This window comes from Rhinatrema bivittatum, chromosome 8 (genome assembly GCF_901001135.1).
Source record: "Rhinatrema bivittatum chromosome 8, aRhiBiv1.1, whole genome shotgun sequence".
In the NCBI taxonomy this organism is placed as follows: domain Eukaryota; kingdom Metazoa; phylum Chordata; class Amphibia; order Gymnophiona; family Rhinatrematidae; genus Rhinatrema; species Rhinatrema bivittatum.
In genome coordinates, this window is record NC_042622.1 from 136,805,741 (window position 1) to 136,877,829 (window position 72,089).

The 72,089-nt window shown below is 44.5% G+C and overlaps 1 protein-coding gene across 2 annotated transcripts; it reads right to left on the reverse strand.

Moving 5' to 3' along the window:
- Positions 1-22,818: 22,818 nt before the first annotated feature.
- Positions 22,819-57,731, reverse strand: LOC115097194 (inter-alpha-trypsin inhibitor-like). 2 transcript variants are annotated; one of them, XM_029612788.1, is made up of 6 exons: positions 57,574-57,731; positions 55,998-56,025; positions 46,653-46,814; positions 40,790-40,957; positions 24,534-24,705; positions 22,819-23,268 (listed from the first exon to the last, which is right to left on the reverse strand). In XM_029612788.1, exons 1-5 carry the CDS (start codon positions 57,637-57,639, stop codon positions 24,536-24,538), a joined length of 594 nt encoding a protein of 197 aa, XP_029468648.1. In that variant the 5' UTR covers positions 57,640-57,731; the 3' UTR covers positions 22,819-23,268; positions 24,534-24,535. The 2 variants fall into 2 exon arrangements, with proteins under 2 accessions (XP_029468648.1, XP_029468649.1); XM_029612789.1 differs by lacking the exon at positions 24,534-24,705 and having other exon boundaries at positions 57,574-57,730.
- Positions 57,732-72,089: the final 14,358 nt, after the last annotated feature.

Consider the following 72,089-nt stretch of genomic DNA (forward strand, 5'->3'; position numbering starts at 1 on the left):
CATGGTATTAACTAATATAACGAAAACGAACAAACGATGAATATGAAGGGAATGTCTCATATTGGAAGAAATGTCATGGGCAGAACTCTTATCTAATGGATGCTCTAAATTTGTGCAGCTTGGCCATTTGTTTGCTAAGTTAAGTATGCTGCAATTTTGGCTTGAAGAAGCTGCTCCGCCTAGGCAGCTCTGGTATAATTATATGCTCAAATGGAAGAAAATTGAAGAACTTGATGCTAAATATTTGCATAAGCAGCTTCCCAAGGATTATGTACTTGTGTGGGAGACTTTCATAACATGTATACCTTCCTTTGATGATGCTACACAGGAACCTGGCTACACCCTCTTGCCTACTAATACAATTCAATCTAGTCATCCCGATTATTGTTTATTGTATTGTGTGTTTTCCTTTTGTTTGTAATCTATAAAATGTATGCCTTTGTGTGAATGGAATGTCTTGCGTTTGTATGGCTGTTTTGGCAGCCTTGCTCATGCTTAAAAAAAAGAAAATATAACAGACAACGTTGTTTTATTCATCATTGTTCTTTATTTGGATATTGTTGTATGTTGCATTAATTAAATAAGATTTTAAAAAAACAATTTGAATCAAAACATTTCTATTTAATTTCCTTATATCAAGAAGGAGCAGTACAATGTGGCAGGATAACTATACAAATATTTTGAATCAAAACATTTATATTTCATTTCCTTATATTAATAAGCAGCTATTGTGCCATGGTATGTACCTGAGAGATGACAATGTCACATTAAATACTGCTCACGTATTGTTACTTCAGACTAGATTCATCAATAATTCTATAATTAATTCTATCATAGTTCATATTAAATCAACTAAATAACTGAGGACAAGAAACTGGCACAGCCTATTCAGGACTGGCTCTAGGATATTGTTGCAGGCGCGGACCCTTGGACCGAGATGGAATTGACGCAAGCTGTAGGGTGGAGCCCTGCAGGTCCCCACCGTCGGCTGGCAAAACTGGAGAGGTAGAGGCCCAGCGGAGCTTCACCTATACCAGCCCTTTGTTACCAGTCGAGCTTAGCATGGTCCCGGCTCCTCTGCAGTTCCATCGCTTAGCAGCCACAGCCAGCAACAACGTCGCTCTATGCGTTTTGGGCTTAGGCTCCACCCCCTTTAAGCGAGTCACCTCCCGGAAGCCCTGCAATCGCGCGGGAACCTTTTACTATTTAAAGCATCGAGCCCAGCACAGCATTGCCTCAGCTACAGGCTTGCTTGTGCTGGTGCTCTGTTCGGATAGTGTTGCTTTCTGCCTGACTTGGTCTGCCTGTGTTATTTCTCCCCTGCTGCCTGCCTACGAACCGGACCGGACCTTGGACTTGCCTCTGCCTTGCTGCCTGCCTATGACCCGGACTTGACCTTGGACTTAGCTCTGCCTTCGACCCGGGCCGGACCTTGGATTTGCCTCTGCCCTGCTGCCTGCCTATGACCCAGACTGGACCTTGGACTTGCCTCTGCCTTGCTACCTGCCTTCGACCCAGACCGGACCTTGGATTTACCTCTGCCCTGCTGCCTGCCTATGACCCGGACTGGATTTGGACTTGCCTTGGTTACATTGAACTTCTGTGGCAGGATACCACCTTCACAGACTACCTTGACTTGTCCATTGTGGCCTAGGTAGGACTATTAACTATCAAGGATTCATATATTCATAACAGTTAGCTGAGGCCATGGATTTAACAGCATAACAGGCCATTCCTGGGCTAGCTTCTTGCATCCAGCAGCAACAGGGGTATTGGAGAGAATGGTGGCTAGAATGGATGCCCTCTCAGTCTCGGCCCCGGCCACTCCTACATCCACTCCTGTTCTATGTTTAACACCACCACGATTCAACGGAGATCCTCAACTATGTCGAGGTTTTATCAACCAATGTTGCATGCATTTCTCACTTCAGCCTACGTTATTTCCTACTGACAAAACTAAGGTCACATTTATTCTATCTGTCTTGGAGGGACCTGCCTTGGCGTGGGCTTCTCCTTTTTGGGAGCGAGAGAATCCACTGTTAGACAATTTGAATGAATCCTTGAGAGATGTCCATCTAATTTTTGATGAACCTGGTCATTCCTCCTTGGCAGCAACAGAATTACTCCAAATTAGACAAGGTACTCGTTCAGTTGGGGAATAGCAGTTCAGTTCCATACGTTAGCAGCAGAACTACGATGGGGAGAGGACAGGCTCATGGCCATATTTCGACAAGAACTTTCTGAAGCCATTAAAGATGAATTGGCAGGTCATGAGATACCAGAGAATTTAGAAGAATTAATTCATCTGGCCATTCGATTAGACTTACACTTCCAAGAACGGTCTCGGGAGAGGGCCATGTTGTGACGACCCATTCGGTTGGCTCCAGCCTTCCAGTGACCTCTCATGACTCCCAGGGTGTTGGAGGCTCAAGCGTCGTCAAAGGAACACATGCAAATTGATCAATGTCGATTAACTCCTGAGGAACAGCAACGGCGTAGACTGAATAATCTCTGCCTGTATTGTGCGGGTCCAGGACCCTTCGCTAACAAATGTCCAAATAAATTGGGAAACTCTCGGGCCTAGGGTTGGTTGGAGAGGCCTCCATGGGTTGATTTGGCTCCTCTCCATAGATTCTGATTCCAGTTTCTATAACCTTCAAACAAGAGACACTTCACTATCAGGCCTTTTTGGATTCCGGAGCAGTAGGCAACTTCATTGAAGAGGAGCTGGTTAATCAATTTCATATTCCTATAGAGACTCTCAAAACTCCACTGGTAGTCTCATCCGTTTCTGGACAGCCCATAGGAGACAAAATTGTCTCTATCACACAACCCATCAAAATGAGTACAGGGCTACTTCATCACAAAACCATACAATTATTCGTCCTTCCCTCTTCCGTCAACCAGGTTATTTTAGGCTTACCCTGGCTAAGAATACATCAACCCCATCTAGACTGGGGAACTTTGCAACTGGCCAAATGGATTACTCATTATCAACAAAATTGTTTGTCTACAGTTCATCCACTCAGCATATTCCTATGAATATTCCATCTTCATTACCTTGCCAATATGCTGAATTTATTGATTTTTTAGCAAACAGCAAGCCGAGACTTTACAACCACATCGTTCCTATGATTGTGAGATCGAGCTACTTCCAGGTAAAGAGCCCCCCAGGGGGAGGGTTTACGCCCTATCAGAACCAGAATCAAAAGCCATGAGCCAATTCATCCAGGAGAATCTAGTGAGAGGATTCATTAAACCTTCTTCTTCTCCGGCTGGAGCAGGATTTTTTTTTGTCAAGAAGAAAGATGGCTCATTACGGCCTTGTATTGATTATAGAGGACTAAATGCTATTACTAAGAAAAATTGGTATCCAATTCCTCTAATATCAGAACTTTTTGATAGTCTAAAAGGAGCTAAAAGCTTTACAGAATTCGACCTTCGGGGAGCCTATAACTTAATCAGAATACGGGAGCAGGATGAATGGAAAACTGCCTTTAATACGCATGATGGACACCATGAATATCGGGTTATGCCTTTTGGACTATGTAATGCTCTGGCAGTTTTCCAGAATATGATTAATGACATTTTTCGAGATTTCTTATATTCCCACGTCATCGTTTATCTGGATGACATCTTAATTTTTTCTAGAACTGAACAACAACATCAAAGTCATGTCAAGCAAGTCCTACAACGTCTCCGAGAGAACAAGTTATTCGTTAAATTAGTCAAATGTCTGTTCCATCAGGATGAGTTACCATTTCTGAGATACATTGTTTCTAAAGAAGGCTTACTTATGGATCCGGAGAAACTTAAGGCCATATTGGACAGGCCCCAACCCATGGGGCTTAAAGCCTTACAAAGATTTTTGAGGTTTTCTAATTATTATCGACAATTCATTCCTGGCTACTCCACCTTGGTAGCACCCCTTACTGCTTTAACTAAGAAAGGAGCTCCAATTTACAATTGGACCTCGAAAGCCCTCCAGGCTTTTCAATACTTGAAACAAGAATTCATTAAAAATCCTTGATTCAGCAAAATCCTTGATTCAGCAAAACCTTTTATTGTGGAGGTGGACGCATCAGCTTTAGGAATTGGAGCCATCCTTTTACAACCTTCAGACTTGGGTAAATTACTTATCTGCGCTTATTTTTCCAAGAAATTTTCTCCAGCAGAAAAGAATTATGCCATAGGAGAACGGGAATTATTGGCTATCAAGGCTGCACTGGAGGAATGGTGACATCTTCTAGAGGGGACCAAATATACTGTCAATAACTACATGGACCACAAGAATCTTGCCTGTTTATCACAGACTCAATGGTTAAATCCTAGACAAACTCGTTGGGCTTTATTTTTTTAGTTGATTCGATTTCAAGATACATTTCTGGCCTGCAGAGAAGAATTTACGAGCAGACTCACTATGTAGGAGCTTTATTGTTGAAGATACCCCGGAACCATCCCGTCATATAATCAACCCAGCTCAGATAATAGTGGCAACCACTTTTACGATTCCTGTGGGCAAAAAGGTAGTTCCAAAGCGGCTTAGACAAAAAGTTCTCCAATGGGCCCATGACTCCCATTTGTCCAGACATCCCCGCGCATGTTATAAAATCGGGCGTAGATTTGTTCACCCCGGGTTGCGCGAACAAATCTACACCCGCGCATAAGATTTAAAATCTGGCCAAAGTGTTTCACATTTCCTTACTCAAACCTGCAATTTTGTCCTGGCCCTCCAAGAGGACCAGGAGAATAATTCCCTCACTTATACAGAACGACATGCAGTATGAGGTTAAAGAAATTTTGGACTCAAGGAAAATTAGAGGACGATTACAATATTTAATATCTTGGAAAAATGTTGGTCCTGAGGAGAATTCTTGGGAGCCACTTGAGAATATCCAGGCATCTCGTTTACTCCGACAATTTCATCAACATTTTCCTCATAAACCTTGTCCAGGAGACAGGAGGAGGGAGCCTTGTGGGGGAGGTACTGTTACCGTTCGAGCTCAGCATGGTCCTGGGTCCTCTGCAGTTCCGTTGCGCAGCAGCCACAGCCGGCAACAATGTCTTTCTACATGCTTCGGGCTTAGGCTCCGCCCCCTTTAAGCATGTCACCTCCCGGAAGCCCTGCAATCGCGCGGGAACCTTTTACTATTTAAAGCGTCAAGACCTGATAGGGGGAGATCACGTGAGGTAGCGAAGAAGGTTGATGTAGGCATTTTTCACTCTCTGCCCTGCTTTAACATCCAACCTCATCCTCCGTGCTACAACATCAACAGAGCCAACAATTAACTCTCAGGATCATTTCTCACATCTAAGGGACCCAATATTACTGAAAATGATGACTCGAGTGATCCGCAAAGACAAAGACATGAAGAAGGAAAAAGTAGGGGCCTTGATCCGCCGTCCCCCCTTGCAGCTGAGTCGACTGCATCACATCCTCTTGCCACCTATATTGAGCATGTAAAGATGGCGGTGGCGGCGGCAATCGGCATGGAGTGAAAAGCTATTGCTGATAAATTATCTGAACTTACCAATACCCTTATGAAAATCTGTAGAGAATTGGATGTCGGGGGTCCAAGATGGCCTCATCACTGCCCAGTGTGATATCGCGGTTCTTCAGGCCTCGATGGCGCAACAAGTGCAGCGGGTCGAGGACCTGGAGAATCGCACCCACCGATCAAATATCTGCCTCAGAGGGCTTCCGGAGACCATTTGCGATCCGGACCTCTCTGCCTTTCTTGAGAAATGGCTGCAGGAATAACTGGCTCTCTCGACTACAAATGGACCCTTATGGGTGGAGCAAGCCCATAGACTAGGCCCCAGGCAGGTAACAGCCTTGCGCTCTCAGCCGGTCATTGCAAAATTGCTCAATTATGCCCATAAGGTGGATATGCTGCGAGCACTCCAGGGGGGCCGCTCTCATACTTATGATGGCCAGAAGATCCTCTTGTTTCAAGATTTTTCAGCGGGAGTCTCAGCGCAGCGCTGAGCTATGGCTCCGCATTGCTCCCAGCTGATAAATTTGGGCCTTTGTGGCACACTGATATACCCGGCTCGCTTGCGTGTGATGACCAACATGGGAGTAAAATGGTTAGACACTGCTGAAGCAGCTCAAGCCTTTGTACAGGAACGTACACGTCAGGCATCGGGAAATCAGAGCTGAATGTGCTTGCTTCGGTACTGCAAATGAAGATTAAGGCTTAACCTAGTGGGTAATATACATGAGGGGGAAGCCTGGAATTCTCCGCTCTCCAGTGTTTTTTTCATTGAAACTGCGTCTCTTAGCGTTCCATCTGATCCATACCATTCCTTGGCGAGCGCGTGGAGCCTCTCCCCTTGTTATGACTTTCGTCAGTTGTGCCTAAAGAACAGACTGCTGTCCACTGGCACGGTGAAAACTCCATGGACATGTCTCCTCGTTTTGCTCTTTCTCCACAGTTGAGTTGAAGGCAGCCCCTATTTACAGTCAGAAGGGGAAAACGCTGCCACTAATTCTCTCGCCCTTTGGTGCTCGACACTGACTAATGATTCTGATCATTGCTCCTGCTCTATAGGAAGGTGGATTGTCCGCCGTTTGTGTTTCAACATTTTTTATTCTTTAAATTAGCGGGCAGCACTTTTTACAGGCGACCTGGATGCACCATCTTGATAGTGGTTCGCTTTGGGTTTTTTTTACATCCCATATCTCATGACTAATCCTGTCTCTATGTAACCAGGCCAGTCTCCAGCCCCGTGGAGGTGAAGTTGTTTTGGAGGGTATTGTGTGCCCTCTGCTTTGGCCCGAGACTTGGCTGGGAATCCCTGGCTCTCCTGATCTGTTGTGGAGGGCTAATATTGTTTTTTTATTGCTGTGCAACAGGTCTGGCTGTTGTTCTTCGTAGTCCACATGCTGGGGACTCGTTAAATATCACTGAATGCCAGGGCTTGCTGAGTTCAGCTAGTACTGATCATTTTTTTCTTTTTTTTTTTAAACTCGTGAGAGTTCAAAGACCAGCAGAGCCACTAATTTGACCTTGTCTATTTAAAGTATGCGGGTCACTAGTTCTCATATGGGATAACTACACAGATGGCGCTGTATTGTTTTTCCCTCTCCCCCCGCAGTTTTGGGGGGAGGGCCAAGTTTCATATGTTACCTGTTAAAATTTAATTTTATAGTAGCTGGCTTCTCTCATTCTCTTGCCTGTTACATGTTGGCATATGGAGGTATGAGGCTGGATGGGGGGAAGGGGTGGGGGTGGGGAGAGGTATGTTTTCTGATCTTCTCCCATTGAGAAAAGGATCAGTGATCTCTCCAGATGGTGTTATGGATGGGGTGGGGGAAGGTATGGGAAACGGGAATCGGAGGGGAGGGGGGGGGAGGGAGGATGATGGGAGGGAAGGAAAAATTGTCCCTGAATGGTATGTCAATTCTTTTTTACACACAAGTGTCTTTTCAGCCTATTGGCCCTTTGCCAAGTATTCTTTGCTTCGAAGGTGGACCCCTGCTGGGAGGGCTCATGCTCGACTTTTGGCGAAACATCTGATTCCATCATCTCAGTCGTTAATTAAATTCTAAAAAGCAGACGCGCGTAGTCTCCTGGAATGTGTGTGGACTTCATTCCCCAATTAAACGTTCCAAGATCCTTACACATTTAAAAAATAAATCTGCTAATACTGGATTCCTACAAGAAACCCACCTATCTGATTTGGAACATGATAAATTACATAAATATTGGGTGGGCAACCACTATTATGCTTCAGCTACCTCTTGGACAGTGGGTGTGGAGATTCTGTTCCACAAGAACTTACCTATCCTAGTCCGAAAGGAAATTAAAGACCCAGATGGCCGTTACCTTATTCTGGTTACTGAGTTATATCACAAGACTGTGGTTTTCTGTAATATTTATGCTCCCAAAACTTACTGCCCAGCATTTTTTCAGGCTCTTTACCAACACTTGCTTCCTTACACTGCTGAAACGCTTATTTTTTTTTTGGGGGGGGGGGGGGGGATTTTAACACAATTCAAGACCCTCAGCTTGATGCATCTCAAAATCGGCGCAGGGAGTCGGGGATGGGAAAGGGCCCTGCTTTCTTGACCAGAGCCTTACACTTGGTGGACACTTGGCGCACCTTGCATCCGGAGGAAAAGGAGTTTACTCACCTGTCCTGCACGCATGCCACCTGTTCCCGCATTGATTATTTCCTCACCAGCGGCCACACTTTTACAAATGTGTATGAGGCTGGTATTGAAAATATCGTGATCTCTGATCATGCCCCTGTATGGATTGACTTGTGTTTCCATCCTCTTCGACGGCGGCTCGGCTTTGGTGGTTTCCCTTCTATATTGCGGAGGATCGGAATTTCCAAAAGTATCTAGGTGAGCAATGGTCCGAGTATGAGAAACTAAATCAGGAGCATAGGGCACAACCCAAGCTATTTTGGTATACGGCCAAAGCAGTCCTAAGGGGTGATATCATTTCATACCTGGCACACTGCCATTGTGTGTTAAATAAAAGGGTCTTACACCTTAATTCTCAATTGTGCAAAGTCAAGGCTCAACTCCTTCAGACCAATATGGACCCTGTGCGAGATAATTATCTTTCTATTCAATGTGCCTTAAACATGCTGCTGCATCAACGAGCCAAAAAGAGCTTGCTTAATTATCAGTTCCAGTCATATCAATACAGTAATAAAGCTGGCAAGCTGATGTCCCAATTGATTAGGGATGTGAATCGTTTTTTGACGATTTAAAATATCGTCCGATATATTTTAAACCGTCAAAAATAGCGCCGCGATACAATAACAATTCCCCTGATTTATCGTCAAAAAATCGTAAATCGGGGGAAGGGGGAGGGGAAGGGGGAGGGCGGGAAAACCGGCACACTAAAACAACCCTAAAACCCACCCCGACCCTTTAAAATAAATCCCCCACCCTCCCGAACCCCCCCCCCCCCCAAATGCCTTAAATTACCTGGGGTCCAGAGGGAGGGTCCCGGTGTGATCTTTTACTCTCGGGCCTCCGGTGCGTTGTAGAAATGGCGCCGGCGCTACCTTTGCCGTGTCATATGACAGGTCAAAGGTAGCGCCGGCGCCATTTTGTTTTTTGTCCCCCGACGTCAGGAGCGTAGGAGATCGCTCCCGGACCCCCGCTGGACCCCCAGGGACTTTTGGCCAGCTTGGGGGGGGGCCTCCTGACCCCCACAAGACTTGCAAAAAGTCCAGCGGGGGTCCGGGAACAACTTCCTGCACGCGAATCGTTTTTCCGTACAAAATGGCGCCGGCCATACACTGTATGGCCGGCGCCATTTTCCGTACGGAAAAACGATTCGCTCGGACGTCGGGGGACAGGAACCAAAATGGCACCGGCGCTACCTTTGCCCTGTCATATGACAGGTCAAAGGTAGCGCCGGCGCCATTTCTACAACGCACCGGAGGCCCGAGAGTAAAAGATCACACCGGGACCCTTCCTCTGGACCCCAGGTAATTTAAGGCATTTTGGGGGGGTTCGGGAGGGTGGGGGATTTATTTTAAAGGGTCGGGTGGGTTTTAGGGTTGTTTTAGTGTGCCCGAGAGTGGAAGATCACACCGGGACACCCCCCCTCCCCACTGGACCCCCAGGTAATTTAAGGCATTTTGGGGGGGTTCAAGAGGGTGGGGGATTTATTTTAAAGGGTCGGGGTGGGTTTTAGGGATGTTTTAGTGTGCCGGTTTTCGATTTACACAATTTACACGATATTTAAAAAACCCAAACTGCGACGATCCGATTCCCTCCCCCTCCCAGCCGAAATCGATCGTTAAGACGATCGATCACACGATTCACATCTCTACAATTGATACGATCTTCTCGCGCCCCACGTTTTATAGCTGGTGTATAGAATGCGTCGTGATAAGTTGAGACGAATACACAGTCTATTCTGCGCCTTTTCCGTGAATATTATCCTAAACTTTATCGCACTGAGGGTTGGTCGGAGGACACCTGTTCACATTTCTGTGCCTCACAACCACTTCCACATCTCACAGAGAGCAAAAGTAAGTCCTGAACTCCCCTATCTCGTCCACAGAAGTTAAAGCAGCGATCCATCAATCCAAACACTTGAAATCCCCAGGCCCCGATGGATATTCTGTGGAATTTTATAAATATCTCATGGACAAGGTGGCTGATCCCTTAGCACGGAGCAGTTATCCAACCCAGATGAATCACGTTCATATCGCTCTCATTCCGAAACCAGGGAAGGAACCCTTGTCTCCTGATTCATATTGGCTGATCTCTTTGCTAATTTTGACCAAAAGCTGTTGGCAAAGATTCTGGCAGATCGTTTGGCCATCTTCCTTCCGTCCCTTGTGGGTCATCATCAAGTTGGATTTGTATGGAAGCGCTATGCCCTCTCTAATATACAGCGTGTGCTTGCAGCGATGGAAATGTGTCAACAAACCGCTACCCCGTATCTAGCTATCAGTTTTGATGCTGAAAAAGCTGTCGATAGGGTGGAGTGGAATTATTTGTTTTACGTGTTAAGGCTGTTGGGATTTGAGGGTCTCTTTTATGACGCAGTCCAATTGTTATATAAAGATCCTCAAGCAACATTAACAGCAAATGGCGAACAGTCTGAATCTTTCCCTATTTGACGTGGCACACGCCAGGGATGTCCATTGTCCCCATTGCTCTTTATATTACAATTGGAACCGTTACTGGTAGCCCTACAGACAAACACCCCCCCCCCCCCCCACCCCGGATCCGGGGCATTCATTTTGGTGAGGAAATTTTTAAAGGTGCTGCTTTTTCAGATGACCTCTTGGTTTTTCTGATGGATCTTTATTCTTCTCTGTCCCACCTTTTAGAACTGTTCGAGGCATTTGGAGTCTTTTCTGGCCTTCAGCTAAACAGAAATAAATCTTCGGCATTGGCCTTCCCTGACACGCTCCGGGACATTGGTGGGCTCCTTTCCGTTACAGTGGGCGGGTGCCGCTTTTCGCTATTTGGGGGTCTACCTTTCAGCTGATCCCGCCCAGCTTTATCAGCTGAATATTCCTCGTCTCCTTACTTAGACGCAGGAGATGCTTCAGTGGTGGCAGCCCTTACCTCTGGCTTTAAATGGCCGGATCCATCTGTATAAAATGATCATTCTTCCAAAATGGCTCTATTTACTCCAAACGCACCCCTGCAGGTTTTACATCAAGACCTAGTCTTGGTTGAACGTTCTATATGGCATTTTGTTTTGGAGAGGAGGGAGAGCGCGTCTGTCCCTCACTTGGTTACAGGAACGGTGGGGAGAGGGTGGGTTGGGTGTGCTGAATCTGGCTTTGTACAACTTAGCCAGTCACATGCGAGTGCTCAGGGACTGGATTGTAGGTACTTCCTCCTACACAAATCTCACCGCAGACAGAGCTCTAGCATATCCTGTTGGTTTGACCTACGCACTTCAAGTGGAACCTGGTAAGCTTCACGCCTTCTTGACTCCCTCTATATTGATCCACCCGATTAGACGAGCCTGGGAACTTCTTACTAAATGATTGCGGGTACTCCGAGTTTGTGCATACCTATTACCGGTAGTTGGTAATGCGGATTTCTCTCCGGGATTCCATAATGCAGCTTTCAGACACTGGCAGACTATAAGTATTACTCATATGGGTCACGTACTTACACGGGAGGGTAGACCACTTCCTTATACTGAACTCCAGGAGTATTATGGATTGGGAAGTTCCTCAGCGTTTCCCTATTTACAAATTGCCCACTATCTGCAAGCTTTACACTTAGTGTTCGTGCAACAGACTACATTCCAGAAACTAGATAAAATTCTACAATTGAAAGACCTCAGGCTCCCTCTTTACCTTACTTTTACAAGCAGCTGCACATAGAGGGGAGGATGGGGATATTTATTTATTTTATTTATTTAACAGTTTTTTATACCAACCTTCATAGTAAATTACCATATCGGATCGGTTTACAGATTAACAAAAGGGAAAAACAACAAGAGTAACAAATCCACGTAAACGAAAGATAACAATAAGTAGGAATAAGTCAAAAATTACAATCAACAAGGGGAGAGAACTTGGAAGCTTGCAACAAGCTGGAAGGAAGATAGGCCAGTAAAAGAAATTTTACCATAGAAAGTACAAGTTAAAAACTTAGACGGTGTTTTAACCTTAATGACTCAGAGTCCAATTATTCCTTCATTGAAAAATGGAGTGCCAGACCGAGTAGCAATGAAGGCCAACTATTGATTGTCTGGTTCAGAGAAGGCTTGTTGAAAGAGCCAGGTCTTAAGTCCTTTTCTGAAAGTTAAAAGGCATGGCTCCAGTCTGAGGTTTGATGGGATACTGTTCCAGATCGATGGGCCTGCTATTGAAAAGGCTCTGTCTTTGGTCATAGCGAGGCGTGAGGCTTTAGTGGGGGGAACATTCAGAGTGCCTTTGTACATGTCTCTAGTTGGTCTGATAGAAGAATAGAGTTTAAGAGGTATTTCCAGGTCAAGTTGAAGTTGATGATGGATAGTTTTATGGATTAAGGTGATTGATTTGTAAAGAATTCTGTAATTTACTGGTAACCAATGTAGATTCCTGAGAATGGGTGATATGTGATCATGGCGGCTGGTACTGGTTAACAATCTTGCTGCCGCATTTTGAATCATCTGCAGCGGTTTAGTAGAGGATTTGGGAAGTCCTAGTAGCAGGGCGCTGCAGTAGTCTATTTTGGAGAACAGTAACGCTTGGAGGACTGTCCTGAAGTCGTGGAAGAATAAGAGAGGTTTAAGTCGTTTTAGGACCTGTAATCTGTAAAAGCAATCTTTCGTTGTTGTGTTGACCATTTTCCTGAGGTTTAGTCGGTTGTCTAGAATCACCCCAAGATCTCTCACCTGTTTACATGTGATGTGAGCGTTGAATGATGTTGGTTGATGGATATTATCATTTGAGGAGATGAGGAGAAGCTCTGTCTTAGAAGCGTTAAGGACCAAGTTTAAGCTATTGAGTAGATTGGTGATGGAAAGTAGGCAGTTATTCCAATGGGTGAGCGCTTTTGCTATTGAATCTGTTATGGGGATTAGAATCTGTACGTCGTCTGCGTACAGATAATGAATTAGATTGAGATCTGTTAACATTTGGCAGAGGGGGAGGAGGTATATGTTGAAGAGGGTTGGGGATAAAGAAGATCCTTGTGGTACGCCAAGATTAGATTTTGTTAGGGGAGACTCTTTATTATTGATTTTGACTTTGTAAGTCCTATTACTGAGGAAGGACTTGAACCAGTTGTACGCAGATCCCGAGATGCCGATATCTGCTAGACGATCCAACAGGATGGTGTGATTGACGGTGTCGAAAGCCGCCGAAATGTCTAACAAGACTAGTAAAAAGGAATGTCCTTTATCTAACCCCATAATAATATGGTCTGTTAGTGAGATGAGGAGGGTTTCCGTGTTGCGTGATTTCCGGAAACCATATTGCGAAGGGTGTAGGATCTTGTGGTCTTCCAGGTAGTCAGAAAGCTGTGTGTTTACCAATTTCTCCGTTAATTTAGCGACGAAAGGGAGGTTAGAGATGGGTCTGAAATTTGCTGGAACATTTGGGTCTAAATTGTGTTTCTTGAGGAGGGGCTTGAGTGAAGCGGTTTTTTAGGATGTCTGGGTAGCTTCCTTGGGATAGGAGGCTATTTATTATACTGGTCAGAGGTCCTGAGATCAAGTTAGGGATTAGAAGCAGGAGTCTCGATGGGATGTTGTCAGCTGGATGGCTAGCAGGTTTCAGTTTATTTAGAAGGGATTCAATCTCTTTGGTGGAGATTGATTCGAAACAGTCAAATTTGGGTCTATTTAGAGAATTGGAATTCTCACCTGACTTTAGGGGGGTTGTATTTGTAGGAAGGAGGGCGAGGGTATTTAAGATCTTCTGTTGGAAGTAAGAAGCGAGTTCTATAGCTTTTGAGAGAGCTTGTTCATCTGGAATAGGTGGTGAGGTTGATTTAGTGATTTGTGATACGTAGGCGAATAAGGCCTGGGCATCATATTGAAAATGGTGAATTTTGTTTGCGTAGTATTCCTTCTTTTTCTTTTTCTTCGGCTGGCTAAATTCACGGAGTATTCATATGTGATACACTTGTTGATTGCTGGAATGGCGACGGGGACTTTCTGATGACATCACAAACACTGCAGACTTGTTTTAGGAAGTTGGCCAGGCTCTCGTACAATAGCTACTACCAGGAACTACAATATAAATTTTAGGGGAGGGGCTAACCATCAGCAGCTCACTGTTTCTGCTTACTGTGGCCGCTGTCCGCAAGTGCTGGGTACTTTAGCCCATGCTTTTTGGGCTTGCCCGGCTATTAAGCTTTTTTGGACCAATCTTGCTAAGTTTCTAGCCACAATATTGACTGTATCTATTCCAGTAGCACCTTTGTGACTCCTATTTGGCTGCACTCCTCCCCTGTGGATACGAGTCCCTGGCACCCGTTTGTTGATACAAAAAGCATGTTTGGTTGGGAAATGGGTAATATTAATGGGGTGGAGGGATGTAGACCCGCCCTCCTTCTGGGCATGGCAAAACCTCTTTTACTCCTTTATGCATATGGAGTATCTTTCTTCTTGAAGTTCACCTGCTCACCAGCGTCGTTTCCTCGCTATTTGGGAACCCTACATTCAGACTCTTCCACACCGAGCTCGGAGTTGTCTGCTAATTGACTAAATTTTATACTTCCTGGCATCGGATTACCGCTATGACTGAATACTGTTCTTTTACATCGAAGGCTGACCTTTGTGCAATATTTTTAAAATATTATGAAATAAAATATTGTAATGTGACATATAATATGATGTATATTCACTGCCCTTATTAATTATTGTTTAGTATTCAACTTGTACATGGGCCACTTTGAAAAAATTTGGATTGAATGTCAACATCCTTTTACTCAACACATTAAATCATGGCATCGTTACATTGACGATATCTTCATTTGTGGCAAGGCACCAAACAAGATTTTGATTCCTTTATTGGCTGGCTAAATTCACGGAGTATTCATTTGAGATTTACAGCCAATTTTCAATCTCATCAGATTACATTCCTTGATATTCTTGTTACTGAAGTGTCCAATGGGTTCACGACTACTCTAATAGAAAATCAGTAAGCAGCAATACTCTACTTCATTTCACGAGTGCTCATCCGCAGCACCTAAAAGAAAATCTCCCGACAAGTCAATTCTTCAGAATCCGCAGGCTGTGCTCGACCACCAGTGAATTCAAACAACAGTCTAGAATTTTAACTAACAGATTTCTAGATCGTGGCTATCCAGCCCAGTGTGTCAAACAAGCTTATTCGCGTGCAAAAAACACACATCGCGATTGGCTTTTTTAACCCCGCTTGGACAATGAAGGCAACAAGGACATTGTAACATTTGTTTTACCATTTTCACCGATGGCTTCCACCATGAGAAACCTCATCTTCCAAAATTGGCACATCTTACAATCATATGATGAGTTCTCTCAATTACTACGCTGTACTTACACCAGCGGTTCTAATCTTAGGGACCAATTGGTCTTTACTGATTCCACCCCGAGAATTTCATCCACTGAAGTTGGATCACATAGAGCATGTGGGAATTGTTCTGTTTGCCAGGTCATGATGAATGTCTCTTCACTCTTTTTTCCAATATTAAATGAGACAGTTTTTTTACATGCTTCAACGACTTGCATGACATCTGGGGTGGTGTACATAATTAAATGTCCCTGTGATAAATTTTATGTGGGGAAAACTAAATGTTCTCTAAGAACCAGATTGATTGAACACCATTCCTGTCTTTTTAACAATTGCATTACTGCTCCATTGGTAAACTACTGTAATGATTTCTCACGTCTTTGATGATTTGCATGTATGTGTTTTAGAATACATCCGCCCCTGCTGGCGCTGGGGAGATCTAAATCTTCAACTACTTCGCTCTGAACAATGATGGATACATCACCTACATACTGTACACCCCCTTGGATTAAACGCTAGCTTAGACTTACAGGTGTTCCTCTGAAGATTTTGGAATCATCGTGAGATGACGTCATCCCTGACATGGACTGTCCCCATTGGTTACATGATCTAGAGGTCCGCTTGATTTAAACAGAGGTTGTTCTTTGTATTGGTCTCTGTTTGGCATTGAAAATAAACAGGAGATATTTCAATCCCAAGTAAGGACTCAGCACTCATGTTCACCAAGAAAGCTAAGTATTATAATATATTTCTACTTTTTTGTCTTTCTCCTTAGTTCAAGTTTAATGGAGACAATTTTGTCCCTTGTAGAAGATTTAAAAGAGAGGCTCCTGATGAAGCTTTACAGTGAAACCTCTGCCGTTGTTGAGCCTTTTTGAAGTTTTGACTGTTTATTATACAGTTCTTTTTTTAAATATATCTGCACAGTGAGCCCATTGACTTAATGGACAAAGCGGTTTGATAAATTTTTTTTCACTGCAAAGCACTGCAAATGATTGTGATTTAATGGACAATTTGGTTTGATAATATTGTTTCTATTTTTGAGAAATCTCTTCCCAGCAAAGCACCGCAAATGATTGAGAAGACTGAGCGATCTCACTTATTGTAGGAAATATGCTGTCTGGCTTGCTGATGCGGTCTAAAGAATCATACATAACTCACATGATTTATACATACATTTTTTATTTTCATAAAGGTAAGAAATGGCTTAGAAGTATTCATTCATGAGTTTGTCAGCTTATGAGTGAGACTGAGCAACGTTTTCTGAATTTTTCCTATTGATCCCCATTTTTGTGATATAGTTTACTTTTTGGATTTTCTTGCTCTTTTTTTCATTTTGAAATACAAGTACGCCATGTGTAGTGCTCTCCCTTGATCCAACTCTCTAGTCATCCAATCAAAGAAATTGATCAGAATTGTCTGACAAGATTTACCTCTGGTAAGACCATGCTATCTTGGATCTTGCAGCCATTGGATTCCAAAAATTGCACTATCCTCTGTTTTAATAACAATTCCATTAGTTTGCTCACCACAGGTCAGACTAACTGGCCTGTAGTTCCCAGCCTCCTCCTTACTTCCACTTTTATGAATAGGAACCACAACTGCCCTTTTCCAGTCCTCCGAAACTATTCCAGACTCTAAAGAAGCCTTGAAAAGGGGGCTTCCAGTCAAGATGGCTGCTTGAGCGGATGCAGATTGGTGGAGCTCCCGGAGCCAATTTGAACTTTCTGATCACTTACTTATGAATCCTTTGCTTCTGATAAATTTCGGTCACTACACTACTGATGAAAGTTGGAACGGGCTGCCACTGCATTTTTTTAACTCACTGCGAAGTGTAATATGTCTGTTAAAGCCACACGTGGCATGCATGAAAAGCCTATAAATCAGTGGACCCTAAAATGGCAGTGGAACCTGATATGAGCTGATTCTTGATATTTCTAAGAGTGTGTCGGCAGTGGTAGAAGATCAATTGAAAAATTCCAAACAGCTCTTGAAGATATTAAAGAGTGTGGAGCGACATACAAATAAAATCGATAAACATGGAACGCAAGTTCCCTGCACAAGAATAACCATGGAAACCTTAACTACGCAGGTGTTTGCCTTAAAAAAAAAAAAAGAGAACAAAAGGCTAGAAGCAATGACAAGAAGACCAGGAAAACAGAGGGCACCGAAACAATATTTGGATTATCGGCTTATGTGAACAGGTAAAAGATGGATCTTGTTCAAGTTTGGTTACCCTGAACATTGGGACTGTTTTTAGAAATGGAGACCGTGCTAGTGGGAAGAGTGCAGTGGGTGGGCTCACTTGGAGATTTCAATGGTCATCCACGATCTGTGGTAGCACGTATCATGAATTATTCTACAAAATTTAGTATCATGCTGAGTTACAAGAAGCTGAACAATCTAAAATTTAAAGGCAGCAAACTATTTTTGTTTAATGACTATTTGGCAAGTCGGGGGGCTCTCAATCCAATCTGCAAAGAGTTGGTGAATAAAGATATACGCTTCACAGTTTTGTTTCTAGCAAAGCTTAAAATTTTTGGCATGGCAGGAGCAACAGGCACAGTTACACTGAATGGTAAAGAAGACATTGACAAATATATGCAGTCATTAAAGTAATCTACTGTGGGGTGACTTTGAGATTTTACAACAATCTTTATCTTGAAATAATCAGTTTTGGAAAGACTAGTTTGAGCTTGTGTTATAGATAAATATGGAAATGTCTCCCCATTTTTATGACACCACAAAATTGGTAATTTAAGTCTCGATCTGAATGCCATTCTCTTACCTCTCTCTTTTTTATTACCATTTTTGGAAAGCAATGTTATTTGTTACAAGGGTGACTGTATTATTGTTGGAATCTTCTGAGCATTCAGTGCCTTATCCACATGAGTAAGGGTGCAATTTTTGTTATGCCTGGAGTGAGTTGCATGATGGGTGCAGCAGCCTCATATATATATAAATCAGCTCGGACAGTTCTACCATCTCGCTACACTTATTTAATTATAGCAAATGCACTGATATATTTGCAAGTGTACTGATTATCAGACAGTTTGTTAAGAAATGGCTTTCATCACTTTGGTATTCAGAGTTGGATATGAATATCAGGCAGACAGATTAACACTCAGCTTTATTCTGGATTTACTGGAGAGTGGTGATCCTGCTCTTGTTTGAACCAATGGCCGTCTTTGACTGCTTTTCATTTTGTTTTCAACACAGAATTTATGTTTGCTGCATTTACTTTACTATCTTAGCTACCTTGTCAGTGGTGTCAATATCCCTTTCAAGGAACTATACATAATTTGGTATAATACACTGAGACATCTTAACTTGACAATTTATGTTATTTCATTATCTTACCTTGAATCATATATATATATATATATATATATATATATATATATAGGGTTCATTTATCTGGCCCCAGGGTATACTTCCTGCTGCAGAGTGAGTGCAGTGAGTAGGCTAGTATAGTCTCTTGGAGTTTTGTCATCTATATGTCTTTGTGTTGGTCTGTAGGATGATTGTGTGTGAGTGATGTTCAAAATGTATGGTGGTTCTCTGATTGTCTTCTATGGATATCTCACCATTTTGGTTGGGGTGCTTTTGCTGGGGAGTGCTCTAGCCATGGGTTGAAAAAGTTAATATTGGCTATATATTTTTTCATCATGCCATGGCTAATCTCTGTATTTTTTCCTTGAATGTCAATGGCATTCATTTGCCTATGAAGAGAAAGAATTGTCTTCCTTTAAAAAAAGATCATGCCCAGGTGGTTTTCTTTCAAGAGACGCACCTGTCCCCATCTGAGCATAAAAAGCTGAAAACAGACTGGGTGGGTCACATTTTCTTTTCTTCCTACAACTGTAGGTGTAGAGGAGTCATTATTTGAATGCACAAGTCTTTCCCATTTATTGCAGATAGGTAATTACTGACTCTGAAGGAAAGTATGTGCTGGTGGTGGGGAAAGTAAATCACACCAAAATTCTTTTTTGTAATATATATGCTCCAAATATTGATTATACATTTTTTAGTCAAATATTTACTTTGCACAATTCCCTGAATATCTGGTTATTCTGGGGGAAGATTTCAACTCTCTAGTGGATCCAAGTGTCGACTCCAAGCCTCCACATTTATCTGGGAAACATTTGTCATTTACTGGTATACCTTTTTTATTAAAAGAACTTCAGCTATTGGATGTTTGAAGGGAATTGCATCCATGTGAGTTGGAGTTTTCTTTCTACTCTGATGCTCATTAAAGCTATTCCCATATTGATTATCTGCTTTTATATTACATGTTTTGTTCACTAAAATGAATAGAGCATCTATTGGCAATTTTCTTTTGCCCAATCAAGCACCTATAGCTTTACAGATTCATAGGGTCATTTTCCAACTCACGTTATGGCATTTTCGCATGTGAAAAATGCCTTAATGCATGCAAAAAGCACCATAACTCATGGTGCAATGCTAATTTTTAAAAGGGGAGGGATTGGGGCAGAGTCGGGGGCAGGAATTTTGTAAAAGTGGGCTGCCTTCGCAAAGTGCAAAGCCATAATGCATGATATCACATAGTTTTAACGCAGAAAATAACTACACCATTTTCATTAGCATAAAGCTATGCAATGTCATGGGATATGCCATAACGCAAATAGCAATTTTTTTGCAAATTCCATTTTGGGCATTTTTAGGCTGGGGAAGGGCCTGAGATGTGGGGGGGTGGGGGGGGGGGGGAGAGAGACAGAGAGAGAGAGCGCCTCTGGGGGTGGCACCATAGTAAGCAGCTATTTATGCTTCTACATGAGTCCCACCTAGTAACTCGAGGTGAGGTTTAGGCAGTAGTGTAGGGGTTAGGGGCCACTTTGGCATGCAGAGTGAGATGTACGAACAGAACAGTGCACTCTTGTAAAGATTTATTGTCTTTCAGAGTGAGTTTCCTCACTCTGTACAATGTTCAATTGTACAATGTTCTCTCAGCCTAGCTTGATGGACTCTACCTGGGTAACATCAAGCTAGGTTGATAGAACATTGTACAAATCTCATCGTTGTGTGAGTTTCCACACTCCGAAAGACATCAAATTTTTTCAAGATGCACTGTTCTGTTCATACGTCTCACTCTGCATGTCAAGTGGCCCCTAACCCCTACACTACTGCCTAAACCTCATCTTGAGTTACTAGGTGGGCCTCCTATAGTAGCATAAATAGCTAACTACTACAAGAGCCTTATAAATTCTCTCTCTTCCCCCCCCCTCCCCCGCCGTGGCTGCAGGTAGGAAATGCAATTTTTGTGATATTACCGCATAGTGCGTAAAGTTAACACACTTTGCGGTAATACTTATACAAAACGCTAAGATAATGCACATTGCGATAAATAGGCTATTACCATAAAACACACCCCTCTTCCTATCGCATGCAATATTTTGATAAATCTAGCCCTCAGTTAGGTATTCCTTCCTCACCAGCATTTAAATGGCATCTTAGTCTTAGTTTGTACCATGAAAAACATTTTAAGCTCTACCTTATGCATAATTGGGAAGAGTACTTGGAGTTTAACATATCTCCTGATGTCAATCCAGATGCTCTATGGGAGACTGGAAAGGCTGTTATGAGGGGTGCCATAATTGTTTACTCCATTGGGCAGAAAAAACTTAGAGATCATGAAATCTTACGGCTCAATAAGGAGCTGCACAGCTTAAGGCCATGCATATTTCTTCCCTATGGGATGAAAATAGAGTTCAGATGAGGGATCTCAAACACACATTGAATCAATTGTTACATCAAAGAGCCATGAGATCTTACTATGGTTTTTGTAGTAAATCGTTTCGCTATGGTAACAAAGCTGGTAAACTATTATCTCATTTGATTCGTCGTGCCAAGCCACAGCAATTTATTTGTCATATGAGAAAATGGTTTACTCCAGTTGTTTCTGATATTAAGGATATTTCCGAGATCCTGACACAATATTATTCAGACCTATACTATGCTGGGCCAGGAAATGAAGGAGCCCGTGAAGATTTTTTTTTAGGAGTTTTAAATTGCCTAAATTGACAGATGCACAAGCAAAATACCTACAATCTCCTATAATATCTTTAGAAGTGCAGTATACTATCCAATGTTTAAAGCTGGCCAAGGTGCCGGGATTTTGCAGGGTTCGGTGATATCTCCCTTACTGGATATGTATAATTATTGTAGGGTATCTGGTTTTTTCCCATTTGGTATGAATCATTCTCTTATTACTATTCTTCATAAAAAGGGGAAGGATCTCATAAATCCTGGCTCTTACAGGCCCATCTCCCTAATTAATGCAAATGTTAAAATATTGGCATCTGTTTTGGCTAGGAGATTGAGTACTGTTTTACCCTTTTTCATATCTAAAGATCAAACTGGATTTATTAAGGGGATGCACGGAGTTTGCAATATTTGTAAACTATTGGAAGCTTTGTGGCTAGATGCTGAAAAAGCATTTGACAAAGTCCAAAGGCAGTATATGTTTTGGGTTTTAGAGAAATATGGCATGCCAGACTATTATCTCTCATGGATTAAATTACTATATGCTTCCCCGCAGACCCACCTACGGGTGAACGGATCTTTCTCAGGCAAGTTTCCATTATTTAGCGGAACCAGACAAGGTTGACTTCTATCCCCACTGCTGTATTTATTAACTATTGAACACCTTGCAATCAAAATTAGGGAATCTCCATCTATTTGAGGGCTTAAAATTGGGGGAAATGATTGTCATATTTGTTTGTTTGTGGGTGATGTGTTGTTATTTTTAGGTAATCCATATACTTTGCTTCTGCTTCATTTATTTCATAGTTTTGGGCAATTTGCTGGGTTAAAAATTAATCTTTCTAAATCTGAATTATTACCCCTTTATGATGCTACAAAACTACAGTGGCCAGGTGATATTCCACTGACTTGGGTGGATGGAAAAATTAAATATTTGGGGATTCGGGTGCCTTAGGGCAAAAGTAGATTGTACACTGACTTAACATCAGTAGTACAACAGTGGACATTAGGTTCCAGCTTCAGGCTTGGAAGGATTTACCTCTCTCTTTATTTAGGAGGAGTACACTATTTAAAATAGCTCTTTTTCCAAAATTTTTATAAAAACTTCAAATGGTACCATGCTGAGTGCATAATAAGGATATAATTGCTCTTAAATCTATGATAGGTCAATTGCTATGGTGTGGGAAAAGAGCTCATGTCAGTCTCCTAATGCTACCAGAGGGGAGAATAATCTTATTCCCAGAGACTCTAATGCAGACCTGGAGGGTTCATGTTCCAGATGTTCATCTCACCCTTGCATCCTCCAGAGCATTGTGGGTTGCACATTTAAACCGAATTAATTGTATATCACTATAATCATTTGTAAAGCACAAAAAAATGAATATAATTAGTTTTTATTTGTATTCTGCCTTTCATGACACATCACTGCATATTATATTCAAGTACTGTTGGTATTTTCCTAGCCCCAGAGGGCTCACAATCTAAGTTTGAGGCAATGAAGGGTGAAGTGACGTGCCTAAGGTCACAAGGAGTGTCAGTGGAAAATGAATCTTGGCTTTTCTGCTTTGCAGCCTGCTGCTCTAACCACTAAGCTACTCATAGGAAGCAAACCAACAAGTTCTGTGTATTTTACTTCTACTTCCCTACAGCTCAGTAGGATCATTTCAATGACTTCTACACTGACAAATCAATTTTTGAATGGCTTCCCAAAAATGTAGTCTTTCAAAATCTGTTTCCCAGCTGCTTATTCAGGGGATGAAAATCGTCGAATGAGGATCAGCTATTGGCCCAACAACGCAGGTCAATCTGAAAGCTAGACTGCTGAGTCTATGAAAAAAATAAAACAGATACATATTACAATTAAGACAGGAGGAATCACAGGTATTTGCATAAATGCCAGGTATTTCTTAGGAAATCAATTGGAGACATTTTTACTTCCTGCCAAGTAGAGGTAGGAAGAAGAGAGGCCTCTCATTGGCCTGAGCAGAAGGAGAAGACAAAGATAAAATAGCTGGAAGAAGATGACAGAGGAGGAGTCCCATTGGTCATGGGGGTCCTAAGGAGGTGGTGGGTTCCGGGTGGAGAGAGAGAGAGAGAGAGAGAGTGTGTGTGTGTGTGTGTGTGTGTGTGTGTGTGTGTGTGTGAAAGAGAATGAGAAGATTGTGAACAAGCATGTGTGTGAAAATGAGCATGTATGTGTATGAGAGAGCACATTAAAGTGAACAAGCAAGTGTGTGCATGAGATGAGAAAGTTTGTGTGCATACCACCGGACCTGCCTCCTCATGCTCCCCACCCAGACCCAGCCAATCATCAAAATCTCAGGGTGACTATAAATCAAAAGTTCCCAGATATGCTCATTGAAGGAAGCAGAGTTTTGCCGCTCTAGCAATCTGACAGTGTCAGGGAAGTTCTTGGCAGTATTTGCTTCCACCTCACGGTGTGTGTGTTTGTGACATGGACTCACATCTCAGACCATGCACGACCATCTTAGCAGAAGAGTATCAACCATTACAGAAAGGTGACACCTACTGGTCAAATTCAGGATAAAAATGCACCAGGTTCTGGATGGCACAGCACTCTGTGGTGACTGGCTAGGGATGTATCACTGCAATGGCTGATTTAGAAGGTTACACCCCTAGGTAGCTATGAAGACAGCTTATGGTGCCATACTCCAGGAAGGGCTGCTTCTAAATGAGCTGGAAAAGGAAATGGCCAGTAGGAAACTGCCAGACCAAAAAATAAAAATAAATATTGTCTGAAATTGAATGGCATAAGATGTTTCCTTATTGTTCAGTTTATAAATTATTTTTGGATAGAGAAAGCTCAATATGAAAAGAAATATTCCCACATTGCCTAAGGAGGAACCAAATCAAACATTGCTGTTGATGACCAGAGTCCACCTGGTAGGTTAAGCAAATTCCACATTTTGAGCATTTTGTGTTGAATCTGGGGTGATCTCTCTGTGAGATCAAGGAGTCCTAGGCCCCACATACAATGTCATCAGCTTCAAAGCCTGAACATGCTCCATCTGTCCCTGAAGGCATCTGCTTAACTTTATACCCTGAGCAAAAGCTTTTGTAAAGACATCTACCTTTACAAGGTTTTGCAGACACTGTTACACTCCTCCTCAGTGGAGAAATTGTTCATATTGCCCTGGCAGCCTCCGTAGACAAACGGAACACATTTGCCTTGCTCCAAATCAAATCTCCATTTATTCATTAGAGCCATGCAAGGCCCTTGATCTTGTGGCAAGGAGCATTGTTCTAAAGAAATAGAAGAGTGGGGAGGGTGAAAATACTTAGTGAACTGTCATGACTGCAGATTTGGCCTCTTTCTAATAGAAATGTTCTTTCACTTATAAATGACATGAAAATTTCAATGATATTTGTCATGTTATTTCCTTTGTTTTGCATCCAAAATGACAAACCACATAATAGAGAAATTAATTACCTGATAATTTCGTTTTCCTTAGTGTAGACAGATGGACTCAGGACCAGTGGGTTTTATGCCCCCCCCCCCCCCCCCTGCCAGCAGATGGAGACAGAGCAAGCTCATATCACAGTATACATAATCCTGCAGTGACCCCTGCCTGCCAGTATTCTCTTAAAAAGCAACTGTGGACAGACTATCAAAAAACTTGATTAAAAACAGGCAACCATAAATGTAGTCAAGTAACAAGAAACACTGATCTCAAGTAAGAACATAGGTACCCCAGTCTAGGGACTGGATGAACACTTACCAGTAATCCCTTGGGACCCATTGCCCCATAGAAGGACTATTGACACAATCATTTGGCAGCCGAGGGCGGGAAGCTGAGTCCATCTGTCTACACTAAGGAAAACAAGATTATCAGTTAAGTAATTTCTCCATTTCCTAGTGTGTGGACAGATGGACTGAGGCTGCTCCTGAACAGGGTGGGAGGCTGCTCGTGGGCCAGTCAACACTGCACGTGCAAAGGCTGCGTCCTCCTGGGCCTGCACATCCAGACAATAAAATCTGGAAAAGGTATGTAAGGAGGACCATGTTGCAGCTCAGCAGATATCGACGGGAGAAGTAAATCTAACCTCCACCCACGCCACCTCCTCAGCTCTAGTAGAATGAGCCTTAACCTAAGTAGGGAATGGCTTTTTCAGTATCGACATATGTGGCCATGACCACCTCCTTAATCCAGCGAGCTATTGCAGCCCGTGAAAATGTTTCGCCCTGCTTCCTTCCTCCATGAAGGTCAAAAAGGCGATCTCTTCTTTTGGAAAGGTTCAGAAACTTCCAGATACCGCATAAGTCTCTCAACATCCAAGGAATGCAGGAGGCAATACTCCTCCATGTCCCTGACCTTATCCAGGGACGGCAAGGAAATGGACTGATTCAATTGAAATTCCGAGACTACCTTAAGCAAGAAGGATGGAACAGTAAGCAGATGTAATGCCCTTGGAGTCACCTGAAAGAACAGCTACCAGCAAGACGAGACCTGCAGCTCAGAAATTTGACATGCAGAACATATAGCCACCAGGATCACTACCTCCAAGGTCAATAACTGCAAGGAAAGGCTACACAGCGGTTGGAGCATAGGGCCTGCCAAAAATTCCAGCACCAAATTAAGATGCCACAAGGGAACTGGTAACTCAAAGGAGGCCGAAGTTGCTGTATTCCCTTCAAAACACGGATCACATTAGGATGAGACGAAAAGGAAACACCATTCACTGGGCCTCTGAAAAAGGCAAGATCCAAAACCTAAACCTTCAAATAATTAAGGGCCAATCCTTTAATTAACCCATCTTGCAAAAAGTCCAGAATGAGCAGGATCTTAACTGAGCGAGGAAGAATACTGTGCTCTTCACACCAGACCTCAAACACTCTCCAAACCCACACACAGGCTAAGGAAGTGGAGAACTTTCAAGCACAGAGTAAGGTGGCAATCACCGCAGAAGAATAGTCATACTTCAACAGGCAAGTTCTTTCAAGGGCCAAACCATAAGACAGAACCAAGTCGGAGCTTCATGAAGAACTGGTCCCTGCTGCAACAGATCCATGTGCGTCAGAAGACAAAGAGGGGTCTCCACCTTGAGTCTTCACAGATCTGCATACCATGGATGCCTGGGCCAGTCCAGAGACACCAGGAATACCATCCCCTTGTGGCCTTCGATCTTGAAAATTATACTGCCCAACAAGGGCCATGGAGGAAAAGCATAAAGCAACATCTTCCAGCCAGGCCTGTATGAAAGCATCTATGCCCAGGGACCAAGGATCTCTCCTGCGACTGAAGAATTGAGGAACCTTCACATTGTGAGAAGTCGCCAGCAGGAAAGGAAGCCCCAGCGATCCACTATAAGCTGAAACACCTCAGTTGACAACACCCATTCTCCTGGGTCCAGACTCTCCCTACTGAGTAAGTCTGCTCTTATGTTTTCTTTTCCTGCTATATGAGAGGCCAAGATCATCTGTAGATGCCTTCTGCCCATTCCATAAGTTGGTCTATTTCCTGCAAGACTTGCTAGCTCTTGGTCCCTCCCGGTGGTTAATGTAGGCCATTGTTGTTGCATTGTCTGACATCACATGGACTGCTTGACCCTGCAGCCTGCAGCTGAACTGCAAGTATGACAACCAGCCCACCCGGGCTTACAGACGATTGATATTTCAGAGGGACTTTTAGGGACTCCAATGACCTTGCCGTCAGCTCCTGACAGTGAGCTCCCCAGACCCAGAGAGACTCATCTGTCGTGAGTACCAACCAATTTGGGGAGGACAAGAAAACTCCCTTGCTCGGATGAGCCTCCTGCAACCAACACTGGAAGCGAGATCAGATTTCCATCGGCAAGTGAAGCCAAACTGAATAGTCCTGAGACTGTGGGTTCCAACGAGACAGCAGTGAGCGCTGAAGAGGATGAAAATGCACCAGTGGCACCACTTCCAGTGTTGCCGCCATCAAACTGAGCACCTGCAGATAGCATCACACTGATGGGCGTGACACGCCTGTGACATCAATTTCTGAATTCGAACTTCCAGCAGGAAAACCTTGCTCTGCCTCATGTCGAACTGAACACCCAGATACTCCAATGACTGAGACGGCTGAAAACTGCGCTTGGACAGGTTCACCACCTAACCAAGCTCCTGCAACAAGGAGATCCACCTTGTTGGTCACCAGGTGGCTCTCTTCCTGAGACTTAGCTCGAATCAGCCAGTCATCCAAGTAGGGGTGCACCAGGATCCCTTCTCTTCTCAACGCCGCCACTATGACCACCATAACCTTGGAAAATGTTCTGGGGCGGTGACTATACCAAAGGGCAGTGCCTGAAACTGATAATGGCGCCCCAAACAGATGGGAATATGAAGGTAGGCCTCAGACAGATCCAGGGAGGTCAGAAATTCCCCCAACTGCATGGCCATTTTCACAGAGTGTAAGAGTTCCATGTGAAAATGAGTCACCCTCAAATGACGGTTGACACTTTTGAGATCCAGGATGGGATGAAAGGAACCCTCTTCTTGGGTACAGCAAAATAAATGGAATACCTCTCCATACTTTCTTGAGATGTAGGCACAGGAACAACAGTCCTCAGCCTGAGGAGCCTTAGAAGCATAGACTCCACTGCCTGCTTCTGCTGTGGGGAGCAGCAAGGAGATGCCATGAACACGTCCCAAGGAATATTGCAAAATTCCAGTGCATATCCCTCTCATATCACCTCCAGGATCCACTGATTCAATGTGATCTTGACCCACCTTTGATAAGAGTGAGAGAGAGAGACGTCCCCCATCTTTTGTTCTTGAAGGTGGGTCGACAAACCTTCATTTGGAAGCTCGGGAAGATCCACCATCTAAGCCTGCTCCCTTCTCTTGGGCTGTCTGGGACGAAAGGACTGAGACCTACCAAAAGACTGAGTCCTCTGAAAGGTCGACCCTCTGTAGGGACAAAACTGCATGGAATCCTGGAGATGACCCCTCACAGCAAAGGGGCACTGCAAGTGCTTCTTATCCTCAAGCTACTGGGGAACTGGTGATTCACCCCACTTACTGACCAGTTTCTGCAATTCACTCCCAAACAAGAACGAGCCTTTAAAAGGCATTTTCATAAGATTAACTTTTGAGGCTGCGTCAGCTGACCAATTTTGCAATCATAGTAGTTGCCTGGTCGCTACCACAGAAGCCACTCCTCTCTGACTGAGGTACGGACCACTCCTCTGAGGTATGGACCAAATTGCAGCCTGCATCTGCTAAAAAGATGGCAGCAGGTTCAACAACGGCTCTGGAATTCACCCCAGAATAATCATCTTCCTGAGAGAAAAGCAGACAAGATCATGCCACAAGAACATGCCACAAGAAGCTATATGTAAGGTCATCACCACTGCTTCAAAGGCTTGCTTAAGGATAGACTCAATTTGTCTATCTTGCACATCTTTCAAGGCTGTTCCTCTCTACATTAGACATGTGCATTCAATTATCACGAATTAGGCAATTTCGGGGGGACCTGAACCACGAAACGGATTTTCCCATACGGCCGGCGCCATTTTGCAATACTCGGGCCATATTGCAAAATGGTGCTGGCCGTATGGCCATATTGCAAAATGGCGCCAGCCGTATGGCCATTTTGCAATACGGCAACACGATTCGAGTGCAGGAGGTCATTCCCGGACCCCCGCTGGACTTTTGGCAAGTCTTGTGGGGGTCAGGAGGCCCCCCCAAGCTGGCCAAAAGTCCCTGGGGGTCCAGCGGGGTCCGGGAGCGATCTCCTACGCTCGGACGTCGGGGGACAGGAACCAAAATGGCGCCGGCGCTACCTTTGCCCTGTCATATGACAGGGCAAAGGTAGCGCCGGCGCCATTTCTATCAACGCACCCGTGGCCCGAAAGTGGAAGATCACACCGGGACCCCCCCACTGGACCCCAGGTAATTTAAGCCATTTTGGGGGGGGTTCGGGAGGGTGGGCGATTTATTTTAAAGGGTCGGGGTGGGTTTTAGGGTTGTTTTAGTGTGCCGGTTTTCCCGCCCTCCCCCGATTTACACGATATTTAAAAAAACAAAACCGCGATGATCCGATTCCCTCCCCCCCCCAGCCAAAATCGATCGTTAAGACGATCGATCACACGATTCACATCTCTAGTGGCTACCGGTGCCATTGGTCAGTCCCTGTCACACGCCCGAACCGAAACCCGATCCGAGCCTGAAAAATGAAGCTCATCTCTACTCTACATAGGGATAGTCATCCACTTATAGAGCACAGACAAGCACATCCACTTTGGGAATACACAAATGCTCTCTCACAGTTGGTTCCAGAGAATACAGGCTTTCCAATGTCCGACCCCCTTTGAAATTTGCCTCTGGGACGTCCCATTCAAGATCAATCAATTCCAATCAATTCCCGAATGGTGTCCAGTTCAGGGAAAAACAAGAGGCTTTATATGCAAGGAAACCAAAATGGGATTCTTCTTCGGTTCGACATGGAATCTGCCCAGGAGTACCCAGCATCTTCAGTCTGGGAAATTAATTTAGCAGTTCATCTCTATGAAAGAACTGTAACATGGTTCGATATGGTTCCAGTCCCGGAGGAATTTCCCCATTTTCCAGGGAATCAGGATCAACCTCATCATCAGTGCCATCTAGGTTTCTGTCGGGAATACCCACAATGAACCGAGGTGTGCCCTGGCGCTTAACCATTGGACTGGAAGAGAGGGAGGGGCCACCAGCAGAGAGTCCGACCTGACAGGATTGGGCGAAGCGGAGGACTGTCCCTGAAAACCCTGAAAAACTCCACCCAAGAAAAAGCAGCCGGATCTGGAGTGAGGCCCACTGAACTAGGGATGTGAATCGTTTTCCATATCGTCTTAACGATAGAAATCGTGTGGCAGGGCAAGAAAATCGTCTTAGGCACGATTTTTTAGTTAAAAAATCGTTAAAAATCGTTTTTTCCGATTAGTGCGCACTAACTCGAGTTAGTGCGCACTAACGGGAGTTAGTGCGCACTAACTGGGAGTTAGTGCGCACTAACTGAAAATGATACAATTTGACACTTTTCAGGTCAGTTAAGGTCAGTTTAGGAATGAATATGTATTCCTATTGGCTGCCCTCTTATTTATTCATGTTACCAAGTTTCCTACTGACAGTATATGGGGGATGGGAAATGGAAACAGTTGGTAGCTTGACAAAACAAGTAATGTGATCAGTCAATGTGACTAGAACTTGTGCCCTAACCCTGATACCAGGGGTATTGTGATCTTCCTGCACACAGTGCCCTATCCCTATTAATACCAGGAGTGTTGTGATCTTCCTGCACACAGTGCCCTATCCCTAATACCAGGGGTGTTGTGATCTTCCTGCACACAGTGCCCTATTCCTGATACTGGGGGTGTTGTGATCTTCCTGCACACAGTGCCCTATTCCTGATACCGGGGGTGTTGTGATCTTCTTGCACACATCCCGATATCAGGGATAGGGCACTGCATGCAGGAAGATCACAACACTCCTGGTATTAATAGGGATAGGGCACTGCATGCAGGAAGATCACAACACTCCTGGTATTAATAGGGATAGGGCACTGCATGCAGGAAGATCACAACACCCCTGGTATCAGGGATAGGGCACTGTGTGCAGGAAGATCACAATACCCCGGAGGAGTGAGGGTCAGGCAGCTCCCCCCTGTCTGTGAAGCCAGCCTCTCACTAGTAATGCAGGGAGGGAGCTGTCTCAGACTTCACCATCCTCCCCCCCCCCCCCCTTACCCACACACCATTCACTAGCTGGGACATGGGGGAAGTCAGGAGTGAGGGTCAGGCAGCTCCCCCCTGTCTGTGAAGCCAGCCTCTCACTAGTAATGCAGGGAGGGAGCTGTCTCAGACTTCACCATCCACACCCCCCCCTCACCCACACACCATTCACTAGCTGGGACATGGGGGAAGTCAGGAGTGAGGGACAGGCAGCTCCCCCCTGTCTGTGAAGCCAGCCTCTCACTAGTAATGCAGGGAGGGAGCTGTCTCAGACTTCACCATCCTCCCCCCCCCCCTCACCCACACACCATTCACTAGCTGGGACATGGGGGAAGTCAGGAGTGAGGGTCAGGCAGCTCCCCCCTGTCTGTGAAGCCAGCCTCTCACTAGTAATGCAGGGAGGGAGCTGTCTCAGACTTCACCATCCTCCCCCCCCCCCTCACCCACACACCATTCACTAGCTGGGACATGGGGGAAGTCAGGAGTGAGGGTCAGGCAGCTCCCCCCTGTCTGCGAAGCCAGCCTCTCACTAGTAATGCAGGGAGGGAGCTGTCTCAGACTTCACCATCCTCCCCCCCCCTCACCCACACACCATTCACTAGCTGGGACATGGGGGAAGTCAGGAGTGAGGGTCAGGCAGATCCCCCCTGTCTGTGAAGCCAGCCTCTCACTAGTAATTCAGGGAGGGAGCTGTCTCAGACTTCACCATCCACCCCCCCCCCCCCCTCACCCACACACCATTCACTAGCTGGGACATGGGGGAAGTCAGGAGTGAGGGACAGGCAGCTCCCCCCTGTCTGTGAAGCCAGCCTCTCACTAGTAATGCAGGGAGGGAGCTGTCTCAGACTTCACCATCCTCCCCCCCCCCCCTCACCCACACACCATTCACTAGCTGGGACATGGGGGAAGTCAGGAGTGAGGGACAGGCAGCTCCCCCCTGTCTGTGAAGCCAGCCTCTCACTAGTAATGCAGGGAGGGAGCTGTCTCAGACTTCACCATCCTCCCCCCCCCCCCCTCACCCACACACCATTCACTAGCTGGGACATGGGGGAAGTCAGGAGTGAGGGTCAGGCAGCTCCCCCCTGTCTGTGAAGCCAGCCTCTCACTAGTAATGCAGGGAGGGAGCTGTCTCAGACTTCACCATCCTCCCCCCCCCCCCCTCACCCCATTCACTAGCTGGGACATGGGGGAAGTCAGGAGTGAGGGTCAGGCAGCTCCCCCCTGTCTGCGAAGCCAGCCTCTCACTAGTAATGCAGGGAGGGAGCTGTCTCAGACTTCACCATCCTCCCCCCCCCCCCTCACCCACACACCCTTCACTAGCTGGGACATGGGGGAAGTCAGGAGTGAGGGTCAGGCAGCTCCCCCCTGTCTGTGAAGCCAGCCTCTCACTAGTAATGCAGGGAGGGAGCTGTCTCAGACTTCACCATCCTCCCCCCCCCCTCACCCACACACCATTCACTAGCTGGGACATGGGGGAAGTCAGGAGTGAGGGTCAGGCAGCTCCCCCCCTGTCTGTGAAGCCAGCCTCTCACTAGTAATGCAGGGAGGGAGCTGTCTCAGACTTCACCATCCACCCCCCCCCCCCTCCCCCACACACCATTCACTAGCTGGGACATGGGGGAAGTCAGGAGTGAGGGACAGGCAGCTCCCCCCTGTCTGTGAAGCCAGCCTCTCACTAGTAATGCAGGGAGGGAGCTGTCTCAGACTTCACCATCCTCCCCCCCCCCTCACCCACACACCATTCACTAGCTGGGATATGGGGGAAGTCAGGAGTGAGGGTCAGGCAGCTCCCCCCTGTCTGTGAAGCCAGCCTCTCACTAGTAATGCAGGGAGGGAGCTGTCTCAGACTTCACCATCCTCCCCCCCCCCCCCCTCACCCACACACCATTCACTAGCTGGGACATGGGGGAAGTCAGGAGTGAGGGTCAGGCAGCTCCCCCCTGACTGTGAAGCCAGCCTCTCACTAGTAATGCAGGGAGGGAGCTGTCTCAGACTTCACCATCCTCCCCCCCCCCCCTCACCCACACACCATTCACTAGCTGGGACATGGGGGAAGTCAGGAGTGAGGGTCAGGCAGCTCCCCCCTGTCTGTGAAGCCAGCCTCTCACTAGTAATGCAGGGAGGGAGCTGTCTCAGACTTCACCATCCACCCCCCCCCCTCACCCACACACCATTCACTAGCTGGGACATGGGGGAAGTCAGGAGTGAGGGACAGGCAGCTCCCCCCTGTCTGTGAAGCCAGCCTCTCACTAGTAATGCAGGGAGGGAGCTGTCTCAGACTTCACCATCCTCCCCCCCCCCCTCACCCACACACCATTCACTAGCTGGGACATGGGGGAAGTCAGGAGTGAGGGTCAGGCAGCTCCCCCCTGTCTGTGAAGCCAGCCTCTCACTAGTAATGCAGGGAGGGAGCTGTCTCAGACTTCACCATCCTCCCCCCCCCCCCTCACCCACACACCATTCACTAGCTGGGACATGGGGGAAGTCAGGAGTGAGGGTCAGGCAGCTCCCCCCTGTCTGCGAAGCCAGCCTCTCACTAGTAATGCAGGGAGGGAGCTGTCTCAGACTTCACCATCCTCCCCCCCCCCCTCACCCACACACCATTCACTAGCTGGGACATGGGGGAAGTCAGGAGTGAGGGTCAGGCAGCTCCCCCCTGTCTGTGAAGCCAGCCTCTCACTAGTAATGCAGGGAGGGAGCTGTCTCATACTGGTATCAGGGTTAGGGCACTGTGTGCAGGAAGATCACAACACTCCTGGTATTAATAGGGATAGGGCACTGTAAGAGATGACTGTAGTAGATTGAATAAAGATCTGATGTTTCTGCTCTCCTCACACCAAACAAAAACAACACACAAGCAGAGAAGCCCTTCTTACAAAGCTGAGCTAGTGAGTTAAGTAGGAGGAAAAGTAAACATACTGGTGCCAGTGTGGCTACTTAAAAAATACACTTACCAACAATCAATTACATATATTTGAACTGTGTACAGTTCCAGCCAGGACCACCTTTCTAAAATGCACAGTGATTGGCAAATTCAACATGCACTAGCATTTCAGGTGCCTGCTAACAAAAATAATAAACAAACAAGTTCTAGTCACGTGAGTGCTGATCATTACATTACTTTTTTTGTCAAGCTTCCAACTGTTTCCATTTCACATCCCCCCAACCATATTGGTAACATCAATAGATAAGAGCACAGCCAGCCAATAGGAATACATACATACATATTCATTCCTAAGTGACCTTTACTGACCTGGGAAGTGTGAACACTTTGTTTCATTTTCTGTTGGTGTTCGTTAGTTTCCAGTTCCATTTCCCATCCCCCCAACCATCACCTCAGTGGTAAGCTTGGTAATATCAATAGATAAGAGGGCAGCCAGCCAATAGGAACACATATTCATTCCTAACTGACCTTCAGTGACCTGGAAAGTGTTTATTTGTATCATTTTCAGTTAGTGCGCACTAAATCGAGTTAGTGCGCACTAACGGGGAGTTAGTGCGCACTAACTCGAGTTATTGCGCACTAACGGGGAGTTAGTGCGCACTAACTCGAGTTAGTGCGCACTAACACGATTTAACGATTTTTAACGATAAATCGTTAGAATTTCTATTGTATCGTGTTCTATAACGATTTAAGACGATATAAACATTATCGGACGATAATTTTAATCGTTGAAAAACGATTCACATCCCTACACTGAACTGCCATCTCCTGCGGAGAAGCCAGTCAAGGAAGAACCACACAATACCTACAACGTTGGAGGTGTGGAATACCCACAACGACCAAGGTGTGCCTCCGGTCAGAGCCATAACCAAACCATCAGGATGGAAGGATCCAGGCTTAGCGAAATCAGAGGAAGACAACTCTCCTTGAGCGTCCAAACAGCGCTGACACGTTAGAAAAAGGTCAGGCTGAGAAGCCCAAATATTTCAGGCAACACAGAGAAAGGTGCTAAAGCTTCTTGTTCATCAGCACCATCCACAGTGATGAATGTGCGTTTAAACAGCTCGTGCTCAAAAAACGTATGCACACAAAAATTAGACGCCTCGAAAATAAGCACCACCAATCCATAAGCACAACTTGTGCGTGAAGACTTGAGTGTTTCACTATGCTAAAAATTTGTGCGCAAAAAAGATGTGCTCAGAACTGAGCACACAATGCGTGCGCAGAGCTGATGCAGTGCGCACATCGACATCCTGTAGAGGGCATGAAAGCATTCACAGAAGCACACAAAAAAGCTGCCGTAACCTACTAAGCGACGCCCAGGCAAAAGCCTAACTGTAGGGCCCAGCCCACCAGGGCTGTTCAACTCACCAGGCTGCCTAGTTCTCCTAACCCCAACAGGAGCAGGAATGACGTTGGAATGGAGTGCGAAGCATGGAGATCGGAGCAAGTCCTAAAAATCCCTCTGTCTCTGATTCAGGTAAAACTTCCTCCTCTTTTTTTTTTTTTTTTAAACTTACCTAACCTCAGCGCTTACCAGCTGAGTACAGAGACGGTCTCTGGCTGCGGGGGCAGAAGGCATCTACCGTCACCGCCATGCTCGGCCTCCTGTGCCCGCTGTCTTTAAGCTGTACAATCAGCTAAGTTCACAGTGGTCAACCCAGCTACTGGACCAAGGCATACATCTGAGGGACCATGGAAATCACCTCAGGAATTCTCAACTGGGGGAGGGACCACTTGGTATCACCACAGGAGAGCGGAGCCTTTCCTTATTTAATTTTAAATTCTCCTTCCAAAATATGAAGCAATCCCCATAGGGAGATGCACGTCCACCATCTGCTGGAGGCAGAGAATACTGGTAGGCTGGGGTCACTGCAGGAATATATATACTGTGACTTCAGCTTGCTCTGTCTCCATCTGCTGGCACGGGAGCATAACCCACTCGTCCTGAGTTCATCTGTCTACACGCTAGGAAGCACAATTTTATTATGCGGTTTGTGCCATTTCGAATGCTTACCCTTTAAAAAAAAATTTGGTCTGGGGCTTGATCCCAATCTGTGTAGAAAAAAGCAACTCTAGGCTTCCGGTCAACTGATCCCGAGCCTTGATCTTCCCAAATCTCTTCCCCACCCCGAGCCAAAGTAGGACTCTCCTTTATCTGCGCTCGGCTTGGCAGTCAGCATTACTCTGACTATGTTACACTAGAGACCAAGCTGGAAGCAGGCAAGGGAGAGCTATGCTGCTGGTTCAGTGTGGGGTGTTTCAGTGGGTCCTGGAGTGAGGTCAGAGAGTGAATCATAGGGTTAGAGAGGGTCAGAGCTTTGTAGCTACTGTTCTCTCTACACAGATTGGGTGGGGGGAGCCACCCAACCAATATATATCTACTAGATAAATGAAGCTTGACCGAAGTGCCGCAAATGCACAGTAGAGAGCAACTCTACCGCGCATGCGCGGGCAGCACGTCGGTCAGAGCTTGCCAGTAACCAAAATGGAGCGGCGAGGAGCACGAGCAGTAACGGCGGCGGCGGCAAGCAGTAGCGGCACGCGCGAGGGAGGGAGGGAGGGACCTCCCCCGGAGATCTTCCGTCTGCGCCATCCGAAATGATTGTGAATGAGGGGAGGGAGGAAAAAGTGACTGAGGGGAGGGGAGGAGGGAGGAGAGAGTGACTGAGGGGAGGGGGAGGGAGGAGAGAGTGACTGACTGAGGGGAGTGACTGAGGGGGGAGGGGAGGAGGGAGTGACTGAGGGGGGGAGGGGAGAAGGGAGTGACTGAGGGGGGAGGGGAGAAGGGAGGAGAGTGAGGGGAAGGGGAGTGGGGAGGAGAGTGAGGGGAGGGGAGAGGGAGGAGAGGGAGAGGGAGGAGAGAGGGGAGGAGAGGAGAGGAGTGAGGGGAGGGGAGGGGAGTGGGAGGGAGGAGGGGAGGGAGAGGGAGACTAGAGGGGGAGGGAGAATGAGGGGAGGGAGGGGAGAATGAGGGATAAGGAAATGGACTGAAAAAAAATGTTAATGTAGCCCATTGTTACGGGCTTAACGGCTAGTATATATATATTTAACACAAAACAAAATGACACAAATGACACAAAGCCCAACCTGACACAAATGAAATGACAAAACATTGAACAAACATAAGACATGAAAACAGTATTTTCTTTGCACATCCCTACATTTCACTATATCTTCTTGTTCTTAAAGTGAAGCCTTGAGAGATTTAAATGTTCTGTCCTCTCTCCCCAGTCTCTTCTTTCCTCCAGTGAGTATATTTTTATTTTCTTAAGCAGAGCTCCTGGTTTCCTATGGCAGATTTTTCAAAATTCTGCAGCAATTATGTGACAAATCCGCATAGTTTATAAAAATAAAGTCCTTTTCTGACATTTCTGTGTCCAGTTAATTAATTTGGTTCTTTATTAAAAGAAAAGAACCTTAGTGATTGGGGTAGGGGAGGAAGGGGTGAAAGGAATCTGGGAATGGGAAGAGAGAAGATCACAGAGAAGGGAAATGAATAAGGAAACCTAGGCCATAGGGGACAGGATGGGGGATTTTGGGAAGGTAAGGAAAGGGAAAGAGGAGAGGAAGGAGCGATCAGGAGTGAGGTAGGAAGAAATGGAATACTGGGGATGGGATGAAAAAAGGAGGAGGGAAGATTGAGATGCAGAGGAGGAAAGAGGGAGGACTTGGAATGGGGTGGAGGAGGAAAGATCGGGATGGGCTGAAGGAGGAAGGAAGCCATAGGCATCTCCCCCTAAAAGAAATCCCAATCCCTATGTCCCTTATTACCCACTTTCCAAAGCCCCTTAGATCCCCTCACTCTTCCTCATTCGCTTCCTCCCTGATACCCTCATAAACCCTGGTTCCCTCCCTCTCTCTCTCCCCCCCCAGCAAATCCCTCACCCTGGTTCCCTCCTCCCACTCATCCTAGTTCACTCCATCTCCCTCCCCACAAACACTTGTTCATTCATTCTTTCATTTCCTCCCTACCCCACCCCAGTCCCCAGTCATTCACTCCCTCTCCCCCATCTCCCGCTCTCCATGTCAGAACCTAGTTCCCGCACTCCCTCCCTCCCTGGGTCACTCACTCCTTCCCCTCCCCTCCATGGCAATCACCACTTCATTCACTTCCTCCACCCCCCCCCCCCCCCCCCACACACACACATCCTGGATAATTCACTCTCTCTCTCCCTTTCCTCCACCCAGCGATCCCTAGTTCGTTCATTCAACTCCTCCCTCCCTCCACAGAGATCTTTATTTCATTCACTCCTTCTTTTCTTCCGCCAGCCCCCATCACAATCCCCAGTTCATTCCTTCACCCTCTCTCTGGCTGCCCCAAATCTCACTTATTCTTTCCTATCGTAAAACAGGAGGAGGAGGACGGGGGCTCTGCAGCTCTTCTGGTGTGTCCTACCTCATCCCCTGCTGGTTCAAAATGTGCCATTCAGGGCCCAGCAGGGGAGGAGGGAAGCCGTGCCCATAGGAACTGCAAGACCTCCAGTCCTCCTCCTGATTTATGAAAGGAGTGGAATCCAGGGTGGGGAGGGGAAAGATTACACCCTTCCACTGCCATCAAAAAGAACATAAGAAGATAAGAAAATGCCATACTGGGTCAGACCAGGGGTCCATCAAGCCCAGCATCCTGTTTCCAACAGAGGCCAAACCAGGCCACAAGAACCTGGCTTTTGTTCTGTGAAGGGAGAGGGACTGTTAGATGAGCCATGTACCTTCCCACCTTCAACCAATACGTCTCTCCCAAGAGGGTCTAAAGCAACAATTTGGCCGAGATTGACGATTCTGCAGCAAGGGCTGAATTCCCTGGCCCTTACTGCAGCCATAGAATTGCAGAAGACCAGAGCCCCGTTCTTACGTCTGTCTGTATGGGGTTTCTGTTGCATGTTCCTTACCCGTTTTGGTAGCCCCATTCTAAACTGCTTCAGTTCTCTCAATGTCTTTACAAACGTATTGCATCCAAAACTGAACACCGTACTCAAGATGGGATCTCACTTGGGAACTGAACAAATGTAAAGTTACCTCCTTTTTCCATTCTGTCAGCTATCCCTGTGTGCTGTGGGTTTGTTTGTTTTTTTTTACACACACACTGCTCAGTCTTTGCTCCCCATGCATTTGGTATCCTCAACAGCGGACAATATTACTGATAGTGAGACCAATTTTCAAAGGAATTTGCCTGGGTAACTAAGCCATCACCTGGACAAATTCCCAGGGCTGAAAACTGCCCTCTTCTTCATGACCAAATGTATGTGGTGCAGTTTTACAGCACATGCACTTTTAGCTACAGCAAAACAGGGTGGCGGAAGGTCAGAAAGGTAAAGTACATGCAGTGATTTCATTCTGAAAGCAGGTTCAATGTCCAAGGGTACCCACCGGCTCCAAAACCTCCTATAGAAATTCTGTGGGGAGCTTGCCTTTGAAAATTAGCTTGCAGGTCCCCAGTTATACAGTACCTCACCGGGCTTGAAAAAGGCCCCCATTATTAGCCATACTACTTTGTATTTCCTGGTAATGTCATCTTTTGCTTGTTTGAATTCTGACATGAAGAAGAGAGTTTTAGCTCTCAAGCTAGTTAAGAAATATATGAAGTTTAGCCCAATAAAAAGGTAGCACCTGATATACATTTTTTTGTTTTTGTTTGTTAACCTTTATTTCTGTGCATTCAAGTGGACTAACATGGCAACCATACTACTTTACCCTTATCAACTAAAGTATCTTTGTTATTTTTGGTATGAGACTCTAACAAGCTTTGCATCTGGAATTGCTTTTTGAATTTAAATTTTATTGGAAACAAACAGCGAACAACATGGAGTACACAAGGACTGCATCCCGCATCTGGAACTCTGGATCATTTAAGGCCTACACTTCAGCAGCCAATCAGATTGCTTAGAAAGGAACTGAATGTTCTATTTCAAGGTCTTGCAACTCCAGTCCTCGACGGCTGCAAGCAGATCTGGATGTCAGGGCAACCAAACTATACAGAATGCAAGGTTTTTAGCCTGTGTCTGTGCAGATGGATGTGATTGGTTTTCAGAATATCCGCAATGAAAATCCAACAGGTCTGCTTCCCCCAAAGAGCAGTCAGACTTTCCTATCCATTTAGCTGTTACACTATTTTAACTGGACAAACTTGGGATAAAAGGTGCTTTAAATCAGATAAGATCAAGAAGATCAGATCAATACATCCAGCCCCTGGTTGTCTCCACTGTATTACTTGAAAGAGAGTCATCAATAGTTACACACTAAAATAGCTGTGGTAACTATGGAGAATTGCCTGGGTATGCTAAGATACATTGTCACACTGATAAGTCACATTTGATCCTGACGTATAATGCTCTTCAGTCTCTTTCGGCAAGGATCAAATATAAAATCTAAGTCATGAGCTGAGGATGGCCTGTCTTGGCCTTTTGGCTGACTGAGAAGCTGTACAATGTGGGGGGATTAAATTCATGCCATCTGATCCCAGTGGGCACACAAAACTATTTAGACTGTGGCTAAACCGAGAGGGTTAAACCTCTTCTTAATAAAAAGATAGATTTTTCTTGCCATCGCAAGGTATTTTAGAGGACAGTAACATTAGCATCCCAGCTTAAGAAGTGACATTCCACAGAGCTGCACACTGTACTGATAAGAGTCCAACACGCTGTCTGTTCCAACTGTTCCCCTCCGAGGGGCCCCTCAGGCACCAGGGTTTGCCAACACTCAGCTACTTACCTTTGCTCCCGCAAATCTTATTGCATTCACTCTCAGAAAAGAAGTTGTTTCCATTGCCATTGCAGCCGCCATAGGGGAAATATTCACAAGCCTTGGAGGCAGAGTTGTAGCAATACCTTTCAAGAAGTGCTTTACAGGGCCCAATAACTTTCTCCTGCCCACAGAAATCTAAGAATAAAGAAGAGAGAGAAATAAACCTGAAGACTTTAAGGGTCTCTGCTCTACTGCATCTTAAAATGGTCAAGGTAAATCAAGGATTTCAGCCCAACTCCCATGAGTGCATAGTTTCGCTGTAAACCGATATGATGTCTCTACGAATATCGGTATAGAAGACTCTTTAAATAAATAAATAAATAAAGTATGGTGAAGTTGTTTATCTGTAAAAGGTATACTCCGAAGACAACAGATTAAAATGACCCACTGTGTAATGATACTGGTGTAGCAAGCTACTATAAACCAGGATCCTGCCTCCATGAGATTATCATGTGTTGGATCCTTACAGTGTGGATCGAGCTGCTTCTGGATCTGAGTGATGTGTTTTGGACCTGTCAAAAGGCGGTTTTCAACCCTGCAGAGACTGCAAGCCGCCAAAGCCAAGATGAAGGAATATAAAAATACATTTTAAAAAACCCCTGTGTGTGCACTCCTGTGAATGACAAATGTTCTGCAAGTACCAGCATCCAGCACTCACAGTGTTAACAAATTTAGGAAAAGAAATGTACTGTTTAGACTGCCTAAAGAACAGCACTATATAGCCAGCAGAGGAGGAAGTCAAAGGAAGGCTGGGAGACCATTTAAGTTAGAAAAGGCGCAATTTGACTGGCTCTGTCTGTGTGGTGCAGAGCGGGGATGGTCAGGAGTTGGAGCCAGGAAGAGAGGAGTATGTCTCGCAGCCCTACAATCACTTCTTCTGAAGAACTAATTATTGAGAGGGAGAGAGAGAAATCTGCACTCTAAGGAAACAGAAAAACTTGCTTCATATCCAAGTTACATGTAAAATCCCAACAAGGGACAGAGGAGCTAAGAGTTGAGAAACTTCCGTTCCAGAGATATCCAGGCCCAGGAGCACATGGATGGATCACCCTCCTCAGAGACTAAGTTAAGTAATCTAAACTTTGCACAGAGTATTTTAGCAAAAGAGGGAGAAGGTTTATTTCCATGCCTTTTGTCCCAAAATTCAGTATCTCATCTTAGTTTCTTCAGCTTTTCAGCAAAAGTCAAGCATAAACCCTTGCTGGAAAGAAAAACTGGTGGATCGTGGTCTTTCTGTAAGAGACTGAAACCAGGCCCGCTTTTCTGTGTTAGTACCAAGTAAACCATTTGGGGAAGTTCCCCAGGAGAGAAAGACCTTTCACATACTGCAGAGCTCATTATTTGGCTTGTCATCTAGTCAGCTCTACCATCAAGAGGGACTTCATTTTCTTGATTGCTTTTTTTCCATACAATTTTGTGTTTGGGACAGGGTGCACCCTTTACTAACTGGTGACATTCAGGTGAACTTGTTCCCCCCTCCTTTTTTTTTTTTTTTTTTTGAGTACTTAGGGGTAAAGACAATTTTTGAAAGCTGTGTACTTTACTGCCTTTCCTCCCACCTTTCTCTATTAATGCTCCAAATCTTTTACTATCCATATGAGTATGTTGGTTGCCCTGGCTAATAGTCCATACCCAGTGCTATTTTTGCATTGCTTGATATAAAATAAGAAAACTGCAAGTTTATATTATACTTCACTACTGTACTTTTCCCATTTAATGGTCTGGTTGGATTTACAGTCTTCTTACACAATACTCGTAAAAGGGTTAATTACTGTTTTATTCTGGTGTGATGATTTTATTTAGACTGTGGTGCCACAAGTAAGAGGTTGTTTGAGAAGGGCACAGAACTGTAGTATTGGGGTGACTGGGATCCTGTTTCATCTCCCATTCAAGCTACAAAAACCTGAAGATAAATCATATTAGTAAATATAATCTCTTATGTGGTACTCCTCACCCCAAGCATAGGGGTAAATTCATAGTCCAGACCAAAGGGGGGGGGGGGGTGTTCCACACTGGTATTAGGTGGTCACCCTGCCAGTAGGGTTTCTCGGAAAGCCACACTCATTCCTGCTTTAGCCTCTACCTTGAAGCTGCATGACGCAGCAAGGCCAGCCCTATAAAATCCTTGCTTACTCTTAGCTCTGGGCATCCTCAAGTCATCCTGGTTCCTTGCTTTTGCCATCCTTGTATTATCTTACCTTGCCCTTGCTCCATTCGGGTCTCTGGTGGCCCTTCTTGCCTGTGTGTGCCGTGCCTTGTTCTTGCCCTGTCTGGATCTCCTGGGGGCCCTCTTGACGTATTCCTTGCCCTTGCCTTGTCTAGGCTTCCCAGTGGTCCATCCTCTCTCTATATTCTTGTCTTATCCCTGTCTTGTCAAGGCCTCCTGTTGGCCTATCTTGTCTGCCTGTTGTCCTTGTCCTGACCATGCCTCCCAATGGCCTATCTTGCTTATCTGTTGCCTACCCATGCCTGTCTCTTTCCTGCTTTGCCTTTATCCTGCTTATACCTCCCAGTGGGCTATTTGTTTGTTTGTGCCCCTGCCTTGCACCCCTGTCCCAGTTTCATCCTTGTTTTACATTGTTCCTCCCCTATGTGTATTACCTTGTTTCTTGTTTTACATAGGACCTCAGAGGCCATACTGCCAGTGCGTTCCTAGCCTTGTCCATCTCTTTCTTCACTGCCTTGCTCTTTCTCTATGTTTGGCTTGACTTCCTGCCACAGATCCTTACCTGTTCTACAACTCCACTTGAACTCTGCCAGTCCTGACCTTCCAGTTCTACGACTCTCCCTGAACACTGCCTGACCATGTCCTGCCTTGTCCCTGATAAAGAAGTCCTGTTGGCCCAAACGGTAGGTGGCCGAATAGGCAGAAGACCTTTGAGTCCTAAGAACATAAGAACATGCCATACTGGGTCAGACCAAGGGTCCATCAAGCCCAGCATCCTGTTTCCAACAGTGGCCAATCCAGGCTATAAGAACCTGGCAAGTACCCAAAAACTAAGTCTATTCTATGTTACCGTTGCTAGTAATAGCAGTGGCTAATTTCTAAGTCAACTTAATTAATAGGAGGTAATGGACTTCTCCTCCAAGAACTTATCCAATCCTTTTTTAAACACAGCTATACTAACTGCACTAACCACATCCTCTGGCAAGGTGCTAAACCTACATATTGGATTTGTTTTCAGTCTCAGCCAAAAGGCCAACCCAGCTCATGGTTCACACCTTACACTTAATCATTAGATACATACAGGCCGATACAGAATGGTGTGCTTGGCCAAGCACACTGTTTAGCCCCTGTAAGGGATAATAGCTCGTGGAAAATGTGCGGCCAACTACCCCAAAACTAATAGCGCTCATTACATGCAAATGCATGTTGATGAGCCTGTTATTACCCCAGAATACTGAAAGTAAAATGTGCAGCCAAGCCATACATTTTACTCTCAGAAAGCACTGGGAAAGTGTGTAGAAAAGCAGAAAAAAATGGTGCCTCCGACTTAATATCATAGCAATATTAAATCGGAGGCACCGTGCCACTCCTGTTCAGGGATTACTTGCAACTGGCCTGCCCAGCTCTGACATGGTGATTTACTTGTCATCAGAGAAAATAAGAGAGAAATGCATATTTAAGTGTTATTTTCTCTCAAGTTTGGCTACTCATTCCAGGACCTGCCTGAAGAGTTGCCCTCACATCCCTGGCTCCAGCTGAAGGAGCTCAAGATTGCACTTCATAGAGTGTTTCCAGGAAGGGAATTCTTCATTCCTGTGTGCATGTTCCAAAAAAATTACAGAGAGAACACAGCAACTTTCAAAACAATGTTTTTTCTTTAGGACGAGCAGGTGATGCCTTGAACTGTATAACAGAGGTGGACATGATCAGGGAAGATTTAAATGGAACCTGGATTTCAGGCAGACTGTGCTGAAGTGCTGCTGTAAGCCCAGACCCCGACTTTAGGTTGCACGCAGATCTCCATCCCAATCACTGCCATTCAGTCACAGACATGAAACAGCTCATCAAGAATCTATTCGTTCATCCCTGCTTTGGGATCACCAGCTTCTAATACCCACCCATTCCCTTCAGCCAAAGAAGACGTTGTATTAGCTATTCAAAACAATAATGCTGTCCTATATAGTAACATAGTAAATCATGGTAAAGACCAAATGGTCCATTCAGTTTGCCCAGCAAGATGTACAGGGCTGTAACTCCCACTCTGCTCAGGTTACCTATAATCCAAAACGTTATCCCGGTGTTTCATTTCAGGACAGGAATGGCATTAAGTGACAAGCTGCATGTTCCACTGACTTCAGATCTGGTGCCCTTCACTGTTTTGTGCACTGTAGAGAAAGCTACATGGTTCTTTGCTCTCTTACCATCCTAAGTCCCTTATCTCCAGAAATGTAAGCACGCATGCAACATTCCAACGCTTCTCAATCTCACTCGAGCCGATGCAATAAAACATGTTGGAGAGCCGGCGCTCCAAGGCGAGCGCCCACTCTTCCGAAGTGCCCAAGCACCTCTCCTGGGCGCGCGATTTTGTATTTAAATAAGAGCCCACGCTAATAAGGAGGGGCTAGGGACACTAGTGCATCCCTAGCGCCTCCTTATTAGCGGAAGCGGCAGCTGTCAGTAGGTCCAACAACCGACGTTAATTTTACCGGAAAAATTGAGATTCCGTTTTTGAACCCGCTGACCTGCGGGCAGATTTTTTATTTTTTTATTTTTGGTGCCTTCGACTTAATATCGCTATGATATTAAGTCGGAGGGTGTACAGAAAAACATTTTTTTCTGCTTTTCTATACACTTTCCCGGTGCTTTCTGAGAGTAAAATGTATGGCTTGGCTGCACATTTTACTTTCAGTATTCTGGGGTAATAACAGGCTCATCAACATGCATTTGCCTGTGATGAGCCTGTTATTAGTTTCGGGGTGGTTGGCCACACGTTTTCCACGAGCTATTATCCCTTACAGGGGCTAAACAGTGTGCTTGGCCAAGCACACCATTCTGTATCGGCCTGTATGTATCTAATGATTAAGTGTAAGGTGTGACCCATGAGCTGGGTTGGCCTTTTGATGGAGACTGAAAACCAATCCAATATGTAGGTTTAGCACCTTGCCACTTGGCCTCATTGGGGAGATAAAAGCTTTGAGGTCGATTTAAAAGCATTGCTCACGCAAAAATGCCCACATACACACATATGTGGGCTGTGCTCATGTAACAGATTTTAAAAGCCTCAATTTACATGCATATATATCCATGTGTGAGCCAAAAATAAGGGGGTGGAAAAGGACGTGATATTGGCATTCCAGGACAGGGCCAATACTTACGCGCATAACTCTGTATATTAAAACTGGAGTCTGTAGTGCACGGCGGCTTGTTAGTTACATAACTTTACTGCTGCTCCCAAAGAGAAATCGCTTTTTACAACTTGCAGGACAGGATGAGGGGTCCAGGTCAACTGGGAGTGGAGGATGAAGAACCAGAGAAGTCTGGATGACTTCGAGATAGACTGGGCAAACTGGTGGACTAATGGGTAAAATTGGGAATGGCCTTCACGCAAGCATGTTTTAAAATCTGCTTCCCTGTGCAGGTAAAAGCTGATAAATTATTAAGGAAGATGCACGCCTTGCGTTAGCCCAAGTAACTTCTTGAAAGTAAGAGCACACATGCACTTGGTAGGGGTATTTTAAATGTCATGCACGTATCTGCATGCATGATTTAAAATTCCAGCATATGTTTGCTCGTGTGCCCATACACACGTGTACGGGTGCCCATGCACTTCTTTTCAAATACGCCTGTTTATGAGCTTGACCAAAGCCAGACAATTAAACATACCTTTGTTCATGCAAGCTTCTTGACAGTCTGTCTTTGAACCAAAGTTGTTCCCCTTAGCTTCACAACCTTCAAAGGTTTCACAGGTCTGGGTTGTGAAATTGTAGGAATATCTAGTCCCTTTTGCCGAACACGATCCAGAATTTGGCTCTTGCTGACAAAAATCTAAGGGCAGAGGAGAGCAAGAGAGAATTAGGAAAGTGGATTAGGACATGACCTCCCTTTCATGTTGTTAGAAACTGAGGTGATCAGTGCAGGCAGAAGTGTGGGCATGACTTCAAATGAGACCCCAGCTCTCTTCTGTACATCAGTGATGGAAATCCACTAGACCACCAAAGATTAACGTCACAATCGTGGATATTCCAGCAGAATCATCTTACTTTTTTAGATAGATACTGTCAGTTCTAGGCATAATGTTTGTGTACATTTCCAGCAGGGACTGTCATGCCTTGAGAGTTTCTGAGCTTCTCTAAACAGTATTGGGACATTCTCCTGAACCTTCGTCCAACAAGAGCTCCAGTGTTGGGTGATAATTTTTTTTTCTTGGTTTCTCATTCTGATTAGACATATGGTTCTTTTTCTAACCAATCAGATGCTTTGGGATAATGACTCTCCCACTTTGGTGGTATGGTGGCACTAGTAAGAAATGGGGTTTCTGCTGGTAAGGAGGGAGGCACTGTAAGAAGTTACCCAAAGTGAAGACTGATAAGAGAAAAATGTGGTTCTTCTTCCGGCTGGGTCTTCGCAGAGGAAACAAGGGACTGAACCCCCCCTTCCCAGGCAGCCTCCCAGGGATAGAAAGGGAAGAAGACAGAGTCTTTTCAGATAAATACGTCAGATGAATTCAAGAGTGGATTCCCAAACCACAGTTTTCTCAAACTTTATTCAGCAAGAAACAGTGTTATGAATAAAAATTGAAATGTTTATAATCTTTTGAATATCACATCTAAAACAAAAAAAATATTCTTCACAACATAGAAGATTATGAGTATTCTGCCTTCTCTTGTATCTCTTTTCCTCTCTAGGATTGCTAATCCCTCTTTTACCAGAATTTACTATATGAGAGCACTCATCAGATAAGTATAGTTTTTTGCATTTGACTCTGAATTATCAAACTTGTCCTGCTGAAATGATGTGCTTGTAAAGAAAGTGTCTGTTGATGATAAAAAAAATATATATGATTCTTTTCTATTTCTTTTCACAGGTATTCCAGCCATTCTCCTTGTAGTACATAAATAGTAAGTAGTATTTTCTGTGGATATTTTACTGCCTTTTCCTTGTGCATTCTCCAGTTGGTCAAAGTGTTTTAGTGCTGTCACTCTGTATTTTCCCTTTCCTTTTTCTCTTCCTGTGTGTATGACTTATTCTTTCAATCTGTCACTGTGGTCTACTTGGCCAATAAGTGTTTGTTTGGTTTTTTTTTGAGGGGGGGGAGGGTTGGTTTATACACTTAGCTGATCAAGCGCAATTTCAGTGCTCATTCTCTTTTTCAGCCTGCAAGCTCTGGTGAAGTGTTCTCTGGCTCTGGAGTGTGTAATCTACCTTTCTCTTCTCTCCATTGTCCAGCGATGGTCACTTTAAGAAACTTGTGAGAAACTTCGGAGAGAAAGGAGACATTCCATATTTCCCCTGTGAGTTAGAATAGGGTGCATTGCTGATTTTTTAATTTATTCACCAAGTCAACTCTACTACAATTAGACAGCGTAGACACCCACAACTAGTAACATATTTATTATATCATTGGAAGAGGGGGATGCGATAGAATATTTAGGGAATATATATCTATTGTGTCCCCCCTCTTCCAATGATGTAATAAATATGTTGCTATGTGTGGTGTCTACATTGTCTAATTGTAATAGGGTTGACTTGGTGAATAAATTTAAAAAATCAGCAATCCCCACCCTATTCTAACTCACAGGGGAAATATGGGATGTCTCCTTTCTCTCCGAAGTTTCTCACACTCACACAAATATTCTCTTCTCCTAATTCACTTGATCACTATCTAGTTCCTAGACTTTCACACCAATGGCTCTCTTTGTGTTTGCACTTGCACTCCTTTGATTCTGTGATGATTCAGGATTTCACTTATTCAGAGATTCCTGGTGCCAACTATTTTATTAAATTCAAAGAGTGTCTCACAGTCTGTACCGCGTTTACAGAAATTATGTGGGGAAACTTTCCCTGTTACTGTTCCCCTATATACCAACTCCTGTTTTAATTTAAATAGTGACTCCTCAGTTACTCAGATAAGATAAATAAGAATATCAGTAACCTCTCTCTCTTACACTCGTCTGGTGAAGTATCTCTGTCTCCCTTCAATATTCAAGCAGCCTTAAACAATAGCACTGCAGGAGGAGACAGTTTATATGCACTGTCCCGTAAAGAGTGACAAATTGTACCAAAGAATGGTTTTTTAAAATTTATTTCACCTGCATTCAACAACTCCTTTCAACAATTCTAATTCAGTTAAGCCAAGAAAATCCCACGATCTGGCATATTTAAACTGTTTCTATCTATTCTATTCCAACTCTTACCTGAGAGGAGTAGGATTAAATCAACCGAAGTCTTTCACTGACATACTTCATACAACCCTTTTCATTCAAACATGAGGGCGTTTAGATGAATTCCCTCGTGTTTGCTGCTGCTGGACACTAAAACCAGGCCCTGAGACAGAGTTCTGCAATAACAAACCTGCTTGCCTCTGTGTCAACATGTTAAACTCACAACCTGGTGTGGCCTGCCAATTTGCATAGCATTCAGCATGGAATTCCCATCCTCCCTAGCATTAGTTGTGCTTCCTTTGCAAAATGTAAATAAAATCTGCAGCCCTGTTCCTCCTCCTTCACAGCTCACTCTCTTCAGTCTTGCCCCTCCTCCCTTCTTAGCTGCATGGAAGGGGGGAAGAGTTCTCATAGATGCCTGCACTTAAAGAAACCTGTCATACAGTGCCAGGGTCACCTCCAATCTGGGCAACAACAGGCACCCCCCCCCCCCCCCCCAATACAGTAACATACTCAGTGAGAGAAATGGAAAAGCATTCCACATCTCAGCAATGGTTTGGGGTTTTGGTTTTGGTTTTTTTTTTTACAGCCCCAGGACTCAGGTCAGTAAAAAAAAAAATTATTTACCCTCTTATTTTCATATTTTAACTCCCGAGATTACTTTTTTTTAATATAGGACTTGTGCTATATGTTAGGTCCCAGAGAAACGTTCCAGGTTCCCTAATTGTGTCCCTGCCTCATAAGCTTACTTTCTGCTGGGCGTAATAAATAACCCAGGGACATTGAATACAAGCTGGTTTGGGAATATCTGCAGTCCAGATTTGTACTAGAAGATCTGCTGGACATTGTTTCCTCTCCCTGCTGTGAGCAGAAACATGTAGAAGAAATAAAACACCGGTGTACTTAAAACTGATCAAAAGAGTCTGTTGAAGAACCCAGCAGTTGCAAGACTAGCCAATACGAGGGAGAAACCCCCCTTCCCCCTCTCATGATGACATAGTTGAACTGAGACAAGAGATCCAGAAGCCCTTTGCATTGTGCGATGCGGTTTCTCCAAATAAGAAAGAAAAAGCAGGCTTTTGTTCGGAGATCCACGGGCAGGGTGGATGAAGGAAAGAAAAATCCTGAGAGAGATGAAAAGGAGTGTAGTAATAGTTTCTACTGCAGCTACCAGAAGGTGGACAAGTTTGAGGTTGAATGGATCCCAGCAGAGGGATCCATCCAGACAGGAGCTATATCTTTGGAAGAAGGCCTACTGTGAATTCTCTCTTTTGGGGTGGTTGCTATGGTCTGCAGGCAAATGGATTTAAGATAAGCACACATGCAATTAAGGACACTCCCCCAAAAAAGAAGAGGGGACTTTTTTTTATTTTTTGTTAATCCCCGTTCCCTGGAGAGCTGCAGTAGCCCAGCCCAGTACAAACACAGACCTGTACTTGGGTGTCAGTCAGCCCCCCAAATACTGCTCCTGTGCCTGGCTGGGCATTGAAAATCCTTGGTTGCCTGGGACAGACAGAGATTTTTGTTTAAGCTCACTATACAGAGAGAGGATTGGGGACTTTGGAGCCAGCCAACGGAGAGGGCCATTGCCCTCTGTAAAATATTCACCAGAAGTCCTTTCTGCATGGGTTATTCAGATCTTCAAGGGCCCCAACCAGATGGGATGCATGCCTATACACTGTAACAAAGAAATTGTTTCCTGAGTACTCAGGGGGGATTGGTTTCAGGAAGCGTTGTGCTGGTTATAATAAATAATTGGAGTGATTTAGTGTATGTAGCTGCTTGGGGAGTTCTGACTCCATCTGGAGAGAGTGTTACCTGTATTATTCGTAACGGTCCATATAATTGAAATTTCTGTGTTGCTACCTGCTTGTTATATCAGAATATTTAATCACATTTGCTTTTACTGGTAACTCCCATTTCTCCCCTCTCTTTTCTAGTAAAGATTTCATTGATTCCTGTGTATGGTCATTGCCTAATTGCTGGGGTGAATTCTCAAGGGGGACGTGCACAAAGTCTAGGGGAGAGACCAGGACAGTGTATTTGAGTGAGCACAGGGCTCATCTTCCAGTCGCTATGCAGTACCTCACAACCCCCCCCCCCCCCCCCCACCTCCGCCACCACACACGCTCCATTTGCATATACCCAATGGAATAGGTGGAGGGGGTCTTCAGGGCAGTCTTCTTTTCCTTGGTATCAATACAACCTGAGAGGGGTATTACACCCACATTTAGGACCTTGATAGCAGTGCCCAGAGAATGTTGTGAGCATGCTCAGCAGGAAGTGTGTGTCAGGCTGGCGTATGCTGCTGAGAGAGAAAAAGTTTGCAGGAGTCCATGGCTAGTATCCTGGTGAAGCTGTGAGCTCCTGGGAAGAAAATGACTTTCCCCATCTGGGAGAGATGCTCACGTCTGGTGAGGACAAGGAAGAGTGAGTAACAAGAGGATCCTTATAGCACACACTTTAAGGAAATTGGACTCCTACTGTAAATTTTCTCATGAAAGGGACAATCCCAAAGGAGAAGGAAGGAGAAGGAGCAAAACATCTTAGAGGCCAGGAATAGACAAGCCAGGGGCGGTTCCCATAATGAGGTAGGGTTAGGCAGCTGCTTCAGGTGGCAGAATTTTGAAGCAGCAAAAAATGCCCCTCCCCCCCCCCCCCCCCCCCCCCCCCACCACCCCCCAAATGCTGCTTTGGTGTCTGCTTCAATGCCTTTTCATGAACTGGTTACCAGAACGCACGTCCACACAATTAAAAATAGAGAGGTTAGCGTGGAGCGTCCCAGGTGACTGTGGCCATGAGCAGGCTGGTGAAGCAGAACAGCTACAAGGATTGAAGGCAGGAGAGGCCCAATAGGTCTGGTCCCCTTGCTGGTTTTGCCTTTACTCAAGTCGCAGTGCTGCTTGCCACCTGGGCCATGCGCTGCCTGTGTGTTATCCCCATGTGATAAAGTAAGTTAAAAAAAAAAACCTCAAAACTCATCAACCCCTTGTTGTTTAAACAAAGTTGGTGGGCGGCTCAGCTACAGCTCCCACTATTGCTCTTTGGCTCGGCGGGGGCCTGAGGGAAAGGAAGAGCAGTAGAGCACAGGTTGCCAATGCTTGGTCTCTGGGAGGAAGGTGGGGCCGTGGGGATACGAGCTGATGGGGCAGCAGAGGGCTGAGGCAGCGACTAGTAGCATTGCAGCCAGCACACAGGGGACTGGGGGTCAGGCCGTGACCAGAGGGGAGCACAGCAAGAGACCTAGTAAAAGCTGCGGCTGTGAGCTGGTGACAAACTCCCACTGTAGCCTCTTGAATTTGGCCAAATGCACTCCATCTCCTCCCTGCTCCTGCAGAGAAGAGAAAGAGAGAAAGACGCTGGTGTGCAGGGTGATGTGACAATGGCAAAAGAGAGAGAGGAAAAAGACTGGTCTGGGAGCAAGGAGTGACAGTTACCAGTCTAGGATGAGGGGCTGACAGAGAGAGAGAGAGACTGATATGGGAAAAGGGGGGGGGGGGTGACAGTAAGTGACTAGTCTTGGGAAGGGGTCACAGTGGGCCTCGTTTTCCAATATCGCACTGGTAATGCATTAAGGGGCGTTTCCCATGCAAATGAGGCTTTTTTCGTGCAGCGGGGAAACTTTGCGAGCCACGATGTTTTTGCGAATCGCAAAAACAGCTTCGCGGTGCACAATAAAACAACAAAGGAGGGAGGGAGGGAGGGAGGGAGGGAGAGGGAGAGAGAGAGAGAGAGAGAGAGAGCGAGAGAGAGAGCACCTTGCTATAATGTCTACTCCCCAGACAACTATTTGTATCCCTATGAGAGGCTCACCTAGTAACTCGAGGTGGGGATTAGGTATGAGTGTAGGGGGTTGGGGGCCGCTTTCACATTCAACATGACACTTACGAACAGAACAGTGGTCTCTTGTGAAGATTTGATGGCCTTCGGAGTAAGGAAACTCACTCCAAGATGAGATTTGGACAATGTTCTCTCCACCTAGCTTGTTGTTGCCCAGGTAGAGTGTCCAGGATACTGAAACAGGCTGTCCGGAAATGTCGTGAACCGCGATAAACCTTTACCGGCCTCTAGCGCACAATGTATCGCGAATGAAATACACGATAACTCTTTCCTACTTTACATATGCTCCGCCCCAACTCCGCCTCCTGAATACAAAATAAAAAATTTGCATTCGCAAATCGCGTTAACGGCTGTTAGCGCGATTTGTGGAATTATCTCCTGCGGTAAGTCCTTGGAAAATGACCCCCAGTGACTGGTGAAAGAGAGAGACTGGTCTGGGGAGGAGGTGAGAGAGAGACTGATCTGGAGGGAGGAGTGACAGTGACTAGTGAGAGCGAGAGACTAGTCTGGGGAGGGGTGAATGGTGAGAAAGAGACTGGTCTAGGCAGAAAAGGTGACATCGAGAGAGAGAGAGAGAGAAAGACTGATCTGGGGGAGGGGTGATAGTGACTGGTGAGTGAGCAGTATTGGTCTTTGTGTAGGACAAGCTGAGTGGTCACTCTGAGTACCACCAGCATCACCTATTCTGCAGACGCCCAAAAGAAAGGCCCAATGGGGCCACAACAGATTCCATCCCAACATGACCCTAAAGATATTTGGAGGCCCCGAGAGCGTGCATGTGTAATCACATATGAGAGAGCAAGAGTCTGTTTGTGAAAGAATGAACATGTGTAAGTGCATGTGTGTATGTGAGAGCACGTGTAACACATATGCAAACATATATGTGACAGATTTGAGTGTGTGTGTGAGGGAATGAGACAGCCTGCGTATGTGTGAAATTGTGTGTATGAGTATGGGCATGTGTATGAGAATGAACATTTGTGTGCGTCAGAAAAGGATAAAGCTTGTATATGTCCCCTGCCCCTCCCCCAATCCACAACAATCTGAGGGTGACTGAAAATTAAAACATCCCAGGTATGGAGAAAGTTTTTTTAATCCTTAGTTTTAATTATTGGGTGTTTGATGTTTTTGCTGTTTTTAAATATTTTATTGGTGTTTTGGGAAATGTATAATATTTTTTTTAACTACTGGATGTTGTATTCATCAGAAATTTCAAAATATTCTTTTTATTAGCATTGCTTTACTATTATGACTCAACACTTCTATTTCATTGGATTATATTGTTTGATATTTTATGAAGAATTGTAATGTTGTTACATACAGCATCTAGCTTGTTGCGGTTTCCAGTTCAGTTTTTGTCTGCACATTTCTATTTTTACTGTTTGATCTCTTTATTCTGTATTTGTAAATATCATCTAAATAAGATCTTATATCCATTTTCTAAATTTGTTGATGAAATGTAACAATTTCAAAAATAGTTTTGCTGGGTGCCTAGAACTAGCCAAAGCTTTTTTGCATATAGGACCCTTAGGAGTTTTTCTTGTAATGTCTTATAACCAAGTTGCCAAATTCAGTTAATGTCAGGCTATGGTATACATAGTCTAAGGGTGTGCTCTATTTCTTGGTTAGTTAGACAAAATTTGAAATTTGTGTCGCAGGTATTTTGGCTCACTTCTGTTGGTGAGGTGTGATCCAGGGATACAGGACTGATAGAAAATTTAGCCTATAGATGAGGCATTTCCATATCTAGAGAATGTGTATTTCTGTATTCAGATGGCCAGCATTGCAGTGATCCGGAGGGGAATGGAGAGAGTGCTGAGGTCAGGGGGAGAGAAAAATTGTGCCCACCGCTGCTAATCCATATCAATCTGGGGGGAGAGGGGGGATTTGCCTTTTGGGTTTCAGGGGAGGGGAGGAGGCTCCATCTTGTCCCTCGCCTCAGGCAGCAGGTTGCCTTGAGCTGCCCCTGAGACAAGCACGCCTTGAAAGTCCTTCTGTCTTTCCATGAGTGGATAATTGTCAATTGATGGAGTTTAAGAAAATTCCAGCCATCTCTCGGGGATATTTGTGAACTCTATGTCCCAATGCACAGCACAACTATCTGAACCTTTTATGCACTGAAATGTGCCTATTGAGAAATGGAGAAAACCAATTTTAATAAAATGAACTTATTCATTATGAAGAAATAGAACAGAAGAAGAAAACAGGGCTCTGAATGACAATGATCAGGTGCCACACTGAAACATAAATATATTCTGTTAGAGAGTCCTGACGGACAGAGAAAATTTCAAAGGAAAAAGGAAAGAAAAAAAGCACAAAAATGGGAAAAATGAATATTAAGGTGAGAAAACAAAATATTAAAACTAGCAAGAAGGGAGCAGCCCAGTGACTTGCTTGGTAGTGCTGTGCATTGTCATGCACAAGGATCCTGGATTGATCCCCAGGTGAGATCCTCTGCACCCTGGGGTGGCAGATACTTGGAATGCTGTAGAGGAGAGAGTGCTTGGTAGTGCTGCGCATTGTCATGCACAAGGATCCTGGATTGATCCCCAGGTGAGATCCTCTGCACCCTGGGTTGGCAGATACTTGGAATGCTGAGGGGAGAGAGAGCGTCATGGTCCTTGCCTAAGGGTGACAGCTGGTGGCTGCATTCAGGGCTCATGATAGAGTTCCAGAAGTACCCTGGTCCAAGACCAAATATCACTGCAATGACCAGACTGGGCACAGGAGAAGGGGGGTTGGGAGGAGACAGAAACTAATAAAAGGGGGAGAAAAAAAAGAAGCAGGAAGAACAATACCAAAATAAGGGAAACAAAAGGTATCTATGAAGTGTGATATGAAAAAAAAAAAAAAAAGCATGTGATGCAAATAGGACTACAAATCCCACAGTGCACCAGGATGTAATCACAAACACCAGGAGCCATAAAGCAGTAAAACAGAGCCATATATTACTGGGCAGTAGTACTACTCCCAAAATGTACAATACAGCAGTGAATTTACTACGTACCTCTCGTTCCCTGTGACGGGATGTCTACCTACAATATAAAAGAAAAAAGATATCAGGTGGAATCATCTTAAATCAGAGATGTCTACTTACAGAAAACAATACATTTCCTGGTTCCTTTGATTTCACTTTTGTAACCCTCTCTCTGCCTCGCTCTCCCCCACTCTCCAAAAATATCTGTTTTTTTATTCATTGCTTTTTTCTGAGTTACCAACCAATTTCATTCCACTAGGGAGCTATAAGCTGATTGGCTGAAAAATTGTAATCTACTGAATTAATTTCATCCCTTTTCTAAATTGACATTTATATGGCATTATCCAAGACAACCAATGCAATAACTCATGTAGAACCTTCCACCATTAACGTGATGGTACCCACGTTAAAAAAAACAAACAAACAAAAAAACGTTCTCCTCTTCCCTGATCCCAAGAAATGATCATAGGACATTTCTAAATCAGCAGCTACCAATTACAGTCTCACGATATCTGAATAAACCGATCCTAGTCATCTCTCTAAATATTCTACAATGTTTAGTCCTTTATTTATACTAACAAAAGCAGCTCTGAAAACCGGTGAATCTATTTGGGCTTTTGTGTCAAATAATGAGATGAAAATGTTGGTTTCTGAACTCTGTCCCAAGGCTCATTGGCTCTTTATGTTTGCATTTAGTAATCACTACTCCACCTAGGTGCTCAATGCAATGTACAAACCAGAAATACAGATAAAACATTTCATACATCAATTATATTAAAAACAACAAACAGTAATATTAAAAAGCACATTGCATATCTTGATTGATAAAACTATAATAGCAAATTATTTACTCATCATACACCTAAAATCTGAAAACAACATTGTTTTACATCCTACATATTAAAACATCACATAGTGACACCAGTCTTAGAATATCATAGCACTACAATTCTATTAATACAAGTGCTTGCCAAAATAACCGTCTTCACTTCTCCCCTATAATGAAGTATGGTTTCAACTGACAATGCCTACAAAGGTAACCAAACGTGGTTTGAACTATGATAGAAATCTGCACATCAAACAATTATCCAGAGTCTGACCAGACTCCCAGATTCCATAATGTCTGTCACAGAGGAACTGTTATGCCCATAGCATTATCTGAAAATCCTCATTAGGTTCCCTTTTCCCAACCCACAAAGCCTCAGATTTGCTGGCATTTAGCCTTAACTTGTGGTCACTTAACCATTTCATCACCACTTCTAAGCAGCGTTTTCTGTTTCCTGGCTCTTCGATACCATCATCATCCATATTTGCACAGTAAAGCTGTCAGCATCAGTACAGGAAAGGTTAAGAAATGGAGAACGCACCCATCCACCATTAACTTTCTCTCCCCTCCCCTCCAAGCTACCTTTAATAAGGGGAGAATGGCCCATCTGTAGATGGTAGAAGCAACAAGATGTTACAAAATCCATAGCAAGGACTTTCAGAATTGGGGATGGAAAGGATTTTTTGGGCCAGTACTTGCCCAAGCCCCATCTGCTTCTAACTGAAACTATCAGCTTCTTGAAATTCAAATGAAAAGCATGGAAAGTTTGCATGTATTTACCAATGCCAGTGCCTGTAGCAAACAGGTCAGGAGCAGCCCAACGCTCAGTTCCAGTGTTGACCTCATGGTCTCAGCTTGACTCTCACTGTTCCTCACTGAGACGCTGTCTGCAAGCTTGCGGAGGTGTCCCAGTCTCTGCCAAGAACTCTGTATTTATACAATTTACTGTAGGGAGTAGAAAAACAGGAGATGAAAATAGAAGCGCTCACACCCAGCCACTTATGAATTGCATAATGAAAGAAATAACTTACTTTACCAGAAATAAATGCTCATTGCGATTTAGCTCCTCGTTTCCTTATGGGAGCCTGGCACAAAGGTTAACACTGCTCAGGACAGGAATTTATTGAGAGGCTTTTCTATACCAATATTAGTGGGTACATTCAAACTGAAGATAGAAATTACATAAAACAGGGAAAGGGGGTGGGATAACAGAGGCTAAATAAACTAAAGAAATAATTAAAGGAGGCGAATGATAAAGGAACAAAAACTGCAGAGAAAATAGCATGATTTCATCATTACATGGTAATGTCATAACAACAAAACTGCAGGGACAATAATATGATTACATAATTACATGGCAATGTCATAACAAGATTATTGGTGGTTCAGAGGGAACAGATGGGATGAGTTGAGGAAGAGGGTCCTAATCTGGGTATGCCTGTATGACAATCTTGTCTTCCCTTGGGTCTCAAGCAGTGAAAAACAAAAGGGGGATAAAAGTAGGTTAAATAGTAATAACCTTGAGAAAAATAATAGAGCACAAGTCCAGGAAATTGAGGAAGGGGACTCAGCAAGGGTATAGTAAGTTTTTTTTAATTCTCCTCTTCATCTTTTTCCACCTTACTCTATGACAGGGGTCGGGAACCCATGGCTCGCGAGCCAGATATGGCTCTTTTGAGGGCTGCATCTGGCTCGCAGACACGTGTCGCCATACTTCGCGGTTCCCCGCTGACCCAGCTGCTCCCCGGTCCTCCGCCGCCCGGGCTTAAAATGCTGTCAGCCCGGGCGGAACGCGGCAGGACAGCTGGAGTCAGCGGCACCGGCGTGCTCTCTTCTCCTCCCCCCCCCCGCGGCCCGGAAGAGGAAGTGGAGAGCATCGGGTGCCTGCGCGGGAAGAAGAGACCACACTAGCGTGGTCTCTTCTTCCGCGCAGGCACCCGATGCTCACCACTTCCTCTTCCGGGCCGCGGGGGGGAGGAGAAGAGAGCACGCCGACTGGAGTCATCCGGGTGCCTGCGCGGGAGTCAACGGGTGTCAGCCGGGTGCCAGCGCTGGAGTCATCGGGTGCCTGCGCGGGTCTTCCCGCGCAGGCACCCGATGCTCTCCACTTCCTCTTCCGGGCCGCGGGAAGAAGAGAGCACGCCGGTGCTCTCTTCTTCCCGCGGCCCGGAAGAGGAAGTGGAGAGCATCGGGTGCCTGCGCGGGAAGAAGACTGCAGCGCGGCTCGGAGGAAAATGAAAATCTTCAACCGCGGCCGATGGGACTCCGCCTTCGCCTCCGCGAGGGCTGAAAATGAAGGAGGTTAGCGTTGGGAGGTGGCTGCTGCTGCCGCGAGTTCCCGGGGGGGGGGGGGGTGGGGGGAGAGAGAGAGTGAATGAGCGAGCAAGCATGTGTGTTTGAGATCCTGTGTGTGTGAGTGAGAGATTGCATGTATGTGAATGATTGAGAGCCTGTATATGTGAAAGAGAGTATGTCTGTGATTGAGATCCTGCCTGTGAGAGAGAGAGCATGAATGTAAGTTTACCATTGGGAACCTGTATGTGTAAGTTTGTAATTGAAAACCTGTTTGTTTGAAAGAGTATGTGTGTATGATTGAGATCCTTTGTGTGTGAGAGAGATCATGTGTATGTATGATTAAGAGCCTGTGTGTATAAGTAAGAGAGAGATCATGTGTGTCTGTGTCTGATTGACAGCTGGTTTAGGTGATGGAGCATGTGAGTATGTGATTGAGAGCCTGTGTTTAAATGAGAGAGAGAGACCATGTGTGTCTGTGTGATTGAGAGCTGATTTAGGTGAGGGAGCATGTGAGTATGTGATTGAGAGCCTGTGTTTAAATGAGAGAGAGAGACCATGTGTGTCTGTGTGATTGAGAGCTGATTTAGGTGAGGGAGCATGTGAGTATGTGATTGAGAGCCTGTGTTTAAATGAGAGAGAGAGACCATGTGTGTCTGTGTGTGATTGAGAGCTGATTTAGGTGAGGGAGCATGTGAGTATGTGATTGAGAGCCTGTGTGTAAATGAGAGAAAGAGAGGACATGTTTGTAAGCATGTGAATGAGAGTCTGTGTGTGAGAGAAAAAGACAGCATGTATTTATGTGATTGAAAGCCTGTGTGTGTGTAAGCGTGAAAAGATAGACAGCATGTGTGTAAATGTGTAATTAAGAGCCTATATAAGTGAGAGAGAAAAAACATTTGTATATGTGAGTGACTGAGAGCATGTGTGTATAGGTGTGTCATTGAGAGCCAGTGTGAGAGAGAGCGCTGGTATGTGACTGAGAGAGGAGAAAGTTCCAAGCAAACCACCCCACCTTCTGCTAATTCAGAACAATCTCAGGACACCTGGATATCAAACGTTCCCAGGTATGCAGAGCAAAAAAATTTTTGTATCCTTATTATTTTTCATTACTGGATCTTTGTGTCTGCTATTTTGAAATATTTTGTTGGTATCTGGAAATGTTTTATATGAGTTTTTAATTATTGGATATTCCACTCATCAGCTGTTTCGAAATAGGTTCTTTTTGTTAGTACAGTTTTACTGCTGATGATTTTATATTTCTTGATTTGTTTTATAAGGATGTGTGATGTTTCTTTTTTCCTTTGTTACACTGCATACAGAGACTCTGGCTTGTTGCAGTTTCCAATTCAGTTTTTGTCTGCATGCTTCTTGTTATGCGTTTTGGTCTCTTTATTCTATGTTAGGTGAGGGACAGCACGTGATTCAGGTGAGGTTTTCTGCTGGCGTGTAGTTTCTGTGTAGGACTCTATAGCAGCCTGACTTGGTCCGTTTTCCTAATAGGAGATGTATTGGTGTCTTAAGGCCTGGTGTAATATTTTCAGAGACTTATTGTACTTTAAAAGTGTGATCTTACATAAAATGCACACATTTACTTGTATTTAGTTTTAAACATATTGTATGGCTCTCATGGAATTACATTTTAAAATATGTGGCGTTTATGGCTCTCTCAGCCAAAAAGGTTCCTGACCCCTGCTCTATGAGAATGTATCAGAACAGTGGCAATCATTCCTACTATTGGTAGTGATCTTTTGAATCTACGGCCAGCTCCACTCTTCTTCAGGGTTAGACAGCTGGATGGAAACGTGATTACTTACGTATAGACAAAAAGGGGTAGATTTTATAATGTATGCACGCACATGGACGCGCCGATTTTATAACATGCGTGTGCCGGTTGCACGCATATTATAAAATCTGTGGGCTATGCACACATGCGCACCGGATTTTATGATCCACGTGTGTATGTGTGGGTGGCACGCGCAAGAGGGGAGGGGGACTTTTGCAATTTCCGCACAGCGACGCATCCTGGCCTTCCCCAATTCCCTCCCAGTCCACTCCAATTAAAGAGCAGACTGGGAGGGAACTTCCCTACCCCCCTACCTAACCTTCCTTCCCCCTTCTCTTCCCCACCCCCTAAACCCTATCTATTCTTTTTTTGTTGTTGTTTTATTACTTACTTCAGGGCCCAACCTGAAGTAAGTTGCACATGCCGGCAGCCGAGTCTTCAGGACAGTGATGAATACCGCTGTCCCGGCCGGCCTCTGGCCCCGCCCCTTCGAAGAGGCCCAGCACTTATGCTTGTAGCCGAGCCCCTTTGAAGATTTGCCGGGCGTGCGAAGCCCCGGCCACGTGCTTAGGGCTTTTACAATCCGCTCTACTATATCACCTAAAAATACAGTGGTAAATGGAATTACAAGTTTTCATTTGATATCTAAAATAATGTAACCAAGTTCTCATAAGTGCAGAGACTTCTCGGGGCTAACATCCATACAGGGATCCTTTAAAATACTGAGCATTACAGAACAGTCCCTTCTTATTAGGATTATTTCCTTTGGTGTTCTTAGCTGAAACTTGCAAGAATGAGGATGAGCAGATATGTTTTCCATAAGAAATTTCTGGAGCTATAAATGATGGCTACTAAGACATGCGAGATAGGTCTTAGTGAAAAATGCTTAACATTTAAAGGTTAGGAATATAGTCTTTATGAGACCATATATAAGCTTTTTCACAGAGAAATCTGGTTATTCGTTAAAGGATTAACATTTTTCCATTGTTGCACTGCATACAGAGTCTGGCTTGGGGTCTCCAGTTTGTATTTGGTGAAGGTCTGTTTGTGGTCTGTGTGTGTGACTGAGGTGAGGTATTATTCTAGCACAGGGGTCAGGAACCTTTTTGGCTGAGAGAGCCATAAACGCCACATATTTTAAAATGTAATTCCATGAGAGCCATACAATATGTTTAAAACTAAATACAAGTAAATGTGTGCATTTTATGTAAGATCACACTTTTAAAGTACAATAAGTCTCTGAAAATATTACACCAGGCCTTAAGACACCAATACATCTCCTATTAGGAAAACGGACCAAGTCAGGCTGCTATAGAGTCCTACACAGAAACTACACGCCAGCAGAAAACCTCACCTGAATCACGTGCTGTCCCTCACCTAACATAGAATAAAGAGACCAAAACGCATAACAAGAAGCATGCAGACAAAAACTGAATTGGAAACTGCAACAAGCCAGAGTCTCTGTATGCAGTGTAACAAAGGAAAAAAGAAACATCACACATCCTTATAAAACAAATCAAGAAATATAAAATCATCAGCAGTAAAACTGTACTAACAAAAAGAACCTATTTCGAAACAGCTGATGAGTGGAATATCCAATAATTAAAAACTCATATAAAACATTTCCAGATACCAACAAAATATTTCAAAATAGCAGACACAAAGATCCAGTAATGAAAAATAATAAGGATACAAAAATTTTTTTGCTCTGCATACCTGGGAACGTTTGATATCCAGGTGTCCTGAGATTGTTCTGAATTAGCAGAAGGGGGGGTGGTTTGCTTGGAACTTTCTCCTCTCTCAGTCACATACCAGCGCTCTCTCTCACACTGGCTCTCAATGACACACCTATACACACATGCTCTCAGTCACTCACATATACAAATGTTTTTTCTCTCTCACTTATATAGGCTCTTAATTACACATTTACACACATGCTGTCTATCTTTTCACGCTTACACACACACAGGCTTTCAATCACATAAATACATGCTGTCTTTTTCTCTCACACACAGACTCTCATTCACATGCTTACAAACATGTCCTCTCTTTCTCTCATTTACACACAGGCTCTCAATCACATACTCACATGCTCCCTCACCTAAATCAGCTCTCAATCACACACAGACACACATGGTCTCTCTCTCTCATTTAAACACAGGCTCTCAATCACATACTCACATGCTCCCTCACCTAAATCAGCTCTCAATCACACAGACACACATGGTCTCTCTCTCTCATTTAAACACAGGCTCTCAATCACATACTCACATGCTCCCTCACCTAAATCAGCTCTCAATCACACAGACACACATGGTCTCTCTCTCTCATTTAAACACAGGCTCTCAATCACATACTCACATGCTCCATCACCTAAACCAGCTGTCAATCAGACACAGACACACATGATCTCTCTCTTACTTATACACACAGGCTCTTAATCATACATACACATGATCTCTCTCACACACAAAGGATCTCAATCATACACACATACTCTTTCAAACAAACAGGTTTTCAATTACAAACTTACACATACAGGTTCCCAATGGTAAACTTACATTCATGCTCTCTCTCTCACAGGCAGGATCTCAATCACAGACATACTCTCTTTCACATATACAGGCTCTCAATCATTCACATACATGCAATCTCTCACTCACACACACAGGATCTCAAACACACATGCTTGCTCGCTCATTCACTCTCTCTCTCCCCCACCCCCCGGGAACTCGCGGCAGCAGCAGCCACCTCCCAACGCTAACCTCCTTCATTTTCAGCCCTCGCGGAGGCGAAGGCGGAGTCCCATCGGCCGCGGTTGAAGATTTTCATTTTCCTCCGAGCCGCGCTGCAGTCTTCTTCCCGCGCAGGCACCCGATGCTCTCCACTTCCTCTTCCGGGCCGCGGGAAGAAGAGAGCACCGGCGTGCTCTCTTCTTCCCGCGGCCCGGAAGAGGAAGTGGAGAGCATCGGGTGCCTGCGCGGGAAGACCCGCGCAGGCACCCGATGACTCCAGCGCTGGCACCCGGCTGACACCCGTTGACTCCCGCGCAGGCACCCGGATGACTCCAGTCGGCGTGCTCTCTTCTCCTCCCCCCCGCGGCCCGGAAGAGGAAGTGGTGAGCATCGGGTGCCTGCGCGGAAGAAGAGACCACGCTAGTGTGGTCTCTTCTTCCCGCGCAGGCACCCGATGCTCTCCACTTCCTCTTCCGGGCCGCGGGGGGGGGGGAGGAGAAGAGAGCACGCCGGTGCCGCTGACTCCAGCTGTCCTGCCGCGTTCCGCCCGGGCTGACAGCATTTTAAGCCCGGGCGGCGGAGGACCGGGGAGCAGCTGGGTCAGCGGGGAACCGCGAAGTATGGCGACACGTGTCTGCGAGCCAGATGCAGCCCTCAAAAGAGCCATATCTGGCTCGCGAGCCATGGGTTCCCGACCCCTGTTCTAGCATATAGTTTCTGTGTAGGAATCCGTAGCAGCTTGGCTAGGTATTTTGGTAGTTTATGGCCTGGTGTAATACTTGCAGTGTTCCATTTTCATAGGTAAAGTTGTTACTGTTTGAGCTCTGGCAGTTTGTGCTGTTTTGGTATGAGAGGTTTACTATCTTGTAATTTGTAATTTTGTTTACTCATAGCTTTATGAGGGTCTATTATGTTACAATAGGCCTAGTGTCATATGGGTTCTAAGTATATTTTTGGTAGAGTTTTCTGGTTGGCAACACGTCAGTGCATGTAAATATAATATACATGTTGTAAGTGAAATTTTTGCCTCAGAAGACTGTACTTTGAATATAAATGCATAATTTATAATTGTATGTGGGGAGGGTATGACTGATGTGTATGGGGGGAGAGGGGTGGTGCAAAACTGTAAATATCACCTGCAACACTGAGTACCCTTGCACAGGCCCTGCCTGCTTCAAGTATCTGAGTTGGAGGGACATGTTGCCACCCTACCAGCACAGACCAGATTGAACTCCTTCTGATGTCATTGCCAGAGGCTGGATGAAGTCCAGTCAAAGGCTGCTTGGGCCATAGGTTAGGGACTCGTGCTAGAGCATTGTTTTCTCTGAAAAAGATTTCTTCCTGTGCATTTATAGTTTGAGGTATTGGAATGACTGTGTCACATCCCCCTGTCTCTCCTTTAAGTTCATTAAGAAAATACATTCAGAAACTTTAGTAATACATTTAGTTTTCTCTGCAGTTTGCATGCAAAGTTTTTATTAACCATTTGTGAAAAGGCTAGGACAGTTCTCTCTTTCACCAAATGTTCTCCATTATTTTGGAGGTCTCTGCAAATCAGTTCTAGGCAAGGCTGGAAAAACTCCTATATGTTACTGTAACAGCTCTAAGTGTATCTAAATCTTAAAAATGTAACCATTCTTTAAAAGGATGTCACAGTTACATGTAAAAGTCTTATTCCAAAACAATTGGGCTGGCACACAGCTGTTTTAACTCCATTTAAAAATGTATTATCCAGTGTATCCCCTGAGGTCTTCTAATTGGAATTTATTAGATGCACAGTCTTTTAAAGCAGATTAAACTGGATGAGTCTAGAAAGCATTTGTTTTGTGTAGCCAGTCTTGAGCGGTGGAATATGCTGCCTGAAAATCTTAAGGCTGAAACATCTTTATTGACTTTTTATGAGTCATTGAAGGCATATTTGTTTTCATTGGCCTTCAGTGAGATTCATTGCTCAATTTGCATTTTTCTTTTACTAGTTATAGAAGGATGACTGTGTTTACCTTACTCTGATGCTGAGTGTCAGCAGATGGGTTCCTAAAATGTTGCATCTTAAGTTTTGTTTACAGTAGGAGATGCCTTTGTGTACGATTGACAACAAGGTCAGGCAATTTATGGGTTATGACCTCTGGTCCTAGAACAACATATTTGATGCAGGCATTATTGCATTCATGTTAGTCATATTTAGTAAATGTTTTATGCTCAAATATCTTTATTGAATGTAAACATATAAAAGAACAACAGAGTTTAAGGAGATCCTTCATACACTATGTGAAAGGAAATGTTGCAAACAATAATTGAACAAAGGTTTATAATAGAGATGTGAATCGTGTCATCGATCGTCTTAACGATCGATTTTGGCTGGGGGGGGGAGGGAATCGTATCGTCACGGTTTTAGGTTTGTAAATATCGTTTAAATCGTGTTTTAGTGTGCCGGGAAAACAGGCACACTAAAATAACCCTAAAACCCACCCCGACCCTTTAAAATAAATCCCCCACCCTCCCGAACCCCCCCCCCCCCAAAATGCCTTAAATTACCTGGGGTCCAGAGGGAGGGGTCCCGGTGTGATCTTTTACTCTCGGGCCTCCGGTGCGTTGTAGAAATGGCGCCGGCGCTACCTTTGCCCTGTCATATAACAGGGCAAAGGTAGCACCGGCGCCATTTTGTTTTTTGTTCCCCGACGTCAGGAGCGTAGGAGATCGCTCCCGGACCCCCGCTTGACCCCCAGGGACTTTTGGCCAGCTTGGGGGGGGGCTCCTGACCCCCACAAGACTTGCCAAAAGTCCAGCGGGGGTCCGGGAACGACCTCCTGCAGTCGAATCGTGTTGCCGTACGGCCGGCGCCATTTTGTGCCATACGGCAAAATGGCGCCGGCCGTACGGCAACACGATTCGACTGCAGGAGGTCGTTCCCGGACCCCCGCTGGACTTTGGCAAGTCTTGTGGAGGTCAGGAGGCCCCCCCAAGCTGGCAAAAAGTCCCTGGGGGTCCAGCGGGGTTCCGGGAGCGATCTTCTGCGCTCTTGACGTCGGGGGACAGGAACCGAAATAGCGCCGGCGCCATTAACGCAGACGTGGCCCAAGAGTGGAAGATCACACCGGGATCTCCCCACTGGACCCCAGGTAATTTAAAGCATTTGGGGGGGTTCGGGAGGGTGGGGGATTTATTTTAAAGGGTCGGGGTGGGTTTTAGGGTTGTTTTAGTGTGCCGGTTTTTCCGCCCTCCCCCTTCCCCTCCCCCCGATTTACGATTTTTGACGATAAATCGGGGAAATTCCTATTATATATCGCCTCTAACGATTTTTGATGATTTAAAATATATCGGACGATATTTTAAATCGTCAAAAAACGATTCACATCCCTAGTTTATAACCCCTCTTCCCCTGTCAGCATATACAATGTGAGTTTCCATGCACTATAAAGTGGGAAAACGAAAAAGAGCTATAAATAAGAAAATAAAAAAAATTAACCCAAGTCATTGTAAAGTTGGCTGCTGGATCTATGGGGCAAACAATCTATATATGCAGACCAAGTTTGTAAAAATTTGGATTTCTGCTTGGCAGAAGCCAATTTAACTTCCATCTTTTCAAACACCACTAATGCATGGTGCAAATTCCTCCAAAAAGTAAAACTTAGCAAGGTTAGAGCTCTCCGAACACGGAGAATGGTTTCCTTGCCCAGCAAAAAAACCTTTTTCATAACCACATTTTTGTGTATCTATTATCAAATGAAAAGGAGAAGAAATCTTTAAAAACCACCAAAGCAAGGGATTGAGACACCTGCTACCCTCCCCATAAAGGAGAGCACTTTCTACCAAAAAAGTGTGGATGACAGGTCATGTCCAGAAAGTGTGACCCAAAGTTCCCGAAGCCGAACAATATTTCAAACAAGAATCAGTCATGGCAATGCCAGAAAGAAAGGCTCTTTGCTGCAAAATGTAAAAATGTATTAAAAACTTATATTGAAGTTCACGTAATTGTATATTGATAGGCGGAAAAAAAATCAGTACAACTTTTAAAAGATAATGTTATTTGTAATTCTTGTGCCATTTATTCAAACTGCATCATATTTAGTAACAATATTGCTGAACCGCCACTTTTTTCATACCAGCGCAGTAAAACCCTTTGTGATTATGTGGTGCGAGCTGCTTCAAATAATCAGGATTCTATACGGGTGCAAGGCTGTCATAATCAGTGCGGACAGTGTGACATGTGTGCAACCACCATGGAAGGTCCATACTGGCAACACCCGGTGACAGGCTACAGATACAAGAAGAAATCTATGACCAATTGTAATTCGACCTTTGTTGTATACCTAATTCAGTGCCCATGCCAGCTTCTATATGTGGGCCGTACTAGCAGAAAAATAAAAGTACGTCTTCATGAACACAGGAGCCGACTCAATACAGCCAATATGGAGGCACCCATGGTAAGTCACTGTACCGAGTTTGGTCATACCTTTGACCAATTAAAATGGACAATTCTTGAACAAGTTACAAAAAACCCCCGTGGTGGCGATCACAATTATTTTTTGAACTACCGTGAACAGTGGTGGATTTTCACATTAGCCTCCCAATCCCCGCAGGGACTCAATGACTCAGTAGAATGGTCCTCACTGATCTAGCATTTGATTGGTTTCTAGTCTACCGAACCCTATTCTCTGATTGGTTCCTTTCTAAGATGCAAGCAGGTTTAAAACTACCTTTGAAAATGGTGGATCCAGTTGCCAGGTTAAAGCTGCAACCAAGTACCATAGCAGAAGTGATTGTTGAGCAGACGTCGGAATCGTATGTATGCATTAAATAGCAGTGTTAATTTTTCACATGTTTGCATAAATTTAGCAATTTCTGTCATTTTTAAATCTAGATATGGCAATCTCCGGCCCCTGATGAAGCTAACAGAAACACGAGCTGTGTCGGGCCAGGGCCAGTTTGATATTCCAGCTGCATATATCCTGCTACGATAAGTGTTATCCGCACTGCGTTGATACTGGTAATATAACCAGGTTTAAAACATTGAAATCTTGTAAACACAAAAATCCTCAAAAAAAAAAAACCGCAGAGAAACAGATGATTAAAAATCTTGTGACGGTCCGAATACTTACCTGTGACTGCACAATTACACTATTGGCAATTGAGGCTAATGAAGTAAAGCCTGCCATTTCTATATGATGTTTCTCTGTCTCTATATATGAGACTACATGGTACCAGCGATTTGATATTGTTACTAAATATGATGCTGTTTTGAATTTAAGATAGTTGCTTACATCATAGAAATATATACAGTTTTGTCGTATTATTTATTCAAACTGGTCATCTGAACTTGTCAGGAATTTATGGAGGGCAGAAAAAGAGAAACGCACAGAATCTTGCATATCAAATATCTCTAGAACAGGGGACCAGTGAGTATCAGGCAATTTGGTGAGCTCTAAACTATAAAGAGAGTGGCTAATTGTAAGTAACCAATGAGGGACTTTAATTGTAAGTAGCCATCTGCAGATTCCAATTGATTTTGTTCCCAGAGATAGAGAAAAGAGAAATACGTACTATATATATCCAACAGTTGAGAAAGCACCATCAACCCCTTCTAATTCCATTTATTTTATTTTTACAGTTATTTATAGACTGCTCATAAAGAGAATTTCCTGCTGAGCAGATACAATATAACATAAAACATAAAATCACAAGCAATAAAACACAGATAATACAACAATTCCAAAGGGATGGACCCACTATGTAGCTGGAAGATGATGTTCTTTGAAAGATGGAACAATATGTAGGTGTTTGCCCATAGAACGTAAAGAACAGCTAGGCTTATAAACCACTATTTTGTTTGTGATAAAAGAGGGACTTGAGCCATGTACAGCCTTATGTATCTTTGTTAATAATTTAAACTTCATACTCTGCTCTATGGGCAGCCAGTGAAGCTGATGCAGCACTGGTGTGATATGCTCATGCATGGCACAAGACACCACCATGCATGCTGCCGCGTTTTACAGAACCCATAAAGCTCGAATGCAATATTTGGGTACTTTATTTATTTAACAGTTTTTTTATACCGACCTTCATAGTAAATAACCATATCGGATCGGTTTACATTTAACAAGGGTATAACTGGAGTAACAATTCAAAGTAAAACGAAAGATAACAATGGGCAGGAATAAGTCAAAGTTACAATCAACAGGGAACGAGAACTTGGAAGCTTGCGACAAGCTGGAAAGAAGATAAGGCAGGAAATAAATATAAAGTGTTACCATAGAGCGTATGGGTTAAAAGCTTAAAAGGTGCTTTAACCTGGAAGTGTCGGAGTCCAATGTTCGTGAGTATAAATGCCAGACCGGGTTAGAGTGAAGGACAACTAGTGATTGTCTGGTGGATCGGCGAAGGCTTGGTGAAAGAGCCAGTATACATAACCCAACATACAAGGAATTGCAATAATCAATAGTTGTTAGTACAAAGACTTATACAACTGTTCTAAAGTCCTCTCTGCAAAGTACATATTTAAGGAATGTCATCATCCTTAGTTTAAAAAAAAATCAGAGTGAGGCAGAGAGGCTAATTCACTGACCTTACCTGAGAGTTGAGCAGCAGACAATTCTAGCTGGAGTCCTCCTGTTGGCAGTATCTGATGTCATTAGTAAGTGCCAGGAACATCAGCATTAAAAGCAGACACCCTGCAGTAGAACTGAGAGAAAGGCAGAAGGTTCTTTCACTGGCCTTGCCCGAGCATTGATGGCAACCAACTGTAGCCAGAATCCTGTCAGCGGCATCTGATGTCATCAGTAAGCGCCAGGAACATCAGTTTTAAAAAGCAGATGCCTTGCGGCAGAGCTGTGAGAGAGGCAGACAGGCTAATTCACTGGCTTTACCAGAGCATTGAACCGCAGCCAACTCTAGCCGGAGTCCTGTCAGTGGCATCTGATGTCATCAGTAAGTGCCACAGCTTTGACATTCTCTATCTGCCTGGCAAGCATTAGCTACACTTGCTCCTTTCTCTAACATTCATATATCCCCCTAACATTTGTCATACAACTATACTGCTGAAAACTCACACGCCAGCATTCAGACCTATCATTCATGTCACACATCACTAAACCTAGTCATTATCAAGCCATAGACATTCTACAAACTGGAAAACATTATTAAAAAATGCTGAGTGGAAAACGGAGGATGGCAGGGCAACCGCACGTCAGGTTGAGTAAAACTAAGCCTATCTTTCTGCAATTGTTTTTCTAGTTGGAAAATGGCCTTAAGTTCTTTATATTTCTGGGCTACATATGCAATTATGTGAGGACGGAGGACTACCTTAGCTGTTTCCCAAAATAAGGATGGATTATCTTGATGGTTACCATTGAAACAGCGAAAGTGCCGGTTACCATGGTGAATCTTTTAATTCCTCCAAAGTCAACTACACCAGGGAATAATTTGTAATTGCCATAGGTCCTATCTGCATATCAAATATTTTAATAGAGAGTTAGAGAGCAACATGTAGTCTAATCTTGATTGAGAGCCATGAGCTCTGCAGATGTGGGTAAAATCTCTCTCCATAGGATGCAAAGTATGCCAAATGTCAATTAAGTCTAAGAATTAGCATAAGTAGGAAATATCCTTCAGTTTCCCAGTCTGTTGTGCTCCAGAATGTGTAGACTGATCCATGGACACAGTTAAAATCACCATCCACTAGCAATAGAAAATGTGCAAAAGGGCTTAATAATTGTGAGAGATGTTGAAAAAATTTATGAAAGCAAATGTTTGGCGAGTAATGTTGCAGCATACAATAGGGGTATTGTATAATTTGCCTTGAACAATTAAGTAGTGACCCTCAGTAGTATCTTGAAAAGGGATAGTCTTATCAATTAAAATAGCAACTCCAGCCTTAGAAGATCCAGAGGAGGCAAAATAAACTTGACTCACCCAATGACGTTTGAGTTTGAGATGCTTAACACATCTGATAATTTAGCTTCCTGAAGCATTGCAATGTGCATATGGTGCCATCACAAGTATACATGAGACATTCCAAGTTGAACATTTCAAAGCATGAGGTATCAGTCCACCAAGAGAAAAGCTAAAGGAGATATAACTGCAGACAGAATTTTCTGGAGGACTCCAGCCTAGACCTCCAAAAAGCCTTGAGAAAAGTATGCAGTTGAACTAAGAAGAAATCATGTAGGATGAAACCCACACAGAGATATGCTGACTCCCTTTAAACCCCAATCAGATTCTTTATCTCTACCGTATCCCACACAGATTTAAAAAAAACCCAACAAACTACAGTGGCCTAACGTGTCTCTATACACATAGGCCTCCTCTTCTCACGTCACAATAATTGTCTTTTCATAAAACCAACCATCGTGTTTGTATGTAAAGAGGCTGCAAACCTTAGATAAGAAACCAAAAATATAAAGGAAAGTTTAAACTACATTCGCCTACCCTTTTGACAATGATGGTCAATCTAGTCAAAAAGACAAAAATTCTAAAACTTGATTACA

Coding starts and splice junctions, on each gene's coding strand:
- LOC115097194 (XM_029612788.1), bottom strand. CDS start 57,639: ATGAGGTCAACACTGGAACTGAGCGTTGGGCTGCTCCTGACCTGTTTG. Junction 56,026..57,573: donor TGCTACAGGCACTGGCATTG/GTAAATACATGC, acceptor TTTATATTGTAG/GTAGACATCCCGTCACAGGG. Junction 40,958..46,652: donor AGAAGCTTGCATGAACAAAG/GTATGTTTAATT, acceptor CTTTATTCTTAG/ATTTCTGTGGGCAGGAGAAA.